Source organism: Lycium barbarum, chromosome 7 (genome assembly GCF_019175385.1).
Source record: "Lycium barbarum isolate Lr01 chromosome 7, ASM1917538v2, whole genome shotgun sequence".
Classification (NCBI taxonomy): domain Eukaryota; kingdom Viridiplantae; phylum Streptophyta; class Magnoliopsida; order Solanales; family Solanaceae; genus Lycium; species Lycium barbarum.
The window spans coordinates 97450968-97523056 of NC_083343.1; the positions used below are offsets into that span (position 1 = coordinate 97450968).

The window sequence follows — 72089 nt, forward strand, 5'->3', positions numbered from 1 at the left end:
AACTTTGGAGGGGTATATCTCTATGCATATTTGGAGTTTTAAGGCGTTTCAAAAGCCTAAAATGAAGTTCGTCAAGTCTAGTTTATGATTCAACAAACCACTCATCGATAGGACGTCGGAGTAGAGAATTATAGACGCTACAAACTGAACTGTCGCGCAGAAACAGCACTGCTACAGTACGCTACAGCACTGCTACAGTACTGTAGCTACAGTGACGCCGTTTCAGCCCTTATAAAAAGGGGAAAAACCCCATTTTTATCATCTAAAAACTTCTCAAATTTTCCAGAAAATTCAGCAACAAAAAGGGGCCTAAATCTCACATAAAAGTGAGGATTGTGAGTGAAATTTCAAGCTACGAAGTACTAATCGAAGTCCGGGCAACGCATAATCACGAATATAATTTTGTTTGGAGTTAGAGGAGCATGGGAACAATAAGATGTTGAAGGATTTGCTACTTTCATAAAAACAAGGTAAGAATCAATTCCTTTTTCTTATGTTATGAAGGTTTGTTTGTGTTGTAGTATGTAGAAATGAGTAGAATTTATGGAAATATGAAAGTTTGCAAAGTGGGTATGTATATATATTATATATGTAGCCATGGGTGTATATATGTTGTATACATATATGAGTTGAATTTTAAGTTGCATACTAGTTGTGGTTATTGTGGAATTTGTATTGGAAATGGAAGTTGAATGAAAATTGGATGAAATTGGAAAGAAGCCATGTTGGCCGTGTGGTAGATTGTTGTTGGAGATGAATTAGTAAGTAGAAAATGTGTTGGAATGGTTTTGTTGCATATATAAGAATTTTGGATTGAATATGGAAGTTGATGGAATTGTTGAATATTGAATATATAGCTTGGAATACTTTTGGTTTATGTTTGAATGGTCTTATATTAGTATGTGAATATGAAAATATTGATATCGGGTTGTAAGTGCAAAGTTGGATTTGGAATTGTCGCATTATTTGGAAAATAAGACTATTTACGCTAGAATGCGTTCCTAGTCGATTATTGATGTTGTATATATTGTTGTTGGTATGGTTGTTGTTGTTTTAGCCGAGTTTTAACCTCGGGGATGATATATATATAGGGGAGATGCTGCTCAAATTTTTATAGACAAGAATTGGTTAAGGTTGAAATTTTAAGTCTTATGAATAGTAAATTGGTAAATGTGACCATTTGTAGGTTTTGGACGAAACGAGATTTGAGTTTTGGCAAGCGTAAAGGGCAAGAAAGGTATGTAAAGCTATCCCGATTCTTCTCTTGGCATGTCCTAGATGTACTAGGCTTGGATTTACGCCTCGGGGAATATTCTGTCCATCGGAATCCGCGTTTGAAATCGTCTCTTTTTCATTCAATAGAATTGAATTCCTTAAGTATGCTTTGATGAAAAATTATGAAATTTTTTCCCAAATTGCTTAGGAAGTTATGGAATGTCCTAGAACCTTTGTAGGTGACCCCATAAGCTTAAAAATACGTAATTTGAGCCCACCGCTTCATTGGTTCCGAGGTGGGCCCACTATTTCCAATTTTACCCTTTATGTGTCTATGACTTGTCTTCGAGCGTTTTCGTTAGAGATACTCTAACTACTCCTTTATCTACTAAATAAAAACTATTTTAAATATTTCATTAAGTCTTATAAATATTTTTGAATCTTGAAAACGATCTCGGATAGATTATGCCTCCGTAACCCGTTATGACATCTAAATTTACTTACTATGTTTCCGTCCGATTTCATTGATTTGATTTGACATTCGATATGCCTCATTGAGTCTCTGGAAATATATTTATGGTATTTTTAGTGCATTTAGTTTCTCACTACTCCGTTCGTGGATGCCTCAATGTTTCCCCCACTGAGCCCGGGCCAGGATATGTTGTCAAGCGTGATCCTTTGCATTGTTCGCCGTGCCTCGATGTGAGGGGGCAGGTATACGCGTACATGGGTTTGTGGAGTATGCTGTGCCATGTACGCTTGTTCTGATATGATCTGATATGGCCATCTGATATGATATGCTATGTTACGGGGTTATTCCCCTTTTCTGATCCTTATGTGTTGTGGCACCAGTGTCGGGGGGTGACCACGTTCTGTCTGCCGAGTCCCTTGGCAGGGGCCGGATATGATATGGCATATGTTTTTGTACATACTCTTCATGTTTTGAAAATATGCATTTGATACTCTGGACATCTCACTCACATTTCTGTACGTTCTGTTCCGGTTATGATTTTGTTCCGTAATGGGACCAGGTATGACATACGTTTCCTGTAAGTACTATTTATGCTTTATGATCAGCATTTTGCTAATCTGGATATTCCGTTCATTTTTCTGTACCTCATGTTCCGATTATGACTTTGTTTACTACGTTCCATGCTTTACATACTCAGTACATATTTCGTACTGACCCCCTTTCTTCGGGGGCTGCGTTTTCATGCCGCGCAGGTACAGACTACAGATTTGCTGACCCACCTGCCTAGGACACCTATTCTGCTATTCTGGAGCGCTCTTTTGTCCAGAGCCTATACTCTGGTACAGTCTGCTGCTGTTGGATATATGTGCGCTATTCATGGGTACGACGGGGCCCTGTCCTGTCTTATGTTTCTGTTATGTTCTGTAGAGGTCTGTAGACATACATGTGGGTTCTGTATATGTTTTGGGTTGCTATGATTTGTGATAGCCTTATCGGCTTCCATGTGTTATATATGTTCCTCTATGACACTAGTAATGTCGACTGACTTTTATATTTATATAATCTGCTAGTCTGCTGGTTTGGATTATTGGGTACGTTTGGGTGTCCAGCACGGACACTAGTCACGGCCTACGGGGTTGGGTCGTGACAATCGGTCTGGGGATGAAAAGATGTACTGAGATCCAATGGGTACCCAACTCTTTATGAAAAGTAGAATCGGGAAGTGATAATTGTACCCCAATAAGATACCACTGAAATAGGAAACCCATGCAATCTCATAATATCCCGAATGTACAACTTGGCTAACTTCTCCGCGGTATAAGAAATCTGAACCGGAACAAAGTGAGTGGACTTAGTCAGCCGATCAACTATCACCCAAATAGAATTAAACTTGCCCTGGGTCTTCGGAAGACCCACCACAAAATCCATGGCAATCCTCTCCCACTTCCACTTGAGAATGGGCATCCTCTGAAGTACACCGCTGGGTCGCTGGTGCTCATACTTTACCTGCTGACAATTGTTATACTTAGCCATGAAATCAACTATATCTCTCTTCATCTGACGCTACTAATAGTGCCGTCTCAAATCACGGTACATCTTAGTTGCCCCCGGATGAATGGAATAGCGAAAGCTATAAGCCTCAGACAAGATCAACTGAATCAAATCACCAACACGAGGAATGCACAGTCGTCCCTTAATCCTCAAAATGCTCTCAGAATCAATCACGGTCTCCTTGTCCTTATCCCTCAAAACTCTATCTCGAATCTTACTCAACGGAGCATTATCAAACTGTTGAGTCCGGATCTGGTCCAATAAAGATGACCTCGCCTCTACACAAGCTAAAATCCTCCCTGGAGCTGAAATATCAAGGCGAACAAAACTGTTGGCCAGAGTCTCAACCTCCATGGCCAACGGATGCTTGAAAACAATCAAACGAGCTAAACTCCCCATACTCACTGCCTTGTGACTCAAGGCATCAACCACAACATTGGCATTCTCGGGATGGTAAAGAATAGAGATGTCATAGTCCTTCAAAAGCTCCATCCATCGGCTGCCTGGAATTAAAATCACTCTGGGTAAACACATGCTGAAGGCTACGGTGATCGGTGAAAACCTCAGAATGGACACTGTACAAATAATGACTCCAAATCTTCAAAGCAAAGACCACGACCAACAGCTCCAAATCATGGGTAGGGTAATTCTTCTCACGAATCTTCAACTGACGGGAAGCATAAGCTATCACTCTACCCTCTTGCATCAACACAACACCAAAACCCATACGGGAGGCATTGCAGTAGATCGCGAAATCCTTACCCTCCACGGGTAATGTTAGGATCGGGGCTGAAGTAAAAAGAAGCTTGAGCTTTTGAAAGCTCTCCTCACAATCATCTGACCACTGGAAGGGAATATCCTTCTGAGTTAATCTGGTCAAAGATGAAGCAATAGCAGCAAAACCCTTCACAAAGCGACGGTAATAGCTGGCCAAACCCATAAAACTATAAACTTCAGTAACAGTAGTGGGCCTCGCCCAACCCCTTACAGCCTCAATCTTCTGTGGGTCAACCATAATTCCATCCTTAGACACTACGTGGCCTAAGAAGACCACAGACTCTAACCAAAACTCACACTTAGAAAACTTAGTAAACAGGCTATGCTTTTTCAACAACCCAAGAACAGTACGAAGATGGATCTCATGCTCCTCTCTACTCTTGGAATACACCAAGATATCATCAATAAACACAATCACGAAGGAATCAAGGAATGGCCTAAAGATGCCATTCATCAAAGTCATAAATGTAGCCGGGGTATTGGTAAGCCCAAAGGACACATTAGAAACTCATAGTGGCCATACCTCATCCGAAAGGCTATCTTCGGAATATCCTCCGCCCTGATCCTCAACTGGTGGTAGCCTGAACGCAAGTTAATCTTTGAAAAAACTGAAGCACCCTGAAGTTGGTCGAATAGATCATCAATACGAGGCATAGGACACTTGTTCCGAATAGTGACCTTGTTCAGTTGGCGATAAACAATGCACATCCTCATGGTCCTATCTTTCTTCTTCACAAATAACACGAGAGCACCCCAAGGGGAGACACTCGATCTAATGAACCCCTTGCTCAATAAATCCTGTAACTGCTCCTTAAGCTCTCTCAACTCGACAGGTGCTATCCGATATGGTGGAATAGAAATAGGGCGAGTGCCCAGATCCAAGTCAATGCAGAAATCAGTATCGCGATCAGGTGGCATACCCGGCAGATCCGACGGGAATACCTCAGCGAACTCGCTCACAATAAGAATGGACTCAAGGGGTGGAGATGCGACAGTCGTGTCACGCACATGAGCCAGATAGGCTAAGCACCCCTTGTTTACTAATTTCTTCTCCTGAAGGAAGGAAATGATCTTCTTCGGAGCGAGACTAGGAGTACCCCCCCTCCCCCCCACTCAAGCCTAGGATTTCCCGGCACGGCTAAGATAACTGTCTTGGCGTGACAGTCCAAGATCGCGTGATAAGGAGAAAGCCAAGACTTACCCAAGATAATATCAAAGTCCACCATATCGAAAATCATGAAATCTACCATTAAACCCTATCACTTCTTCTCATGACTTTCTAAGCACTCTTTGGGAGAATAGAGCAACTTGTGGACTGAATCTTCTTGGAGGTAAGATCTATGACCCTAGCCTTCATCATTTACCTTACTAGATCCCTATTTCATGCTTAGAATCACTAGAATATAAATAGAGAAGATGTGTCTTGTGTTAAAATTCTTAAAATGGGTTTAGACTTCTAAAATGGAAATTGGTGGTAAATTTGACTAGTATAACCATAGAATTTGATGAATTCCTTGTTGTTAAGCTTATTTCTTTCATTATTAGTGGTTAGTTTAAGGATTGAAGAATTAGGGTTCATACCCAAATTTGAGGTTTTTACCTTAAATCTGAATGAGGCTTGATCTTGAGTTGTTCTAGCAATTGTTTAATGGGTTTGGTCACTTAGAGCTTGAATTGCATGTTCCATCTTTCGATTTCCTATTTTACCCTTGTGGGCCTGTTCCCCCAATTCCTTGGGTTAGATTTTGACCTAAGGAGAAGTATAGCATTATGGGTGTCATTATTCGTGGTTTTTAATATAGAATTCGATTATGAATAGACTTTTTGTACTTGGAGGCGCTACGAAAGGCCAAGGCTAAGGTGTAACCATCCATGGCTCCTGTTTGGCTTTCCAGGTAGGTTACGGCTTACCTTTTGGTTGGTTATTGTTAGAGAAAGCATGTAAACCTTCGGGTATGAAGTCTGGATGGAATATTTAGGATGGTATTGCTGTTGACTTGGGCTTGTTGCCTTATTGTGTTCTATGGAGTTGTGATTATTTGTGAGATGTTGGATCGTCTCCACGTGGTTTATTCTAGAGTTAATTCTTAGTGATTACTTGTGTGTTGGAAATCATATTTTTCACATTGATGTAGTTGGAAAGGAGAAAAGGGTTATGATATTGATATTGTGAGTGAGATTTGTGTCCATGTATGGCACCATTGATTTATATATTCCTGTTGGAATATTTATCATACGTTCACTCATTTATACATATTTTGGAATTGGGTTGCGCGCCGCAACACTTACTTGGATCGGGTTGCACGTACCACAAAACTGACTGGGATCGGGTTGCTCGTTCCTTAACACTAGCTATTGGATCGGGTTGTGCATTCCACAACAAGTACATGTACTTAGCAGTCCCCCATGGGTCATGACTATGGAGGCGACCAAATATTCTCGAAGCTTATGTATATCATTGCATTTGAATTGCATTCATCTCATATTTACTTACGATACTGTAATGGACATGTTATTGATCTGTGATGATACATGTACTTGATAGTGTTTCTTAAGTTAGTGTTTCGGGCTCATAGTGGACTGGAGGTGATATTCCAGACTTGGTGATTGGTGTTGGATTCAATATTTTAACTGTGTTGAGTTTTATTTGATTGTGAGCATGCCTGCTTTTTCAGTATCTTGCTTTATATATGATTTCGTAGTTGTTGTCAGCCTATGATGTCTACTCAATACTGTGGTTTTATACTGATACTACCTTGCTGTACTCTCTCTATGAGTGCAGAGTACGTTGTTGGAGAGTCATCTATCCCTCGAGGCTAATCCCGAGGCTTCCTACCAGAGTTTCTAGGGTGAGCTTGCTTGATGGATTCTGCTGCCCGGAGATTCTTCTATTTACTTGTCTTTTTTTATTTTCAAGACAGTATTTCTATTTGGAGACATGTTGACTATTCCAGACTTGTATTATTAGTAGCTCTTGTACCATTCAGACCAGATTTGGGATTGATTTATTTTCGCACTTGTAGTATTTTCCAATTTATGTTAGACCTATTATGTTATTATTATTGGTTGTTGAGTTTACTACATTGCCATTGGTTGTTGATTCAGGTACGGGTTCACCTACCGAGTGGGAAATGATAGGTGACCGCACGTTCCCCAAGTTGGGGCATGACAGGTGGTATATTGCGTTGTTTCCGCATTTTGATTATTATGTAGACTTGATGTGAATATTTCATGTTTTCACTTTACCTGCCGCTTTGGGAACTTAATTATCTGGTTGTTAATTGTATTTGGCTTACTTACCGGGGTGGGGTAGGTGCCTTCACAACTTATAGACTTTGGGTCGTGACATATCCATTTACCGAAATTATACTATCTATGACATATCCATTTACCGAAATTATACTATCTGTAAGAAGGGATCACAGCTTTATAGAATTTTGAATTAGCCTATGTTGACATACGAAGAAAGCTTTTCAAACATGTTTTTATTTTATGGTTCTTATAAGAAGTAACAAAGCACCATGAACCTTTTGATATAGGCTATTTTATGTCAACCCTATTTTGGCAGCAAAATCTAGTTCTTTGGCAATTGGTATCAATGTATTTAAACATGTTATTAACAACACAAAAAGATCTATGGGAGTTTAACCATACAGAACTCAAATAAAGTTGATCTATAACACAATAACATAATATTAAGATGACAAAATAAAGATCCAATATTCAAGATCATGAAATATAAAATTGACTAGCATTCGGAACAAAATTAACTTAATTTGCCATTACATAATACAAAATATATTAATTTTCTTCATGCTAATATAATAATCACTTTATTTTTCTGTTTTGATAGTGCTCGACCTTTTTCTTCCTCCTCATCATCACTAGTTATTGGTTCCCCATAAATTTTACCGTTTGCATCACATCGGCCATCACTATCATCATCAAAATCATGGTCATCATCATCTTCAGTATTGTTGCTTTGTTCTCCATAAATCATATTATAAATATCATCAGCAGCATCATCATCGTTGTCACTTTCACTGTTATTAAAAGCTCCTTCTTCTTCACTAGTTGTATGTTCTCCATAAATCTTAAAATTACCATCTCTGTCAGTGTCGTCATAACTATCATCATCGTCATCATCTTCATCAACATCATCGTCATCATCTACATCTTCCTTGATTTCATTAGAATTCTTCCTTTCACCTAGAGGAACCCTGCAACGTGATTGAATGTGAAGGAAATATAAAATTGGATAGACAAAATAAAAATATCATTTTTACCTCCTCTTAATTCCAACCAGTTCTCGAAACGAGCGAAGATATTCCGTCTGACACAAATATCATATCTAATTAGCACATCAATACATGAGAGAAGCAAGATACTACTAACAAAAAAATTAAAATTTGAATCGTTGCACTTGCATATAAAAAGTTGTATGAATGCTAGACATTAGGCACTATAAGAAGAAACAAATGACGTTGTTAGTGTACATGGAAGCGTTGTGATTTAAGTATTTGAAACAAACCAATGTAAACTCAATGTGGGAGGATAACGTCATCAAATTAAGAAATAACATCCAACTCATGTTGTAGAATATTGAAAATAATCCAATAGATTAAAATTATGAACTAGAATTTCAACAAAAAAATATGGAATGAGTAAGTAAGACGCTTCCAGAAAACTATCTTTAGCATAGTAATTTTCTCAGATTGAAAATGGTTTGATTATATATATGTGTATATATATATATATATATATATATATATATATATATATATATATATATATATATATATATATATATATATATATATATTTCAAAAATAATGAATTAAAGTTTAATTTGATGAGCACAAACCAGCTTTTTAATTTGATGAGCACAAACTAGCTAGCGTATAAAATTTTAGCTTTGACATCACTAACTCTTGAAACCATAAAAAAAGAAAGATGAAGAGTCATGTTTATACATAAGTAGATAGTTAGAATAAGTGTACCATGAATAAGAGAAACGATGAGCAAGATATCGTTTCGTTAGAAGCAACATCCATGGATGAATCCATTGAAAATTAATCCTAGGCTATGTATGATATCTAGAGAAAAGACAAGTTTTGTGTGTGTAGCCAACTACTTGCTGAGGAGCCACAATTTATATTAGGTTTCAGGCTTTTTAACATGGTAATTCGATCTATGCACACATAAGTATTCTAGTTTTTTTTTTTCCTAAAGTAGTTCTAAGCATATTTAGAATAAACTTGAATAAGATGAATTTTGGAAAACTTTTACTCGATCAAATCCGAATAAAGAAAATTCATGATATTCATGATCGATAAAGAAAAACTTTAAATTCATTTCGGGTTTTTAAATTTTCCCATTATTTCTCATTTAAAAGAATTACTTGTTTCAAATCCTACTTGTTGATTTTGCTTTTAATATTTCTAACCTAAAGGAAGGTTTAGTCTTGAAATATTGGAGCTAGTATGAATTTTGCTCGGTTGCTTGAGGGAGGGCAGGGGGTTATTGCTATTTAGTGGGAGCATATCTTTTAGATTAAGCCAATAAATTTGAATTTTCCTGTCCAAATTCTATAAAAAGTTTCCTAAAAAAGTTTAAATAAATTCCGTATAGTATTGATGATATGTACAGAGTGTAATGTCATGTAGAAATATGAAGATATTATTCAGTTATACACTTCACTTGTTAGTTTTACGATTACTAATACTTTCTGATATTTTAAAAATTTTAAATTTAAAAAATTATCAATATGTATTGTACTAATGTCAAACGAATTGATGACAATCATACCAAAAACTATTATCATTAATAATATAAAATGAATTGCTCTTTGGATGTGTTTTTTTTTGGGCAGGTAATAGCTTAGCGATAATGCGACTACTAATATAAAAGGATAAACAATATTATCTACTAGCCTTCTATCCTAATCTGAGTCCTCCATACCCTCCTATCTAAGGTCATGTCCTCGGTAAGCTATAACTGCGTCATGTCCTGTCTAATCACCTCTCCCCAATACTTCTTTGACCTATACACATCACAACTAGCCAGAAAATAAAGAAGAAATAAAATACATACCTGACTAGAACTATGGAAATGAGCTCAATGGTGTAACGCTGCCATACCAATTGTGAATTGAATTGCCACGGGTGTGTATATGCACTGCTATCTCTCTACACAACTTATCTAGTGAAGTAGCATCACCCTAGAACCTGAGCTTGTTCATGTCTCTCTATATCAAGTAAGCCATCATGCTAAAGACACATGTTACAATTGCCCAGTGCCCAGATTACCTTTTTGCACATAGAGTGATCCTTTGTACCTTAGACTGCCAAGTAGTGATGGGCCTGGGATGTCCAGGCCAAATTAGCATTCTGGACCATATGCACCTAATAGTAGGGCAATAAAAAATAAATGCTCAAACAATTCATCAGCTAAACTAGAAAAATCACATGTTTGAGGGAATGAATTCCAAATGTCAGCAACCTCGGGGACGGAGGTCCTACGTTAGGTAACAGTAGGCAGATCAAGTTGATCGAAGGGGACCAACGCTTCTACTCCTCCACCAAGGAGTCATTCTTGTGAGAAGCAAGGGATGTCATGAATGGTGGGAGGTCACAGAGAATCGACCTATTCATAGAGTGATCCTATGATCAATACAAGATAGACTATCTCATTCTGTACTACTATATTTCTGGAAAAAAAAAGGGTGACTCAACTTCTCAGTTAGAGTTGGTGGTGGGACCAAACAAAGCGGATTGGAGGATCGACCCGTTAAGATAATTCCGAAGAAAGACTGTTTGTAGCAAGTAGAGAGAGTTTTTTTCCTTTTCAAAACACAAGAAAATGTGGGTAGGGTGGAGTTCGGTAGAGGGTTCAAGAATAGGGTAGGGCCCTATCCTTAAAATTTAGATAAGAAAAGAGTTCCAAACATTTATGCTCCATATAAGTGTTGCATACAAGTTCTGGCCAGGATGATTGAGAAAGACACAACCAATTTAAACCACTCATATCACAATAGTAGTATCCACAATAGCTAGTCTTCTATGAGCAGCTAGCCACAAATTAAATTTGAATCTTTGGTATAAGTTAGGTTGTAAAATCATACTCTTCCAAGGGACCCTCTGATATTGAGGTGAAACCAATGATACAACATCTTCATGATAAATCCACCTCCAAGATGATGCAGTTGAGTCAGTCTACATGTATGGTCACCTTGGACATTCTGAAGCCCAATAATAAGAATTTTGATACCCAATATTTTCCTCACAACCGAAGCTGCATTCTTGGGTATAGGAACATAATCCACAACCTGATTTTTAATGTAACAAGAGTGAATCCATCTGATCCAAAGACAATCTTTCTTCATAGCAATATCCCAAAAGTGTTTTGCCACAACTACTTTGTTCCAAAGATAGAGATTCATAACATTAAGTCCCCCAACAGCTTGAGATATACAAATGTTGACCCATGAAATCAAAGCTTTCTTAAAAATAATGGAATTATCTACATGCAGCTTCTATCATCTTGAGGACCTTCTTGGGCAATAGAAAGATTTCACCCCAGTAGGACCGAACTCCAAATAACACTGATTTGATCAATTGCAATCTCCCTACATTGATAGCATTCTAGAAGTCCAACAATTTATTCTTATAGAGATTTTCTCCACTAGTGGCCAACATTGAATAATGGACAGTTTCTTAGAAGCCAAAGGTACACCAAGGTACCTGAAAGGAAAAGTACCCATAGTAGAGCCCAACTCCTCAAAAATGTCTTGCTTCAAGATATCAAAAATGCCAGCTAAGAACGTGGAGCTTTTATCTACATTTTGCTTGCGAGCCAGATGCCATTGAGAACTTATGAAAAGCTTGTTTAAGGAGCCTAATAGATGGAAGGTCAGCCTTGCAAACATTAACAAATCATCAACAAACCACACATGTATCACACCCAACTTCTTGCATCTGGGGTGGAAATTGAAGTTCTTGTTCAGAGCCAACTTTGCAAATCCCTTCTGTACATATTCCTTGACTATGTCAAACAGGTAAAGGGAAATAGGACCCCCCAGTCTGATGCCTCTCTTTCTTTGCAAAATGTTTTGTGAGGCCACCGTTAAAGTCAAGGAATAGGTAACAGTAGAAATACATGCCATGATCTACTTCACAAACCTTTGTGGGAACCTAATTTCAACCAGCATCCACTTCAAGAGATAGCAATCCAAAGTGTCATAAGCCTTCCTAAGATCCACCTTAAGCACATGACTTGCTGCGATCCCTTTCCTTATGTAACCCTTAAATAGTTAATGAGTGAATACAATATTGTTAGTAATACTCCTTCCTTCAATGAAAGCTAATTGTGGCCCACTAACTAGGTCACTAAAGACACTCTTTAGCCTACCAGTCAAGATTTTGGTGATAATCTTGTATAGAGTGGTGTAGAAATTGGCCTACAATCCTTTACCTAAGTTGGAGAAGGGGCTTTAGGAATAAGAGTAACTGTTGTACAGTTTATGGCCTTGCGTATCTCACCGGTTCTAAAGAAATTTAACACGACTTCTAGTACATCAGTCTTTGCTTCATCCCAATGCTGTGTAAAAAATTAAACTGGAAATCTATCTGCCCCTGGAGCCTTTTCTTTGGGTATACTCTTTATAGCATCCATGATTTTCTCTGATGTAACATTCCTGATCAAATGTAACTATTGGTTCCTTGTCAAACAAGTTCCCTATTTTATAACTTTAGCATTTGGACAACGAAGCAGGGTGGTTGCTTCTCCCATAAGCTTAGTGAAGAAACATACGAACTCAGTTTCCATCTGGACATGATCAGTGACCTTGATAGCAACTTCATTATAGATAGAGGTGATAGAGTTTACACTGTTCTCATCTTCCAATGAGCATAGATGTAAGAAGTATTAGAGTCCCCACATTCTATCCAGCTAGCTCTAGACTTCTATCTCATGACTTGTTCTTCCACATTGCTCCTAAACTTCTAGTACAGCTTCATTCGTCTGATCAATAAGTTGTTTCCATAATGGTTGCATGGAGATCCTAGCCTGTACTATCTCTAAACTCTGCCTGGACTGGTTTAATTTCTATTGATAGGAAGCCATATAGTTATTAAAATCCGTCAAAGACACCTTTAGTAGTTTAAGTTTATGGTAAGTTCTATTCATTTCTATCTCTCGTACATCCCGCCTCCAAACACTCTTAACTATCCTCCTAAAATCTGGATGATTTAACACATTGCTGTATAGCTTAAAGGGCTTTGGATGTAAATTTCTAAGCTGAGCTCCAGGGTTGCAATGAATAAATACTGGAGAATGGTCTGACACTCGAGGACTGAGGAAATCAGCTTCAATAAGACTAAGTTTTAGCAGCCACCCATAATTTTTCAGTGTCCAATCAATCTTACTATAAACTCTGTTGTTCCCATCTTGATTGTTACACGAAGTAAATTAATGACATCATGTACTCTTCAGAGGGGTTAACTGTGCAATATTAATGAGATCCCTGAAGCCAATTTTATACTTGAGTAACTGGGGCCCCAATTCTATTCTCTGAATTCAATACATTATTAAAATCACCACACACAAGCCACTCAGTTTGAACTTGAGAACTTATGTGTGTGAGTTTATTCCAAAGTTCTTGTCTCTTCCCTAAATCATTTCTAGCATAAATAACAGTGAGCAACAAAGTATTGTAGTATGAACTTCACAATGGATGAACTGATCACCAACCTCTAAGATCTGTACCTGGATACGTTCCTTCCAAAGTAGCCAAATCCTACCATTATAGGCATGATCATAGTTATAACACACCTTCCTGTTGTTAGCTATTTTTTGTGATTTTCTTTGAGTTATTTTCCTTCACCCTTGTTTCAATTATTCCCATGATTTCTATCTTATTATTCCTCAGAAAGAGAGGTATCTCCTTACGTTTAAAGGGCCTATTTAGCCCTTTAATATTCCATGTACATATGATCATGGAGGTTGGAACTGACTAGTACCATCATCCCCTAAATCTGAGAGATTATGGTTGTTGTTCAGAACTGCAAACCTATTGTTGGCCCTTGTACTTAATTGAGTGGAGCTTGTTAAATTCTACCATCGTCATCCATGTATGCCCCTATAACCGCATTCTTTCATTTATGTCACTGCATATTTTACAAATATTAAATGGTTGAAACAAGTTGAATTATGAGACTCTAGTCATTACAATAACAACCCAGTGAAATCCCACAATATGATGTCTGGGGAGGGTATAGTGTACACAGACCTTACTCCTACCAAGGTAGGGAGACTGTTTTCGAAAGACCATGATTTGCTTATTTGGATCTCATTATATGCCCCTTAATTATGTACGGATACCTGGGAAATGCTGGAAATACTAGCAACTTTTTTTAAAAAAAAAGAAGATATTATAGCATTTATCCACACGACTGACTGTGACTAAAAATATATTAGTAGTAATTATAAATTTTAGTAAAGAAACTTCAGCCACAGTTTAAAAGGATGTTTCAAAAATCAATAGATTTTTCTAATGTCTCATATTTAGGCACGACGCCAGTGTGGCATATTCCGAAATTCAAATATAAATTATTTTCATAAATAATAATTAGCGATGATTTCAATTGTGGCCAACAAGAAAACTTCGCATAACTACTTATGTTACTTTGGCCGAAAAAATCATTAAAGAATTACTTGCGATGTCTTAATTGAGCATGGTTTTAATTGTGCTAACTAATCGTGGTTTTTATGGAAATACTACTGCCCAATAGTTACTTATCTTAATCAAGAGAGGTTCAACAAGCAAAACAACAGAAAGAAAAAAAATAGATTGTAATGCAAAAAATAGAATGTAACGACTTACTTAGCCGTTTTGAAACTTTTTCCTTATTTTTCCCAAAATACCCTCCTCGTAGTTTTTATTTCGGTATATGACTTGCGGAGATGGTTGGCATGGCTCCGAAGGCAATCAGGCGAGTTTTGGATTGGTTTTAGTGAAATTTGAGCTTTCTAAGTTAAGGAAATGAAGATGTTTGATGAAAGTCAACATCGGGGGTAAATGCATCATTTTGGAGGTTTCATCGATTCCGTTAGGTCCGAAATGTGCTTTTTGACTAAGTTGAGTCCCCGGTTCGGGTCCTGAGGTGTTCTATTGTGATTTGGGTCTTTGGTTAGAATTATGAGATTTTGATTTTTTGGATTTAACCTTGGTCCACTCCTGTCACAATCCAAATCACGGGTCATGATGGCACCCACCCTAACTCTCTGGTGGGCGGACCATCCCCTTAATCAATATTTATCAATATAAGAAATAGGTAGGAAAGTAATAAACACCAACATTAATAAGTGTTTAACCATACATAAATCATAAAGTGCGGAATACTCAACCTTATAGATCTCCCTAAGGACTTGAAGTCACTAGTACAAGAACAACTAACCAAAAACCGTCTTGGAACATAACAATAGTGTGAACATAAGGAAATACTACTTAAGGATAGAATAATAGACAATTCTAAGATAAGATCCAGGGCTACAGGCTGGTACGTGGCTCACCCTTAGATCTTAAGCAAGAAGCCTCGGGGCAAGTCTCGGGGTCTCGATGACGATCCTATCTCACACTCTGCACTCAGAAAAAGTGCAGCAAGAGCAGTATCAGTACACATTTGTAATAGTAAGCATCATAGGCATATGAAATACCGAAATCAACAAGAGAACAGATAAGACAGTCAACAACCATTGACAGGAAGAACAAGAAGAACAGATAAGACAGTCAACAACAATCGACATGCACAATTTATCAAAATATCGAAATCAACAAGAAGAACAGATAAGACAGTCAACAACAATCGACAGGCACAATATATCCCAAAATCCTCCAGTCATAGACTAGGTTTAAGCTTCTAACCCACAAGTCTGCTAAGTGTTACACCCTGTGGTTCTGTACGTTGAGATTCATAAGTATTGGCTATTTCAAGTATGGACATTGGAGTTACCTCCAAGGATACATGACATTTGATGCATTTATCTTATGTTTATGAGGGTTTAAGTTCATATAATAAGCGACGGAAGGATTTGGAGGGCAAGTGAATCAAGGAAATTAAGTTTGTTGGATTTTGGAAGAATATGAGGGGTAATTTTGGCCCTAATTGAGGAAGGAATATATTTTGGTATATGAGTTTTGAGGCAAAGGAAAATCCTACAATAAAGTTCAGGAAGTCTAGTTTCCAACGCAATAAACCGCTCATCGATACGATATCGGAGTAGGGAGATATAGACGTTACTAGTTGTGCTGGAAATCCAGGAAAATGCTCTGCGCGAATACGCCAGGAGGTGACGCAAACGCGCAGAAGGGGTGACAGATAACGCGCCATTACCCAGCGTGAACATGCTGAGTACTTTTTAAGTCGGTGCAACCTGAGCCCAAAACGTTATAAAAAGGGGTTACTCCCCTTATTTCACATTCCAACACCTTCCAAACCTCCTCCAAGTTTTTGGAATTTTCCCACAACTTCCACCCATCAATTTCCATGCAAACCAAGTATAATTCCCGGATCCTAGTCTAGACAGCGTATAATTGCGATAATAAAATCGCATTGCGGCGAGTCTTGGTTTGAATCTAAGGTGGATATCAAAGATAACACGGTACTAGCGGGAGAATGGTATGAATTCCTCCTTATTGGTATTGATTTAAGTTTAATTACGGAGATAGAACTACTAAATGGTTGTATAATAATTCTGTTGGTGGAAATATTGGATAAATATCCTGTGGGATGTTTTATGGAGTATTTTGGTATTGATTATATTGTTGTTGATGTTGGTATTGTTGTTTGTTGCTGGATGGTGATTTCGGGATAGGCATATAAACAGGGGAAATGCTGCTCGAATTTCGGTAGATTTTAAATGGATTTAAATTGAAGGCTTAAGACAAGTGTATGATAGTGAGCCTAACAATAGTATGAATGGTTTTATATGTTGATTAAGAGACTACGAACGATCGTAAATAGATTGCAAGACGGGAGGTAGGTTGGAAAGTCGAGAAGCGAGTTTCCAGGTATGTTAAGGCTAGTCCCTTTCTTTCAAAAGGTATGATTCCTATGTTATGATTTCATACATGTCTTCCATAACCCCCTTGTTCCCGAAAAGCTAAAAGTTCATTTATTCTCAAGGTTTTTATGATCTTAAAGACAAGATGTCTTCTATGATGACCATAATGACAATGATGACTCTTTTCTTGCGAACTTATATATATTTTCCCTGATGCCCTTTTTCCCACAAGCTAGATATTCCCGATTCTTAAATTTTCCTATGACGCTAAAGATGATTATGTTTTTAAAATAACAACGATGACGATGATGATGATGATCCCATTTTTAGAAGTTTCAAAGTTTATGATTTTAAATTCTATGATGAGCCTATTCAGTTTATTCCATGATTCCGTTGAATTGCTCATCATTGTTGATCTCACCTTATGAGTTGTTCTTTCGAGGTGTGATATAGCGATGATGATTATTCCATAATATCAATCGGAGGTTACCGACCTTACGTCACTATGATAGAGTCATAGCTTTTGTTTGGGCTCCCATGCATGTTATTTTTACTCTCTCTCTCTCTCTCTCTCTCTCTCTCTATATATATATATATATATATATATATATATATATATATATATATCTGTGCGTGTGTGTGTATAAGGGATATGGGAAAAAGGCGAGGCATTATATACGCATGACCACCTGATCAGTTGGTATATTATGATATCGTCCCGGATGCGGGATATATTGGTATGGATCGGGCCATTCGTTCCTCGGCACTATTATATGATATAAGGATCGGGTTGTTCATTCCGCGACAACATAATATAATTTTGGATCGGGCCGTTCGTTCCTCGGCACTATTATATGATATATGGATCAGGCTGTTCGTTCCGCGGCAACATAATATAATTTTGGATCGGGCCGTTCGTTCTGCGGCATTACTATTTTGTGTGTGTGTGTATATATATATATATATATATATATATATATATATATATATATATATATATGAGAAATGTTTTTCTAAGAAAAAGTCAAGCATGCATGATATTCGCCTTGCGAGGCGAATAGACGTACATGTTATCTCTTTACCTCGCATTATACTCTATGTCTCTTGTATTCTACTATTCATGCCTTACATGCTCAGTATATTGTTCGACTGACGTCCCTTCTTGTGGACGCTGCGTTCGTGCCCGCAGGTGTAGACAGACGAGACGAGGACCCTCTGCAGTAGACTGCCTTCAGGTATTGGTTTTGCTTGGTGGGGTCCACTTCTTCCTGGAGCATCGCTGACTCTCGGTTGTATATGTATTTTGTACCAAGGGTATGTCGGGGGCCCTGTCCCAACTTTTGTACTTCAGTCATATTCATAGAGGCTTGCCGACAGATTCCTGTATACAGCTTAGTTGTGTTTAGTTAGCGAAGATGTTGACGTCGTAAGCCTATTGTACTTCTATGTATGTATGATACTATGTTCATAGTTGGCCTATTTTTCCTTTTTAGACATAGAGGACGCGAGTTATAAGTTGGTTCGCTCGGTTTCCATAAGATGCCGAGTACCAGTCACGCCTCACCAAGGTTGGGGTGTGACAAAGTGGTATCAGACCAGGTATGTGCTAGGGTTGTCTGCAAGCCGTGTCCAGCAGAGTCCTGTTTATGGGTGTGAAGCGTGCCACACTTGTAAACATGAGGCTGCAGGGAATTTAGGACTGATTGACCATCCCTTCTCATCTTAGATCGTGCGATAGAACTGTATTATCAGGATCCCCTTTTCTTAACCGTGCGTTATGTTTCTAGTGACGCCTATGAAGAGGAAAGAAACAACTGCCCAAAAGGGCAAGATAGTGGTTGGAGGGAGGATTGAGCAAGAACTGCCGCCAGACATGGAGAAGGGTGAGTCCCATAATGAGGCTCCATCTCGGACCTCTCATATTTCACCCATTTCAGAGAAGCACAAAGGGGCCTCAACTGCGGCTTTCACACCCCCAGTTCCTCCACCAGGTGCCACGAACCAGGAGATGAGATAGGCTATCCTTTTACTAACCTGGTTAGTAGCAGCTCAAGATCAGCGACAGGGTGCGGGCCACGGTAATAGGGGTCAAAGGAATATGGTCAGGTCTTTAAGGATTGACAGTGAGTTCAGAGGTGGCCCGAGGCAGCTGTTCTCTAGGCACCCAGCTCGTTCAATAACTAGTGTGCCTCCACAGTTTCCTGAATCTGGGTTTGATAGATCCCTTTATTTTGGGCCAGTTCAGAGCTCCAGAGTTTCTAGTTCTCAGATTAGGATTTGTTCCAGTCAGACGAGACCACCTATACCACGATGTACCCAGTGTGGTAAACTGCATTATGGATCGTGCCGATTGGGGTTAGATGTTTGCTATGCCTGTGCTTGGCCAGGCCATATTAGGCATGACTGTCCATGGATGCGTGGCAAAGATAGGGTCCCGCCCACAGGATCAACAGCCGGTTCTTCGTCATTCTTACGCCCTCCAGGGCAAAGCTCTCAGACATTAGCAGACCGAGTAGATATCAAAGAGGAGCATCCACGTCGAGTGATCCTCAGTATTATACCTACGCACTAGTTAGGCGATAGGGTCGTGAGCCTTCACCTGACATTGTTGCAGGTAAATTTTCAGTATTTCCTTACGATGTATATGTATTGACTGGTCCGAGTCCTACATTGCTATCTGTTACTCCTTATATTGCTGGTCGGATCGAGGCAAAATGTGAGTCGATTAAACCTTTGAGAGCGTTTCATTAGTGAGGCGTCAGGATGATTAGATGGGAGTTGTAACGTTTTCTCAAGGTAAAAAGTGGAAGGGATAGGTATATGTTTAAATACGACTCTTGAATATAAATATGCTAGTGATTTATGAGTACAAACTGAGGTAGGAGAACGATGTACGTTACTAAAAGAGCCAAATATCGACAAGGTCCTTTTATCACATAAAATACATTGGCAAAGGTGTTGTACGGAGGTACGAATATAAGGACATATGAATATAGGACAAAGGTAGAACTAAGGAAAAAGAGAGAGGAACCAGGAACCACTTAAAAAAAAAGGATAAGGTTGGAAAATTTCAAGGAAAGCCTTACTCAAAGTTCTAAGACAAGGATGCTACGAAAGGCCGAGTAATGGAGAAATGAAGCGGAATAAGGGATGGAAATATGAAAGCAAAAGTTTATGGATGATGCAAAAATCTTAGTTACAAAAGATCCAGGATGTAAAAGAATTAAAGTCACATGGCAAGAAGGATGGAATCAGATATATCTAAATAAGGAACTAAAGATTGGCAGTGTTAATGGAAAAGGATGACGATGAGTAATTTCGTGTGAGACAACTTGGATGTATTAAAAAGAATCTCAAGGATCTTAGTAAAAAGGTGGTTATGAATGAAGATTTCGGCTGAAAAAGCAGTGTATGGGGAGAAACTCCATAAAGAGTCTGATGGGCTTTGATGTTACCATGAATTCATTGGCCTAGAGAATTAATGATCGCGAAAGGAAGAAGTGGTCGGAAGTGTATTCAATATGTGTAAACCTTTGACTCGGTATAAAAGTTCAACTCGTAAAGAAGAGGAATGATTAAAACCAGGCAATAAAAGGCATTCCAGTAGTGTATGGGATAAAAAGTTAGAGGACCGCTAAAACTGGCCAGGTACTTACCAGAGATAGCGAGTATTTGATTATTACTGGTATATGAAAATATTCTTTGACAGACAGGGGAAAGCTAAATTCAGTTTCGAGATGAATTACAATACTCTTGAGCTCAGAAAGGGGCAAATATATTGACTTGAAGAAGCCAAAGTTGAGATGTATCGGTTTACTAACGGAAAGTGGGAATGGATTAGATGTAGGTGTATATGAAACGAAACAAAGGTAGAACAAGAATGCATGACAAGATGGTGAAGAACTAGCAAAGACCAAAAGACTAAATCCTGTCAATAAAAATACATTATGTTCCCCGGCTATGGCTCAAATGGCTCACATTCTGAGTTACTTTCAAATACGCAGCAAAGTACTTCACAAGATAATGAAAGAAATGAAAAGGAGATTTTGGTATAAGAGGAAATGAAGGTTTCAGCAAAGGGGAATACCTATAGAAAGTTGTGCTAAAGCGAGATTTTGTTAATTATGTTAAGATTTGAGGAGAGAAAATTGGAGGAAAGTTCCAAATATGGATTTAAAGACATCTTGAGTCGTAAGCCAGCTCACGTCGCGATTGTTAATATGTTATGAATGTAACTTTGCTATGAGAGATAATATTAACAAGAATGAGGAAGGGTCGCATACAAGTGTATAAGGTACTGTGTTACGACTGTCGTCATGGACGGATTGTGAAAAGAAGTCTGGTTGATTGAGTCCAATTTGAATATAAACCTCTCGGCTACTCGATATACATTGGGTAAACAATTTGAGGACAAATCATCACCGAGAATAATGAGACGTTAGTAGGGAAAAGTTAATACCAATAATACCAATCACCTGGGCGTTACCACAAATGGAACTATGGTGAGATTGCAAGAAATTAAGGGATCTGGCCAAGGAGCTAAAAGGGCATGATATGCTATATATAGAGAGAGAGTCGACCAGTACTAAGAGAGATAATCTAAGATAGCACCAGAGAAGCGAGTAAGGAAAAATGTCACAGCCGAATGAGAAAAGTTGTCCATTAGTAAAGAAATAAAGAGACACGAAACAGGTTGGGCCAAGCCAACAGAAGGAGAATTCATGGAAATAGTTGAAGATAGGATCACAAGAAAATGATTTAAAGATATTGACAGAGAAGATGGGCATTTAAGCAATTAAGTGGTCCACTCGATTGATAAGCCAAAATGACAGATAGGTGCGTCAAAACTATGGGAAAGACTTATGAAGTGAAAGTCAGGAGAAGGTCAAAGGTAAGAGGAGAACCCCGAAAGAAGTGATCATAGGATATCGCGTTTGAGTAGGATAAGTTGGTGACAATAGAACCTTGTGGAACAAGTAAGAATAATGGCTCTTCTTGGAAAGAGATGTGTCACAACCCCGCTAGGGGCCGCGACGGGTACCCGGGGCTAGCCGCCGAGCACCGCCCGTACTATCACTCATCTCGCTCATTTAATGCTCTTTTATTACAATTATGATCAAGCATGGGAATAATCATACTTCGTAGGAAAACATGAATACCTTTACATATATATATATACCCTTAGGCTATCAAAATAGATAATATGTATATACATACAAATATTTCCCAATAGACTCGTGAGACCATCTAACCCACACTGCGCACCTACAAGCCTCTACTGACATACTATACACTTAGACGGAACAAGACTCCGTCGTGCCCAAAATATACATATGTACCAAAAGAATGAACATAAGCACCTCCGAACAATGGAGTGCTCTCAATCAATTGACAGCAACTAAGAATCTGGATCGAGCTCACCTCCCTGTCTACCCGTGGGCATGAACACAGCGTCCAAAGAAAACGGACGTCAGTACGAATATTGTACTGAGTATGAGAGGCATAACAATAACAATACATCAAGGAAATAAAAGAAGTATAAAATATGGAGCAAACTGTATCTGGCTGTGAATCATATAAGAAGTAATGCATGCTAACTTACTTTATGCTCATCATCATCTCATGTATGCATAACATGTATATGTGCCAATAAACTGCCCGACCATATAGGTGCGGTGTGATAATCAATAACATTAGCCCGCGTCCGGGGTATCATCTCATGCCGCCCACTAGTGGTGTCTGCCCATGCCAACTGGCCATGGTGTATAACATAGCTGCCCACCTTAGCGGTGACTGCCCGGTCAACTAGGCGCGGTGTAATATCATCATAACATGCTCATCATAATGTATGCATAGGACTCAAGGATAACTATACTCTATCGGGGTGACGTAAGGTCGTGACCCCCGATCTCGTTATGGAGCATTCATCGATAGTCTGCCTCACCTTGAAGGGATTAGCATATAAGGTGAGTGTGAGTAATAAATAGCATTCTTATCATTGTGGCATCATCATATCATATCTCATATAGACGTTTAGGGATATAGGCTTTTAGCTTTCCGGAGTATGAACTCATGAAGAGGGGAGGAATTTATACTATAGGATTCATGCCATTAGAAAGAAAGGAATAGCCTCACATACCTTTGTCGTTTAGCTAAGCTATTGTTCACTTGTTCTCCTTCGATATCACGTCGTTACCTTCACGAGAGAATTTGGACTAACGTTAGTTAATCGACTATAAGAACACATTGTTATTCCTAGAGAAAATTGGGCAGCATTTCCTTTGTTTCTACTACTTTTCCCGTGTTCTAGTTCAACTCCCAAATATTTACAACAACACTCACAATATAGTATCAACATTCCTCACTTATCTACACTTAGCAAAATCCATCATTTTTCTCCAATTTTTCCACATTTAATGGTTTTAGCTCATCGTCATAATTTTTCTTTCTTCACACCTATTCCATGGTCTATACGTCATTTATAACGTATTCATAATCATAACATATCAACTTTCATGATTTCATTCCACTATCATTCAATTGTGACACTATTCACTCAGTAATGGCCCATTTTCTATATTCTTCTGCATTTCAAGTATCTAAGCCTTCCAATGCCTTGAACAACATGGTATAGTCTTGAAACATACCTTAGATGTTGGTTGAACAAGCCTTGGATGAGAATACTCCTCTAGCACTAAAACCCTTCTTCACCTCTTTTGGAATTTCTTGAAGGAGATGACTTCCAATTAGGTTTCATACACTTTGTTTCATAGATTTGGTGTTGGTGATCTTAGTTTTCCTTTGATTTCTCTTGTAGTGGAAGAGTGGAGAGTTTTCTAGATGGTTCTTGAAGTGTGGAGAGTGAATGAAATGAAAAATGAAATGAAAGGGTCCCTTATATTAAAAATACAAAGCTGGCCGACCAGTATTATACGGACCAGCATACGGTCCGTACTATTTATACGGACGGTATGTATGGTCGTACATTCGGTCCAGTGGCTGGTGGCCTTCTTGGCCAATTATACGGTCCAATATACGGCTGGTATAATTTATACGGTCTGTAGATTGGGCCGTATAATGCCCAGTGATTCCATTTTCGTTCTCGTCGACTCGTTTGATCTCCGATCTTTATGGAACCTTCTTACCACTTTTTTAACACTTCGATACCAACCTAAGGGACGTTATTACTTATCTGTAAGGCATCATTACACCATCACAGAATCTTTGCTCGTTATTCTTATCCGATACACCACATATGGTTTGCTTTTCTTAGCAACTATCTTTCCTTACCTCACATGCTTTTGAATTCTCGTTTAGGGTCGTCAAATACTATTTCTTACTCATCAAAACACCGTATACGCCATGACCTTCGCTGTTATATTCAAAGTATATGTACGGGGAATTTTCCGAGGTGTAACAAGATGAATGAAGGCTATAGACAAAGGAAAGAATGAAGCGATTTGAATTCACTGCATGACAAGGAACCTTGGTTAATCTTCAACCAACTTCCGAATTCACCTCAAACGTATTAACCGATCTAAGGATTAGAAAACCTTTCGAGTGATTGAAAGAAAGAAATCATTAAAGAAAAGATTCAAGGTATCCTTGACACGAATAGCAAGCCCGAACACAATAAGTCAAATCAAAGGAAGAAAGCATTGAACCCAATTTAGTATTACACTAGCTGGGCGATAAAATATCGCAGGAGTTGATTCGACTGCTGTGAGAAAGCAAAAAAGGCTATAATATGACCAGTTTTGAAATTATTTCAAAGGGAAAGCGCGTCAATCCCAGCAACACAAAGGCCGGGGATACTTGTGAAGTGTAAAAAGGATACGTAGAGATCGGAGGGAACAAAATAATTCTTGAATAAAAGGAAGATAGGTCAGAAGTTAGATAGAAGCATGTACCTGGCGCATAGGAGTGTAGACAATGGTGGTAACGAATTAATGAGAATGACTAAGCACGCAGAGTTAGTAAGAAAAAGGAGCGACCTTGAACACGAGCATAACTTTTTACCACAAAAGAAAAAGGATAAGTGACACAATTCTAATAAGTTTAGTCTTAATGAGAAAGTCAAATTGCACGTAAGTAAGATAAATACCAGCAAATGCAGGTAAGAACATTGACATCTACTTAAGAGTGAACTCTACTTCAACATTCGAGGACGAATGTTTTTAAAGGGGGGAGAATGTAACACCCTGTGGTTCGGTATTTTGAGATTTATAAGTATTGGCTGTTTCAAGTATGGAAATTGGAGTTACCGCCAAGAATACATAGGATTTGATGCATTTGTCTTATGTTTATGAGGGTCTAAGTTCATATAATAAGCGGCGGAAGGATTTGGAGGGCAGGTGAATCAAAGAAATTAAGTTTGTTGGATTTTGGAAGAATATGAGGGGTAATTTTGGCCTTATTTGAGGAAGGAATATCTTTTGGTATATGAGGAGTTTTGAGGAAAAGCAAAATCCTAAAGTGAAGTTCAGGAAGTCTAGTTTCTAACGCAATAAACCGGTCATCGATACGGTATCGAAGCAAGGAGATATGGACGTTACAAGTTGGGCTGGCAGGCTAGGAAAATGCTCTACGCGAACGTGCCAGGAGGTGGCACGAATGCGTAGAAGGGGTGACAGATAACCCAGTGCGAACGCGCCACTACCCAGCGCGACCGCGTTGAGTACTTTTTAAGTCGGTGCAACCCGAGCATAAAACGTTATAACAAGGGGTTACTCCCTTTATTTCTCATTCCAACACCTTCCAAACCTCCCTCAAGTTTCTGGAATTTTCCCATAATTCCAACCATCAATTTCCATACAAACCAAGTATAATTCCCGGATCCTGGTCCGGACAACATATAATTGGGATAATAAAATCGTATTGTGGCAAGTCTTGGCTTAAATCTAAGGTGGATATCAAAGATATTGCGGTTCTAGTGGGAGAAAGGTATGAATTCCTCCATATTGGTATTGTCTTAAGTTTAATTACGGAGACAGAACTACTAAATAGTCGTATAATAATTCTGTTGGTGGAAATATTGGATAAACATCGTGTGGGATGTTTTATGTAGTATTTTGTTATTGATTATATTGTTGTTGATGTTAGTATTGTTGTTGTTATTGTTGGTTGCTGGATGGTGATTTCGGGATAGACATATAAACAGGGGAAATGCTGCTCAAATTTCAGCAGATTTTAAATGGATTTAAATTAGGGGCTTAAGACAAGTGTATGATGGTGATCCTGACAATAGTACGAATGGTTTTATATGTAGATTAAGAGACTACGAACGATCGTAAATAGATTGCAAGACAGGAGGTAGGTTGGAAAGTCGAGAAGTGAGTTTCCAGGTATGTTAAGGCTAGTCCCTTTCTTTCAAAAGGCATGATTCCTACGTTACGATTTCATACATGTCTTATGATTCTCAAGGTTTTTATGATATTAAAGACAAGATGTCTTCTATGATGACCATAATGACAATGATGACTCTTTTCTTGCGAACTTATATATATTTTCCCTGATGCCCTTTTTCCCACAAGCTAGATATTCCCGATTCTTAAATTTTCCTATGATGCTAAAGATGATTATGTTTTTAAAATGACAACGATGACGATGATGATGATGATCCCATTTGTAGAAGTTTCAAAGTTTATGATTTTAAATTCTATGATGAGCCTATTGAGTTTATTCCATGATTCCGTTGAATTGCTCATTGTTGTTGATCTCACCTTATGAGTTGTTCTTTCGAGGTGTGATATAGCGGTGACGATTATTTCATAAAATCAATCGGAGGTTACTGACCTTACGTCACTCCGATAGAGTCGTAGCTTTTGTTTGTGCTCTCATGCATGCTATTTTATATATATATATATATATATATATATATATATATATATATATATATATATATATATATATATATATATATATATATATATATATATATGTTTGTGTGTGTGTGTGTGTATAGGGGATGTGGGAAAAGGACGAGGCGTTATATACGCATGACCACCTGATCAGTTGGTATATTATGATATCGTCCCGGACGCGGGATGCCCGGACACGGGATATATGGGTATGGATCGGGCCTTTCGTTCCTCGACACTATTATATGATATATGGATCGGGCCATTCATTCCGCGACAACATAATTTAATTTGGATCGGGCCGTTCGTTCCCCGGCAATATTATATGGTATATGGATCGGACCGTTCGTTCCGCGGCAACATAATATAATTTTGGATCGGGCCGTTCGTTCCTTGGCACTATTATATGATATATGGATTGGGCCGTTCATTCCGCGACAACATAATATAATTTTGGATCGGGCTGTTCGTTCCGCGACATTACTATTTTGTGTATATATATATATTTATGAGAAATGTTTTTTTAAGAAAAAGTCAAGCATGCATGATTTTTGCCTTGCGAGGCAATTAGACGTATAGGTTATCTGTTTACCTCACATTATGCTTTATGTATCTTGTATTCTACTATTCATGCCGTACATGCTCGAAGGTTATCTGTTTACCTCACATTGCGAGGCAATTAGACGTATAGGTTATCTGTTTACCTCACATTATGCTTCGTACTGACGTCCCTTCTTGTGGACGCTGCGTTCATGCCCGCAGGTGTAGACAGACGAGACGAGGACCCTCTATAGTAGACTCCCTTCAGGTACTAGTTTTGCTTGGTGGGGTCCACTTCTTCTTGGAGCTTCGTTGAGTCTCGGTTGTATATGTATTTTGTATCAAGGGTATGTCGGGGGCCCTGTCTCGACTTTTGTACTTCAGTCATGTTCAAAGAGGCTTTGCATACAGAATCCTGTATACAACTTAGTTGTGTTTGGTTAGTGAAGATATTGACGTCATAAGACTATTGTACTTATATGTATAAATGATACTATGTTCATAGTTAGCCTATTTTGTCGTTTGAGACATAGAGGATGCGAGTTATAAGTTGGTTCGCTTGGTTTCTGTAAGATGCCGGGTGCCAATCACGCCTCACCATGGTTGGGGTGTGACACCAAGTTACCAAGAAATCCTTAACCACAGGCAACAACATAAGTACAACACTAACAAGAATCCAATGAGGTAGTATGTGACACGATAATAAGAAGTGCAATGCAAATGAGATGCAATGCAATGACCAATATCTAGAACTTATCCACACATGATATAAGCACATTTCGCTTCAATAGCCATGACCCATGGGGGGACCCACAGCGTCTATGTACTAGCCATTCCGGAATAAACCTTCGATCGTAACTCTGCCACTATCCGTCCGGTAAAGACCCCGGACTATAGCAATAACAATGTTACTTTCCTTTTTCTATTTCTTTCCACTTCAAATCCATTTGCATAACTCTTTCATCAAGTATGGATGTATGAATGCAAGAAATGAGGAATCACGTGTAATCAATGCCAGTAGATATGAGATGGAATTCATATGCACCACAATGACAATTTATACCGGGCACTTGTTATCAAGACTATCATGGAGACTAGCATAGCCTGCATTCACAACTATTTTGTCAAGTACAACACATGTCAATAATTACATAAAGTAAGGCGGCAATCCCAAATAAATAGAAATCATTCCAAGCCAGTGGATTTAACACCTCAACTATGCCCGAAGGCCTATCATACTTTACCCATCAATCACTACATAACACATACTATTCACTAATCAAAGTGTAAGAAAGGTAAGCCATAACCTACCTCGAAGCCGAACACGAGCCCCAAACTCCTCAAACCTGGGCCATTCCCTTCCGAATTGCCTCTGAACATTGCCTTTCCCTCCTGGATTGCCTCTGAACACTCAAAGTCTAAAAAATAATTGATCTACGTTAGACTACAGATCTAAAGATACACAAATTTTGCTAGTCTTTCGGAAAAGCCGCAAAAATATCCCTAAGAAGTGACCCCGAACCCATAATGGTAAAATGGGAATTTTCTAGTTGAAAAAGGTAAACCCCAAGATCAAGAAGTCCAAGTACTAGTCATCAACACCAACTACTAGTCATCAACACCAACTACTCCTCAATTAGCATTAATTCATTATTGATTGAAAATCCCTAAATTTAGAGAAAACCCCCAATTTTCCATATTCAACACCCAAGGATTAAGGAGAGATTCAACTTAGTAACTAAATTCCCCAATGATTAGAAGCTTGGAAATAAACAGGCCTTCCCAACAAACCTCATTAGAATTGAAAAGGAAACATAAAACACATTAGGGTTTTCACCTATCTTCCCCAACCTTAAAGATGAAATCTATCATGAATTCTAATCTAAGCCATAAATAAATACCAAGGAAGTACAGCGGAACTTACCACAAGATGAAATTACCCACAAGATGTCCAAAGTCGTCTACAACACTCCAAAATTTAAGATTTTGGCGAATGAGAAGAATGGTTTCGAAGTTGGGAATTAAAAGAAGTTTTTTGTTTAGCGAAGTCCGCATCCGCGGGCACCTTGTCCGCAGATGCGGACGCGCCTCCGCGAAGAGGCTCTCTTATCCGCAGTCACTTAAAAGTTCACCATCTCGCGTCTGCTGGCCAAGTCCTGCATAGGTGGGCGCGTAGAAACAAACACACACCCACAAAAGTGGAACACCAAGTCCAACCCAAAACCCGACATCCATTCAAGACCTCACAGATACAAACCAAATATGCATATCAATGTAAAAACACGCAATGAATTTATCCGTGTTCTCAAAATTTCCAATAGAGATCATTTTGACACAGTCAACCCCCAAAACCCCCAAATTCAAGTTTCCAATCGAGAGACCAAAATGCTCCTGAGCGCCTTGGGAACCTAACCACCTACCCTACCATGTTATAATCGACTCCCTAGACCTCATGGGACCGACAAAATTCTGAAATAGGTTTGTAGACACAAAAGTCAACTTTTGGTTAAGTATTTTTCACTTATTAAACTTAAGGGCTTCTAAAATCCACAATTTTCATCACGACTCTCTCGACTCCCTCGGGAACCATACCACCTATCCCCGGGGGTCAAAATTGCTCTAACGGAGCTAGAGGAAGGGTCAATAGGGGTAAAAAGGTCAAAAATCCTAAATGACCAAACATGTTGTTACATCAAATACCAATTAAACAACCAGGTCCTCAAGCGGAGAAGAAATAAGATGAAGAAAGATACCTGACTCGATAAAGAGCTGGGGATATCTACTACGCATATTAGCCTCGGTCTTTTACGTAGCTTCCTCAAATGGCCAATGCTTCCATTATACCTTCTCTGAAGTTATCTCCTTTGACCTCAACTTTCAGACCTCCCTATCCAAGATGGCTATCGGCTCTTCCTCAAAGGACAGATTCTAATCGAATAGGACCAGCTCGCACTGGATGATATAAGACCCGTCTGAATAGTATTTCCTCAGCATAGACACATGAAACACCGGGTGAACACCCGACAAACCCAGAGGTAATGCTAACTCATAAGCTACCTCCCAACACATCGAAGGATCTCAAATGGCCCAATGAATCTTGGGCTTAGCTTGCCCGTCTTTCCGAATCTTATCACACCCTTTATGGGTAAAACCTTCAATAGAACTTGGTCACCAACCATAAACTCCAAATCACAAACCTTTCGATCCGCATACACCTTCTGCCTACTCTGAGCTGCCAGGAGCTTTTCTTGAATCAACTTCACCATATCTAATTTCTCTTTCAATAGATCGGTACCCCAAGGTCTCACCTCAAACGCATCAAACTAGCCAATCAGAGATCGACATCTCCACCCATTTAAGGCCTCGAAAGGAACAATATCAATACTTTAGTGATAGCTATTGTTGTATGCAAACTCTGCTAAAGGTAAAACTTGTCCCAATGACCACCGAAGTCAATGACATATGCTCAGAGTATATACTATAAAACCTAAGTCTTCCGCTCAGATTAAGCATCGGTCTGCGGGTGAAAAACGGTACTAAGATCTAACTGAGTCCCCATCTCTTTCTGCAAGGTCCTCCAGAATTGGGACACAAATTGAGTGGCCATGCAATGAAATAATTTCTTTTATGTAGATCTTGACCAACTTCTCCGCGTTGTAGGTGGTCCGAACCGGAATGAAGTGAGAGAACCAGGTTAACCTATCCACGATAACCCAACAACATCAAACTTTCCCAAAGTGTTTGGTAGGCCAACTACAAAGTCTATGGCTATCCTCTCTCACTTTCACTCTGGAATGGGCATCTTCTGAATCATACCCCCTGATATAAACATAAAAAGGAAAGATAAGAAATAGACAAGAAAATAAGGATAGAATAGATTGACACAATTGATTATAACTAAAAGACAACCATAACCATAAAAGGTTAAGACCATCAATTAGATTACTCAAAAACATCAAACTCTTAAGAAGACCAAAAGGGATTGATTTTCCAATTAACCACCTTCTCAACAAGTCAAACAACCAAAAGCTTCAACAAGCTCTCAAAACACTCAATACTAGAGTTTTACAAGTCTCAATATCTCATCAAAATAATCTCCCTCTTCCATAAGAAGAGAATATTTATATTATGCTAGAAATAAAAGATAGTAAAATGACATAAACACCCTTAATGAGACAAGGCCCTTGTTTGGCTATTCTTCTTTCTTCCAAATCTTGAAATCTCCTTTGCAAGAATAGCTAACTCTTCATCTTTTAGCCATTGTGATGACTTTCCGTTTCCTCTTCTTCTGCCCGAGCAATCTTCATCAGGAAACGGACAAGGGATCCAAGATGCTCATCAAAAGTATACTCAAGAGCCTCCCGCTTCATAAATAAACCTTACAAGTGTTGTAGTTCCCAGGCTTGGCTCCTTGTGAATGGCCTTGAGGCAAATGGGCTTTGCATCATTCTCCCTATCTTGAAGAGAATTTGTCCTCAAATTTAAGGGGTTACCTACACACATCCAACAAGAAGACAACATGCCTCAATTACAAAATTCATTAGTACTAGAGAGATCCGCAAGGATCATCCCACAATGACAATCATCATAAGAAAACAAGTAGTAGAGGAAAGTGTCTCTTTGCTCAAACTCAATTGTAAAATCCCCATTGGACACATATGCCTTTTGATCATCATAAGAGACTTCACATGAAAAACATTTAGTAATAAAAGTATCTACCAAAGCAATACCATCAACATAGCTATAATCGAGATCACTCACAACATCAAAGTCAAGCTTATCGATTGACATAGGGCTATTCAGGGATGATACTATACTCTTAGCATAAAGATAACTTTCCTCACTAGCGTTCTCATCGAAGAAATGGATCACTTGAATAAAGCCAAACATGAATATCATCATAATAAATGGGAGGAGAATCATACAAGGACTAACTATCAGCGCCAATATTGTAAGGGTAATCTTTAGTTGGGTTTCGTAAATAATCGAGCAAATCAAATTCTTCCTCATCCAAAGGTTCATCTTTTTTCAAGAGAGAAAGGTCCACATCAATAAGGGAATAGTTAGCACAACCTTCATCCAAACCTATGTTCTTAATGGCATTCATGAAATAGAACAACGAATGAATTTTTAGCATGCTATCTTTCCTTTTAAGCAAATTACTCATTCTACTGTTGCCAACACATGACATTGCACTTGCATTCTTCAAACTCAACTCAAAATTACTTGTACAACTAGAGTTTATTCCTTTACAAGAAAATGGATCAAGACAACTACATTCACTTTGGTTAATAATGCAAGAAGATGAATTATCAAGATTACACAAAAACAATCCACAATTCACATTCAAGGTGTCAACAATATTAACATTCTCTTCATAAGTGTCAACTAGATTGTCACAAATTAATCTTTCAAGAAGATTCAATTCGGTCATCAAAAGGATTAACTAGTGTATGATCACTTTCATTAATAAACATAATGAACACTTGAAGTATTAGGGATAACTAACTTACCTTGATGCTCAAGACAAAGATCTTCTTCCATGGACTCACTTTCTTCACATGAGGACTCCTTCAGCAAGTCTTTTCTTTGGTGTTACATCCCGTATTTTTGAACGTCGGATTATTTGTAAGCTGAGGTGGGGCCCACACGTCAAGATTTTTTTTTTTTTTTGGGACATGTGATAAATTATATGAATCACATATGTGAAGTTAAACACAACTCAAGAAGGACCCTTGGGCCAAATCAAAGTGGAAGTCCTCCAAACGAATACTTTTAAGAAAATGTTTTCGGGTGACCTGACTTTGGGTGGCAAAAACGGTATTATATGTTTGGAATTTGGAAAAATACCAAGAATTAGAAGTTGTAGATAATTGAATTATCTTTCCAACCATAGGTCGTGGGTTCCCAGGTGACGTCGGTACAAGGAGATATGAACGTTTTAAGGTCGAAAGGTCAGTGGGCTAGGCCCAACTCGTAACCAACCGGGTTGGCCCAAAAAAAAAGATAAAAGGGGAGAAAATTTAGGCCCAAAAGAGGGGTGGCCGGCCATATGGCCCAAGCCCATGGTAATTCATTAATCCATGTATTAAATGAGACATTAGACCACAATTCTTTCATTTTCAAGAATCTTCAAGAACAAAATTGAGAGAAAAAGAAGAGCAAAAACTTGAAGGACCACACGGCCAAGACCTTGGAAAATTAGGTCCTCAAAATCTTCCTCCAAAAATTATTAGCTTGTGGTTTTCCTACTCAATTAAGGGTCCTTTACAACTTGGTGTAGTTGTTTTGGAAGAAGGAGCACTTATTTCTTCAAGTTGACAACTTGTTCAAGTGAAGAAATTTGTAGAAAAAGGTAAGAATCAATTCCTTTTTCTTATGTTATGAAGGTTTGTTTATGTTGTAGTATGTAGAAATGAGTGGAAATTATGGAAATATGGAAGTTTGCAAAGTGGGTATGTATGTGTGTAGAAGGATGAACCAATTTTATTTGTTATGTTAATTGTGTTGTTGAAGCCTTGTAATGGAAATGGAAGGAAATGGTTCAAGTTGGTATGGAAAATTGTTGAAAATGGTTATAGGAAATTATGTGATTTTAATGTAGTTTTTATGAAATTATGGAAGTTGAATGAAAATTGGATGAAATTGGAAAGAAGCCATGTTGGCCGTGTGGTATATGTTGTTGAGATAATGTTGAATTTATTTTGTTTAACATGTTAGTTGTGTTATTGTGATCTTCACAATGCAAAGGAAGATTATATGAGTGAAGTTGACATGAAAATGGAATGTAGAGAATTATGACACATTAATGTGATTTTATGATATTAAGATAATGAAGTTGTTAAAGTGTAGATTGTTGTTGGAGATGAATTAGTAAGTAGAAAATGTGTTGGAATGGTTTTGTTGCATATATAAGAATTTTGGATTGAATATGGAAGTTGATGGAATTGTTGAATATTGAATATATAGCTTGGAATACTTTTGGTTTATGTTTGAATGGTCTTATATTAGTATGTGAATATGAAAATATTGATATCGGGTTGTAAGTGCAAAGTTGGATTTGGAATTGTCGCATTATTTGGAAAATAAGACTATTTACGCTAGAATGCGTTCCTAGTCGATTATTGATGTTGTATATATTGTTGTTGGTATGGTTGTTGTTGTTTTAGCCGAGTTTTAACCTCGGGGATGATATATATATAGGGGAGATGCTGCTCAAATTTTTATAGACAAGAATTGGTTAAGGTTGAAATTTTAAGTCTTATGAATAGTAAATTGGTAAATGTGACCATTTGTAGGTTTTGGACGAAACGGGATTTGAGTTTTGGCAAGCGTAAAGGGCAAGAAAGGTATGTAAAGCTATCCCGATTCTTCTCTTGGCATGTCCTAGATGTACTAGGCTTGGATTTACGCCTCGGGGAATATTCTGTCCATCGGAATCCGCGTTTGAAATCGTCGCTTTTTCATTCAATAGAATTGAATTCCTTAAGTATGCTTTGATGAAAAATTATGAAAATTTTTCCCAAATTGCTTACGAAGTTATGGAATGTCCTAGAACCTTTGTAGGTGACCCCATAAGCTTAAAAATACGTAATTTGAGCCCACCGCTTCATTGGTTCCGAGGTGTGCCCACTATTTCCAATTTTACCCTTTATGTGTCTATGACTTGTCTTCGAGCGTTTTCGTTAGAGATACTCTAACTACTCCTTTAGCTACTAAATAAAAACTATTTTAAATATTTCATTAAGTCTTATAAATTGTTTTGAATCTTGAAAACGATCTCGGATAGATTATGCCTCCGTAACCCGTTATGACATCTAAATTTACTTACTATGTTTCCGTCCGATTTCATTGATTTGATTTGACATTCGATATGCCTCATTGAGTCTCTGGAAATATATATATGGAATTTTTAGTGCATTTAGTTTCTCACTACTCCGTTCGTGGATGCCTCAATGTTTCCCCCACTGAGCCCGGGCCAGGATATGTTGTCAAGCGTGATCCTTTGCATTGTTCGCCGTGCCTCGATGTGAGGGGGCAGGTATACGCGTACATGGGTTTGTGGAGTATGCTGTGCCATGTACGCTTGTTCTGATATGATTTGCTATGGCCATCTGATATGACATATTATGTTACGGGGTTATGCCCCTGTTCTGATTCTTCTGTGTTGTGGCACCAGCGTCGGGAGGGTGGCCACGTTCTGTCTGCCGAGTCCCTTGGCAGGGGCCGGATTTGATGTGACATATGTTTCTGTACACACTCTGCATGTTTTGAAAATATGTATCTGATACTTTGGGTTTTCTATTTACTTTCTGTACGTTCTGCACCAGTTATGATTTTGTTTCTGTAATTCAGGCTTTGCATATTCAGTACATATTTCGTACTGACCCCCTTTCTTCGGGGGCTGCGTTTTCATGCCGCGCAGGTACCGACGACAGGTTTGCTGATCCGTCCGCTTAGGATCTTATTCTCCTATTTTGGAGCGCTCTCTTATCCAGAGCCCATCTTTTGGTATAGTCTGTCACTACTGTATATATATATTCTCGTTCATGGGTACGGCGGGGCCCTGTCCCGTCATATGATTTTGTCGGTCTGTTTAGAGGTCTGTGGATATGTTTGTGGGTTGGGGTCTTTCTGTACAGATGCGTGTATATGTTGTGTTTGGGCGATCTCATTCGCCGCGGCGGCCGGTCCGCATGTGTTTAAATGTTGCTTCGTTGGCCCTGTGTGGTCTTTTGTTGGTATTTTCTGTGCGCAGGGTTATTTTGGGTAGCCTGTAAAACAAAGGAAACTCTGCCGAAATTTTTCTGGAAATTATCTAACTTTGAAATATAGCCTTGTCGGCTTCCGCTATATACTTGAATGCGTTTGATAAAATTTGAGATAACATTTGATAGATGTGTTCGGGTGCTCAGATCGGGCACTAGTCACGGCCTATGGGGTTGGGTCGTGACATTTGGGAACCTACAAAAATGTCTACCCAATGTGGTATGGGAAGCTCCCCTTCTTGAGGCACGGTCACACATGTTAACACCTTACTTGCCAAGAAAAGCGGGACGGTGATATCACCATTATCTTGTTCTTCATTACTCCCAAGTTTATCATTCTCATGATTACCCTCATCATATCTTTTCTCATATCCTCCATTATCATCACCACAAGTGTCTCTGAAAATAAAGGCTCTTCGATTAGGGCACTCACTAGCTCTATGAGCAAAGCCATGACATTTAAAACATTGGATAAGAGTCTTCGTACCTCCTTCCTTTGGGTCGAACCTTGGAGGCAGTTTATCAAATTGCTTCTCAATTTGAGCGTCCTTTTCAAAGGGGTTCTTGGTTTCTTTCATGGTGTCCTTACTCCTTTGCCAATTTGAGGAATAAGTTCCTCTTCTTTGTTGTTGTTCCATGAACTCACATAGCACCTCGACTTATTGATTTTGTCTTCCTTGAGACCATTTTCGACTTCAATAGCCGCTTCAAGAGTTTCTTGAATGTTCCTATAGTTATGAAGCCTCATTTGAGAGGTGATTTCACTATTCAACCTGGCCCGAAACCAAGTCATTTCATGCAGCTCTTGTTCTTGGAAATCAATCCCCATCTTGACAAGTTGGAATTCATGGAAGTATTTTTCCACACTTCTCTTGTCTTGTCTCAAGGTGTACACCTTCTTGAGTTATTCTTGTTTGTAGCGCTCGGTGACATACTTGCTCCGCATGATTTCTTTTAGATCACCCCAAGTCGGTGGCATTGGCAATTGGACAATTCTACGAGCCCTCAATTGAATTTCCCACCATGTTGAAGCATAACGTAGGTAGCCTTTTTCACTTCGGACATCTCATTTGTTTCGAATATCCTATCATATTGCTTAACCCATTCAAGAAATGCATCAGGAGCACAAGCTCCCTTGAAAGTTGGAAGGGTCATCTTAATAGAATGGAGACTCGTGTCTCGTCCTCTCTCATGACCATAATGTTCCTCATATTCTCCATCAAAATCATAACTTTGGCGCTCTCGCCCTTGGTATCCTTCACGATCTTGGTACCCTCCTCGCCTACCCATGTGAGGTTGATGGCCATTTCTTCTACCTCTGTGCTTGGCCCCGTTGGCCCATCCCTTGATTCCCATACCGTTTTTGCATCGCCTCTTCTATCTCATCCTTATGATTTGAACGATCATCCCGGTTGTGTTGTTGGATGAGTGGAAGGTTGTGGATTGGTAAAGGGACATTTGGACGTGGATCAGTTGGTTGATGGTGTGGTTCATTTAGGGGTGACTCTTGTGGTAATGTGTCATTTCAGGGACCTATCAGAGTGTTATTTGGGTTGGTAAGAATGGGATTGTGGATGATTATATTTTGAGGTGTGGTTTGGGGAGTGATTTGGAGAGTGGGGTTATACATTTGGTGAAAGGTTCCGGGTGTTATCGTATGTGAAGGGCTTTGATTAACCCTACTCGTACCTCCTTGGTATAGCACCCGAGGTGAATGGGACACCTCTCGACTACCACTTTCCATGGCCTCCACCCTACTTCCCAAGTTTGCCATTTTGCCTTTTATACTTTGTAACTCTCTCATAAGATCCATGAGAGTAGGTTCCCCGGTGGGAACTTGTGTTCCATCCTCCGATGACATAGTACCTATGAATGAAACTCAACAAAACAAGCAAACGCGTTAGGTTAGTATAAAGCAACTCACAATCACTCAAGTATACCTTGTGGATTGCCTCATAAAGTTGCTTCGGCTCAAGGTTGTAAGCTTGTTCAAGTTGATTAGTCTCAAAGGATTTAAGTGCTACTTTTGGTCGGAATAGATTCTTGTAGACTCAAGAAGAACGGACGACTCAAAAATCAAGCGGACTTGAATAAAGAATTAACGACGAAGTTGTGAAAAGAGAAAAGAACGAAAAGAATTGGTACGAAATGAATTCGGACTCAAGAACTAAATAGTAACTAATAAGATCGATTACTAGTTGTTAATTAGTTGTAAGAATCAAATAAATGAAGTTAAGAAGGAATTAAACCGTTTTTGGACCCTTAGAAAAAATGTCTGATGGTCGTGTGGTGACTGTGCGTCGCACACCCAGCGCACAAAACACCCCTCTCTAAATCTAACACTTGGAATTGTTTTTGGAGTTTTTAGAGTCGTGTAATGGTCATGCGCCGCACAAGGATCGCACAAACTACCCCTCTCTGACTGTGTGCAACACACACCCGTGCAACGCACACCCGTGCTGTGCTTTGGCCGTGCGACACATGGTCAGAACACACACTCCTGGGCTTCATTTTCTCAAACTTTGGGCCGAATTTCTTGGATCTGGTGACGTCTTGGGTCCCACACAACCTAGGATTTGCCCTTTTTGGCCCAATAAACAACTTTTCTTCTTGACTTGGAAATTTTTGGATTAAACCTTCTTTTTTGGTCTTCTTCTCAAGATGAAGATATATTCATCTTCAAGAATATGAAGAACATTCAAATTTCCAAGTGCCTCAATTTCAACTCGTTTTTGCTCCAATTTTCAGACCCAAGCTCCTTTTGATATGGAGAACACAACCCACTAATTACTTAGCTTCAATTTCAACTCAATCACCAAACCCAGTTTTTGATTTTTCAAAGCTTCAAAGCTCAACAATTGTGATTCACAAACCCTAACTCCAAATTGACTCGAAATGGAAGGTTTAGACTCTAGAAACACTAAGAAACTCTAATCTAACACTAGATTCAACAAAAACATCAAAACAAACAAAAAAAAATTGGGGTTTGTGGTAGAATTTCGAATTTTTTTTTTTGTGTAGTAATAATAACCAAGACTAGATTTGTAAGAACAAATCTATACCAAACTCTTGATACCAACTGAAAAAGGAAAGACAAGAAACATACAAGAAATTAAGGATAGAATAGATTGACACAATTGAATAAGACTAAAAGACAACCATAACCATAAAAGGTTAAGACCTTTAATTAGATTACTCAAAAACACCAAACTTTTAAGGAGACCAAAAGGGATTGATTTCCCAATTAACCACCTTCTCAACAAGTCAAACAACCAAAAGCTTCGACAAGCTCTCAAAACACTCAATACTAGAGTTTTACAAGTCTCAATATCTCATCAAAATAATCTCCCTTTTCCATGAAGAAGAAGAGAACTATTTATACTATGCTAGAAATAAAACATAGTAAAATGACATAAACACCCTTAATGAGACAAGGCCCTTGTTTGGCTATTCTTCTTTCTTCAAAATTTTAAAATCTCATTTGCAAGAATAGCCAACTCTTCATCTTTTAGCCATTATGATGACTTTCCATTTCTTCTTCTTCTCCCCAAGCAATCTTCATCAACAAATGGACTTGGGATCCAATATGCTCATCAATAGTATACTCAAGAGCCTCCCGCTTCATAAATAGACCTTGCAAGTATTGTAGTTCCCGGGCTTAGCTCCTTATGAATGGCCTTGAGGCAAATGGGCGTGCATCACCCCCGGTCTCTGGTGCTCATACTTAACTTGCTGGCAATTCAAACACTGAGAAACGAACTCAACAATATCACGCTTCATCCTTCGCCACAAATATTACTATCTCAAGTCATGGTACATCTTTGTGGCACCATGGTGAATGGAATATCTATAACTGTGAGCCTCCCCTAAAATTATCTTGATCAAGTCACCAACCTGAGAAATACAAACATGCCCCTTAATCCTCAAAACTCCTTCACTATCCAGAATTGCCTCCTTGTCCTCTCCACTTGACACTTTATAGCTAATCTTGCACAATTTCACTTCCTCGAATATTTGTGCCTTAATTTGTTCCAAAAGAGACGACCTCGCCTCAACACAAGCCAAAACCTTACTTGAATCCGAAATATCAAGCCTCACCATCCCGTTTTCCAAAGTCTGAATGTCCTTGGCCAATGGTCTCTCCCCTACTACCAATTAGGCCAAACTACAGATACTCACCGCCTTCCAGCTCAACGCATTCTCCGTGACATTGGCCTTGCTCGGATGATACAGAATAGTCAGGTCATAGTCCTTGAGTAACTCTATCTATATGCGTTGTCCCTCTGATTGAACACATGCTGATGATTACGATGATCGGTGAAAACCTCACAATGAACCCCATACAAGTAGTGCCTCTAAGTTTTCAAAGCAAATACCACTGCGCCAATTTTAAGTCATGAGTGGGGTAGTTCTTTTCATGCACCTTCAATTTCCTCGAAGCGTAAGCAATCACCTTACATTCTTATATCAAAACACAGCCCAAACTTATACACCAAGCATCACGATACGCCGTGAATTCCTTCCCCCTGATCAGTAGAGATAAAATATGAGCCGTAGTAAATAAACTCTTGAGTTTTTAGAAATTCTCTTCACATTTGTCGGACCACTAAAAAGGCACATTCTTTTGAGTTAAACGGGTCAAGTGGGAAGCACTAGAAAAACCCTTCATAAACTGACGATAATAACTGTCGAGACCTACAAAACTCCGGATCTCGATCACTGAAGTGGTCTCGAACTGCCTCGATTTTCTTGGGATCCACCATAATCCTATCCTTAGACACAACATGCCCCAAGAATGCCACAGAGTCGAGCCAAAACTCACACTTAGAAAATTTAGCACAAAGTACAATCCTCAAATGTCTCTCATGCCCTTCTTTGCTCCGCGAATAAACCAAAATGTCATCAATGAAAACTATCATTAAAGAGTTCAAGTATGGATTGAAGATGCCATTCATCAGATCCATAAAATCTGTCGGGGCATTTATAAGCACGAAAGACATAACTAGGAACTCGTAATGGCCATAGTGAGTCCTGAAGGCCGTCTTTGGAATATCCTTGGCCCTAATCTTCAATTGGTGATAGCTTGATCTTAAATAAATCTTGGAAAATACTGAGGCTCCCTGAAGTTGATCAAACAAATCATTGATGCAGGGAATAGGATACCTGTTTCGAATAGTAACTTTATTCAACTGACGATAATTAATACATATCCGCATCGACCCATCCTTCTTCTTTACAAAAAGCACGGGAGCGTCCCAAGGGGAGACACTCTATCTAATGAAGCCCTTGCTCAGAAGATCTTGCAACTATTCCTTTAACTCTCTCAACTCGGTCGGTGTCATCCAATATGGCGAAATAGAAATAGGGCAAGTGCTCGACTTTATATCAATGCAGAATTTGATATCACGATCAGGTGGCATACCCGGAAAGTCTGTAGGAAACACCTCTACAAACTCGTTCATGATAGGCACAGACTCAAGTGATGGCGTGTCAATATTGGTATCACGAATGTTGGCCAAGTAGGCCAGACATCCTATATTACTAAACTTTCTGGCTCGAAAGAATGAGATAATCTTATTCGGGGAGGGACTAGAAGTACCCTTTCACTTGATCTTGGAATACCAGTATGGCAAGTGTGACTGTCTTGGCGTGATAGTCCAAAATAGCATGATAAGGAGAAAACCAACGCATGCCCATGATAACATCAAAATCTACCATATTAAGGATCACCAAGTCTACCCACGTACCATAACACATAAACGTAACTGTACAAGACTGATAGACTCGATCTACCACATCAAAAACTCCAACCGGAGTAGATACATGAATAGGTACGTTAAGTAGATCACAAACATATCCAAACCCATAGGGAAATATGTATACACATAAGAGAAAGTGTAACCCGAGTCAAATAATATGGAAGCAGCCTGGTGACAGACTGAAATAGTACTTGTGAAAACAGCATTAGAAGCCTCGACCTCTGGCCTGCTAGGGAAGGCATAACAATGAAACCATCCGCCATCAGCCTGCGAACTACTTCGACCAGCCTGACCTGACTGGCCCTCGCCCCTATCGGGCTGATGTCCACCTCTGTCGGATTTAGATCTGCCTCTACTAGGCTGGGAATTACCTCTACCGGATGAGTGACTACCTCTCCCAAGTTGTGCACTGCCTCGACCAGAAGACCCACCCTCTAAATGATGGCGCTGAAGGCCTGGTCTGATACGGAGTACTTTGACTACTCTATCTGAGTCGGGGACAATCGATCCTGATATGGCCCAGCTCACCACACTCATAGCAAGCTCTGTCAGATATAGCCCGATGAATTGAAACTGATGAAGCAGAATGCCTTATACGATCTGAGAACCTGGAAAAGGAACCCTGGACTGATTGTCCTGAAGAGTAACGACTAGGCCTTGAAGAACCCCCTACCAATGTCTAAATAGCTGATTGAATCAGGCGAGCGGAGAAAAACTAGGAACTCTGCCCATAATGGCCCTGCCCTCTGGATGATATACCACTAAAATTGCCCCTTTTGCAGGCCCTCTTATCCTCAAACTTACCATAACTCTCCTGCCCCACTGACTCAACTTAGGTGACATGATCTACCACATCCTGAAGTGAAGCTCCTGTTGTCTCTAACTGTAGAGCCGCTAACTTCAACGGAGTATTCAACCTTTTCACAAATCTCATCACTCTCTCTGCCTCTGTGGGAAGCAACTGAAGCGCATATCTAGACAAAAAATGGAAGCGAGCCTCATACTTAATAATAGATGACCCGTACTGCTCTAAGTTACTGAACTTGTCTTGTTTGCTATCCCTCAAAGTATGCGGGAAGTGCTTCTCCAAGAAGATCTGATAAAACCTGGTCAATGACAACGGAGGCGACCCAGCTAGCCTTCACTCGACATAATACCTCCACTAAAGCTTAGCATCAAGCATCAACTGGAAGGCTCCATAATCTATTCCATGTGTCTCCACCACCCCCAGCTTGTGGAGCCTCTCATGACAATCAATAATAAACTCATAGGCGTCCTCCTGCTGTGTGCCATAGAAACAGGGAGGCTTCATTTTGGTAAATCTCCCAAATAAGTCCTGCTCTTTGTGAGTCATCACTGGGCCTGCTACAGGCCTAGAAAAAAAATATAGTCTAGGGACCACATACATACAGGGAACTACAGCAGCAGATGGTTATGCCCTTGGAGTTTGGAACCTTTCTGGAATCTAATAAGTCAATCTAACTCCCTGACCATCTAGTATAGCTGGTAGAACACATGCCTGAGTCAACCCCTCAAGCAGGTTCAATACTCGAGCTAAAGCATTAGACAATACTAGAGTGGCAATAATATCGGGCTTAACTGGTGTTAGTCCCAGCCCTTCTCTTTAAAGACCTCATCCTGATGATCCGCCGATGGCTCGAGAGACATGGATCTAGCTTGGGCCTGACTAGCCACGGGTTCCCTGCCCCTAGCTGGTGCTGCCCCTCTGCCTCTGCCATGGCCACAACCTCTAGCTCGGTTCCTACCATATGCCGCAGCCCCGACTGTCGGTACTGGCACCTCATCTATCGCAACTCTAGCACGAGTCCTCACCATCTGTGAAAGAATAGAAGGAAAAAATAGATACCAATTTGAACGAACTAGAACAATGTAGCACGAAAGGAATGAAAAAATGGGGTTTTCCTAGTGTCTCGTAGCCTTTCAAAGATAAGTACAGATGCCTCTATACCGATCCACAAGACTTTACTAGACATGTTCTTGCACTTGTTAGTTTGGTGAACCTAGGGCTCTGATACCAACTTATCACAACCGAAAAATGGGTCATGATGGCACCCACACTATCCCCTGGTGGGCAGACCATCCCCTTAATCAATATTTTTCAATTTACATGAAAATAATAAACACTAACATTAATAAGTCTTTAACCATACATTAATCATAAAGTGTGGAATACTCAATCTTATACATCTCCCTAAGGACTTGAAGTCACCATTGAACATAACAATAGTCTGAACATAAGGAAATATTGTCTAAGGATAGAATAATAGACAATTCTAAGATAAGATCCAGGGCTACAGGCTGGCAGGTGGCTCACCCTCAGATCTCAAGCAAGAAGCCTTGGGGCTAGACTCAGGGTCTCGATGACGATCTTGTCTCAAACTCTGCACTCAGAAAAAGTGTAGCAAGAGTAGTATCAATATACACTTGTACTGGTAAGAGTCATAGGCTGACTCAGATTTGTTAACGCATATAAAATACAGAAATCAACAAGTAGAATAGATAAGATATTCAATAATAATCAACAGGAACAGTATGTCCCAAAATCCTTCAGTCATAGGCTAGGTTTAAGCTTCTAACCCATAAGTCTGCAAAGTTACCAAGATATCCTCAACCACAGGCAACAACATGAGTACAACATCAACTAGGACCCGATGAGGTAGTATGTGACACGATAATAAGAAGTGCAATGCATATGAGATGCAATGTCATGCAATACAATGACCAATATCTCGAACCTGTACGCACATGCTATAAGCACCTTTCGCTTCAATAGCCATGACCCATGGGGTCTCGGGGCATGCATGTACAAGCCACTCCCAAATAGACCTCGGATCGTGACTCTGCCACAATACATCTGGTATTGACCTCGGACGATAGCAATAACAATGTTACTTTCCTCTTTCTCTTTCTTTCCATTTCAAATCCATTTTCCATAATTCTTTCATCAAGTATGAATGTATGAATGCAAGAAATGAGGAATCACGTGTAATCAATGTCGGTAAATATGAGATGGAATTCATAAACACCACAATGACAATTTAATCCGGGTACTTGTTATCAAGACTATCATGGAAACATATCATATACTCAATCCTAATCACAACAAATAAGACAAGCATAGCCTGCATTCATAACTACGTTATCAACTACAACACATGTTAATAATTACATAAAGTACATCTATAAGCCCAAATAATCAGAAATCATACCAAGCCAGTAGATTTAACACCTCAACCATGCTCGAAGGCCTATCATGATTTCCCCGTCAACAACTACATAACACATGCTATTCGCTAATGAAACTCTAAGAAAGGTAAGCCATAACCTACCTCGAAGCCGAAACGAGCCTCAAATCCCTAAAACCTGGGCCTTTCCCTTCCAAATTGCCTTCAAATGCTCAAAGTCTAACAAATAATTGATCTACGTTAGATTACAGATCTAAAGATACACATATTGATATGCTTTCAGAAAAACCCCCAAAATAACCCTAAGAAGTGACCCCGGGCCCTCAAGAGTAAAATGGGAAGCTTCAAGTTGAAAAAGGTCAACTTTAAGCTCACGAAGTCCAAATACCTATCATCAACACCAACTAGTCCCCAATTAGCATTAATTTCATCATTGATTGAATATCCCTAAATTTAGAGAAAACCCCCAATTTTCCATATTCAACACCCTAGAATTAAGGAGAGATTCAACTTAGTAACTAAATTCCCCAATGATTAGAATCTTGGAATTCGATCGACCTTCCCAACAAAACTCACTAGAATTGAAAAGGAAACATAAAACACGTTAGGGTTTTAACCTATCTTCCCCAACCTCAAAGATGAAATCTATCATGTATTCTAATCTATGCCATTAATAAATCACAAGGAAGTACGTAGGAACTTACCTCAAGATGAAATCACCCAAAAGCTATCCAAATTCATCCACAACCCTCCATAAGTTACGATTTTGGTGAATGGGAAGAATGTTTTTGAAGTTGGGAATTAAAAGAAGGTTCTTGTTCAGCGATGTCCGCATCCGCGGACACCTTGTCCGTAGATTCAGGCTCACCTCTGTGGACACCTTGTCTGCAGATGCAGACATACCTCTGAGGAGTCACTTAACACCTCACCATCTCACGTCTACGGGCCAAGTCCCGTGTAGACGGGCCCATAAAAGCTGGATAACAGAAACCAACAAAAATCTAGTTTTTCAGCGAGTCCAATCCAAAACCCGAAATGCATCTGAGACCTCCTTGATACAAACCAAATATGCATATCAACATAAAAATACACTATGAATTCACGGTGCCCTTGAAATTCCAAACAGAGCTCATTTTGACCCAGTCAACCCCCAAAACCCGTAAAGTCAAGTTTCCAACCAAGTGACCAAAATGCTCCCGAGAGCCTTGGCAACTGAACCAACCATCCTACCAAGTTATAATTGAGCCTCCAAGCCTCATGGGGTTGACGAAATTCCCAAAAAGGTTCATATACATAAAAGTTAACTTTTTGTCAACCATTTTTTCACTTATTAAACTTAAAGGCTTCTAATATCCACTATTTTCATTATGACTCCCTCGAGAACCGTTCCACCCAGCCCCGTGTGTCAAAATTACTGTAATGGAGCTAGGGGAAAGGTCAAAATCCTAAATAACTATACGGGTCGTTACAACCTCGAGTCGAGATTACCTCTTTTGGAAATTTCGAGTGCGCGAGCGAGTTCATAGAGTGTTTTATAACTGAAATGAATGTATGGTTTGTGTTCATGGGTTCCAGTGAGTTTCAGGGGTTCGATGGGATGATTTTAGGTTCCTTGCCATTTTCTGGTTCTCGGACCTGCACAAGGTGGGTCGCAAGTATGAGGGAATGTTGGGTAGGTTCACGTACCTGCGAGGGGAGGTTTACAGGGGCGGATGCACCCCTATGCATGTTTGTCCGCACCTGCTTGCACTCGGGATTTTACGTGGGGCTTGCACCTGTGATTTTAGCTGCGCAGTAGCGACCTCGTAGGGGGGGAAAATGTGTTGCACTTGTGAGGATCGCTGAATAGAATCCATAAAATTCCCAATTCGAACCTCATTCTCCCTAAACCTAATTTAGAAGCTATAGAGCTTGGATTAGAGTGATTCCAAGTGCTAAATTCAACATTTTTCATGGGGTAAGTTCCTATCCTTGATCTAAGTGTTTATAAATGATTTCTTCCATTAATTTATGATACTATTCATGATTGTAAAGTAGTAAAAAGAGGGTTTCCATGGAAACGGGTTTGTTGAGATTTATGAAATTGAGGATTAATTTACAGTTAGAACTTCGTGTTTTTTAGGATATGGACTATCTAGACTATGGGTAAGATGGATTTGTGCTTAACTTCCACTTTTTCGCTTTGGGGCTTAGGTTTACCTTTTTGGGTTCATTTTTTTTTATTTCAGACTAAAGTATACCAATATGGGTGTTGTTTGATCTGTTTAACCTCGTTGGGTGCCGATTGATCATGTTAACCACGATTTCACATTAAAATTACCGTTTTGACCTTCAAGATTTGGGATGGGGTTTTGGGTTGACTTTTTGGACCCAAATCCTTTATATAGTATTATAGGTATCGTTCGACTCGTATTCTTATGTAGATATCGTATTTAAACAGATTGGGCTGGTTCAGAAGCTTAGAAGAAGGGGAAGGCCGTGGAGTGACTCTTCGGCTTCAGATTCAGGCAAGTTGAGCCTTACTAGACCCTTTATGTAGTGTTATGTGTTGGTTAATGTGATAAAGGGCGTAATGGGGAATTGGGAGTCCCGTACTTATGAGGTGACAAGCACTTATGTGAGTAAATAAATATGCGAAGTAAATGAAGATTACGTGTTTAGCCTTCGGGCCATGAAGATTGTGGTTAAATCCATTAGGTTGGTATGATTGTTACTTATTTGGGCTATGATGGCCATTATTGATTGAATAATTGTGAATATTGATTTGATTTGCATTTATCACTCCATATGTCATCTAAACAATGAAAAGCACATATATACCTAATGTTAACTTGATTTTTTGCATTTGCATGGTGTACGCATATCCATTTACACCTTCATGATATTATTGGCATTTGATTGATGTAATCCGAGATCGTGGCCTGAGAGGGAGGATATTAGATATGGTACATAGACAAAGTGATGATGATATTATAGCCAAAGGACTGAGATCTGATGTGATCTGGGAGATTTGGTATTCCGGGTGGATAGATGGACCTTATGAGTCCACTATGGGTCACATGAAATCTACCACAGGAGCATTTGTATACCGTTGCATGCATTATTTTACATCCCATACTATCTATGCTTGTTTGACTTGATTTCATGTCATATGTGTGTTAAAGGATATACAGTCAAGATCATTATTCTTATACTTGACATAATTGATATAAATATGGGATCTGTACACTTATTAGTGACGTAAAATGATGAAAAGGTTGAACCTTTACAATTATACTTGAAAAGGAATGGACCTCATGTTCCAATTGTAATATGAGGCTCTTATTTACATATTGAATGCATATAAACTATGAATTTGAGACTAACTAAGCAAGAAGAGGAGTATCAGAAGTACCAACCGAGTATCAGAAGTACCAATCCTTGTCATTGCTATAGTTTAGGGTCGGTCAATGATGTTGCTAGGTACACGTGCATCCCGCACTCACTATACACTTGCAACACCTTTTTGTGAACAATACAAATCTGAGTTTGAGTGGAGGCGTGTAGATCTTTGGAGCATTTTTCAGAGTTTCAGGATGAGCCAATGATGGCCCCACGATGCTAGACTCCTTATTTACATTCTGCCTTTCCTTATTCCAGAAAGTGTTATGTATTATTCAGACTTGTATTTGGATTTTGTGGCTCTGTACTTGTGACATCCAGGTTTTTGGGGTTGTATTGACTTAGATTATTTCATGTCCTCATTATCAGACTTATTATGAGGCTTATATGATTTTCTTTATATTTTCGCAATTTACTTGTGTTTCATGACTTAGATGCAATTTGGGGATTTAGGGTCGTGACATAGAAGAAAATAAAAAATCATTAACTAAATATGTGTTGGTGATCCCAAAATGAGGCTAAACATTACACAAACTAGGACACATTGATCTTGATCAAGCGCATCCTTGGGTATTTAGTTGACACCATCTAGTTGTCCCTCCAAACTCTCAACAGAAGATATGGTTTGTAACAAACAAGAGTATCTCTCCAAGCTGTAGAATGGTCAACATAGATCAGTACCTATTTGTCACTTCTTCGATATAATGCTCAGCGATAGAACTTTAATGCACTATTCAGTACTTTAATGAAGCTGAAGAGATGATTCTTCTCAATCCATTAAAGGTCTAAAGTACGTTCCGGGTGTAGTTCTTTCATTTTTGAAAAGTACAATGACTATTGTTTTTCATGTATTGATAATCCTTCAATAAGATGAACCTAAGTTAATACCACAAAATATTGAAGTTTCCTCAAGAAAATCAATACTATAGATACAAAATAATTATTTTACTCATATATGGTCTCTATTCTTGGCTGTCCTAATACTTTATTTGGAGCTTGGTTCTTGTCCAGATTGAATAATTTTCTTGCTGCACTAGGGAGTTCAGAAAGGTTATGAAACTTCAAGGTATCCGCAAAATCAGAAGCTATGCTAGATAAAAAATCTTCCATGGAGTTGATTCTCTACAGACATGTTGTATGATCACATTGAATTTCTCTATCAATGTTATGATCATGTCTACTTTTGTAGATATACACCATGGTGTTTCCCATATGCGATCAATAACCTTCTTCATCAGTAGAGAGTCTGTCTCCATAATCAAAGGATGGATCTCCTTTTCCACCCAATAAGATAACCCTTTCAAAATTGCTCTACCTTCAACTACTATATTAGTAGTTTCCTCCATCTCTATACATTGTGCATAAACCATATCTCCATGCCAATTCCTCACACAGAAACCATATGAACTAGGTCTAGTATGACCACTAGATTCTCGATCTGTGTTACAGTTATACTGTCTATCAAAAGGACATTGCTAATACATAGTATTAGTTACTTTGATGAGCTTGTATCCTTCTAAATACGATATTATATTTGGCCATTAGAAAGGGATGTTTAACCATGGATATTTCATCATTGCTAGATAATACATATTTATGTTGACTTCATGAATCACCCTATTGAAGCTTATTTTATGTTACACCTCAAAAAAAAAAAAAATCTTCACCTCGTTTGCGTTGTAGGTAAACTAAAGTAAGCTCGGAGAGGTCATGGAACCCTTATAGGGCTAATGAATAGTCTTAACAAGTGTTAAGCAAGTGCCTAAGGGTTTCGGGACCAAGCAAATTGAACAAAATAAATTTGTCAAAAATTTGGAAAAAGTTGGCAGAATTTTGGGCAGATTTTTAGTCAACTTTGGAGGGGTATATCTCCTAGTATATTACGAGTTTTAAGGTTTTTCAAAAGCCTAAAATGAATTTCTTCGAATCTAGTTTCCAACGCAACAAACCGCTCATCGATACGAAATCGGAGTAGAGAATTATGGACGTTACAAGTTAGGTTGACGGAGCAGAAATGTAATGCTACAGTCCCCGACCCGAACCACACCTATAAATACCCCTCTAACCCATTAATTTTCATCATTTTTCACCATTTTCTCATCCCTCACACTTCTTGAGAGTTCTATAATTTTCCATAACTTTCCATAATTTTCTATAACTTTCCATAATCCTCCATAATCCTTCCTAACCTTCCATAATCTTCCAAAACCTTTTTATGTCATCAAGAGACATCAAAACCTCAAGGAAAATTTATGGAAGATAATTGTTCTTGTTTCTCTTCAAGGTGGTGATGAAATTGATCTTGGAAAGGGGTGAATAGAGTGAAATTATTCTGCTATAAGGTATGTTTTTCCTATTATTATTTACATGATTGAGATGATGTAAAGGTTTAGAAATTCTTAGAAAGGAAAGAATCGTAGAAGAAAAATAATAAAGAGTTGAATTGAAGTTGATGGCCATGAGGTGAGTTTGAAAGAGAATTTTGGATTAATTTGAGACTAAATTGAATATAATTCTTTGATTTTGGTATTATGGATGTTGTTATGGTTGGTTGAGAAATTGGGAAAACATCGTGTGGGATATTTTATGGAATATATTGGTATGGATAATGATCTTGTTGATGTTGGTATTGTTGTTGTGTTATTGGTTGCTGGATTATAATTTCGGGCTAGGCATATAAACAGGGGAGATGCTGCCCGATTTTCGGTAGGATATAGAATAGTTTAATTGGAACATTTAACACAAGTATACAACAATAGTGTGAATCCTCTTGAATGTAGACTTACAAGCTCGGGCGGATAAGCGTAGGTAGTAGAAGACCGAACAAGTATGTTAAGGCTTGACCCTTTCTTTCCAAAGACATGATTCCTTCCTTGTGAATCCTTACATATTTCTTAAAATGTCCTTATTCTCAAAAGCTAGAGATTCATGATTCTTAGAGTTCTTATGATGCTAAAGATAAGTATTCTTTATGATGACAATGATCCTCTTTCTAGAAATTCCTATGTTACAATTCCCTACATATTTTTCATAACCTCCTTACTTCCAAAAGTTAGAAGTTCATGATTCTTAAAAGTTTCTTATGATGCTAAAGATGAGATGCTTTCTATGATGAGCATGATGATGATGATTTTAATCCTAGAAATTCCAAAGCTTGTGATTTTAATGCTATTATGAGATTATTGAGCTTATTTCATGATTTCGTTGATTCTATTCATTGTTGTTGATCTCGCCTTATAGTAATTATTTATTCAAGGTGAGAAATAGCGATGATGATTATTCCATAATATAATCGGAGGTTACCGACCTTACGTCACTCCGATAGAGTCATAGCTTTTGATTGGACTCTCATGTATGCTTATGTTATGTATGATTACACCGTGTCTAAATAGCACGGGCAGACACCCCTACGCTGGGCGTAGTGGGCGGTTTATGAATAATGATAATAATATCGTGTCTATATGGCACGAGCAGACACCACTAGTGGGCGACGTGAGATGGTTACCTCAGACGCGGGAGGCCTGGACGCGGGAGGCCCGGCCGCGGGCTAATGATTATGCTACATATATGTATATGTGAAATGTTTTCTTTAAAGTTAAGCATGCATGGTATCTGCCTTAAGAGGCAATCATATGTACAGGTTATTATCTCATTTTATGCTCCATATTTCTTATCATGTTATTATTTATGCCATACATACTCAGTACGTTATTCTTACTGATGTCCTTTTCTGTGGACTCTGCGTTCATGCCCGTAGGTAAACAGGTTTACGCATCTGATCATTAGGAGTTCCGTCAGCGATATCTTGGGAGAGCTCCCGTTGTTCCGGAGCTGCAGTTATTGGTACTACTCTTTTGTATACATACATTTGGGTATGGTAGAGTCCTGCCCTATCTTATGGGTTTGTGTAATCTATTTAGAGGCTTGTAGACCGACGAATGTAATCAGACGTTCTTTAACTTGCCTAGCTCTCAGTGTTATGTAATATTTTGATAAGTCTTGTTGGCATATGTCATATGTTTATGGGTAATGTTGTTGACGACCGTTCTACGCATGATATCCGCCAGTTGTCCATGTGGCCCACTTAGTAATGAAAATGAAATGTTAGATCAGAGGTGCTCGGTAGGCTAGTACTGAGTACCCGTCATGGCCCTCTAGTTGGGTTGTGACACAAGTGGTATCAGAGCGGTTCGTCGTAGTGTATGTCTACGAGCCGTGTCCGGTATAGTCCTATTTATGGGTGTGAACCGCGCCACACTTATAAACAGGAAGCTGCCGGGCATTTAGCAATAATCGTCCTTCTTTCTCATCTTAGATCATGTGATAGAGCCATGTTATCAAGTTTTCCCTTCTCCTAATCGTGTGTTATGATTTCAGTATTGCCTGTGAAGAGGAAAGCTACAGCAGCCCAGAAGGGTAAGACAGTGGCCGAAAGAAGAGTTGAACGGGAGCCACCGGCAGAGGTAGAAGAGGGTGAGTCTCATACCGAGGTTCCCTCTTGGACCTCTCATACTCCACCCTTATCAAGGGAGTAGGAAAGAGCTTCAGCTCCAGCTCCAGTACCTCTAGTTCCACCGTCAGAAGCTCCAGGCCAGCAAATGACAGAAGCTATTCAGTTGCTGACCCAATTGGTTGCCGCATAGGCTCAGTGGCAAGGTGCGGGCCAAGGTGATACGGCGGTGAGTGTAAGAGCCCACAATTTTATCAGTTTGAATCCTTCAGAATTCTACAGGTCGAAATCAGATGAATACCTGCAGGGCTTCATAGATAAGATGCTGAGGACGCTACGGATAATACATGCTTCTGATACTAGGTCCTTATAATTGGCTTCGTATAAATTGCGGGATGTGGTTGTCCATTGGTATAATGCTTGGATATCTTCGTGAGAAGCAAATGCACCTCCCCCAGTTTGGCAAGAGTTCACAGATGCTTTTCTGCGACATTACCTACCACCGGAGGTTGGCCCGAGCCGATAAGTTTTTGAATCTCAAGCAAAGAAATATGAGTGCCCGGGAATACAGTCTTCTCTTTAATTCTTTGGCTAGGTATGCACCAGCCATGGTAGCCGACATGGGAGACCGTGTGCATCAGTTCGTGAGGGGGTTAGTGCCACATTTGATCAAGGAATGTCTGACGGCCTCACATCAAGACGGGTTGGATATTGCTCGCATTCAGGCCTATGCCCGGAACATGGAGGAGCAGCAATAGCCACAGAGAGGTGAACGTGATTTTGATAGAGGGCGTAGTAAAAAGGCCAGATCTTTTGGTGTTAGTAGTGAGTATATAGGAGGGCAGAGACAACAATATCCCAGGTATTCAGGCCAATCAGTGGCCAGCGCACCCCCTCAATTTGCGAGTAAGAGATTTGACCGTCCTATTTATTCAGGACTAGGTCAGAGTTCTAGAGTTTCAGGGTCCCAGTATAGAGGCGATTCTGGCCGGATGAGACCACCTGTACCATGGTGCGCTCAGTATGGTAAATTGCATTCAGGATAGTGCCACCTGGGTTAAGATGTTTGTTACGCTTGTGCTCAGCCAGGGCACATGATGCGTGATTGTCCATCAATGGTTGGCAGAGGTAGGAGTCATCCCGCTGGATCGGTGGCGGGTTCTTCCTCATCCGTGCGCCCTTTGGGACAAAGTTCACAAGAACCAGTGGGTCGCTGTAGAGGTAGAGGAGGAGCATCTAGTTCGAGCGGCCCTCAGAATCGTATGTATGCACTGGCGGGAGTCTTCTCCCGACGTCGTTACAGGTATATTATCGGTATTCTCCTACGATGTGTATGCCTTGATTGATCCAGGTTCTACTCTGTCATATATTACTCCTTATGTCGTAAATCGTATTGGGATGAAACCAAAACCAATCACACCTTTTGAGGTGTCTACACCTGTAGGTGACCCAGTGGTAGCCATGCAAGTATATAGGAATTGTATGATTGTAGTTTACGATCGTCATACTACTGCTGACCTACATGAATTCGAGATGCTAGATTTTGATGTGATTATGGGTATGGATTGGCTAGCCTTCTATTACGCTAACGTTGATTGTAGAACAAAGGTGGTTCGATTTCAGTTCCCAGGGGGACCAATGTTAGAATGGGAAGGCAATACAACGTCTCTGAGAGATAGGTTTATTTCCTACCTCAAAGCGAGAAAGATGATTACCAAAGGCTATATTTATCATTTGATTCGGGTTTAAGGTACAGAAGCCAAACCCGCCAACTCTTCAATCTATTCCAGTAGTGAATGAGTTCCCGGACGTGTTTCCTGACGAGCTTCCAGGACTTCCACCAGTACGAGAGATTGAGTTTACCGTCGAAGTGTTGCCGGATACTACGCTCATATCTATTCCCCCTTATTGAATGGCCCTTGTAGAATCTAAGGAGTTGAAGGCACAACTGAAAGATCTGCTTGAAAAAGGCTGTATTAGACCCAGTTCATCGCCATGGGGAGTACCTGTGTTGTTTGTAAGGAAGAAGGATGGTTCCTTACGTATGTGTATTGACTATAGACAACTGAACAAGGTGACGATAAAGAATAAATACCCATTCCCAAGGATTGATGATTTGTTCGATCAGTTGCAGGGGGCCAAGTGGTTCTCGAAAATAGGTCTGAGATCAGGATACCACCAAGTGAGGGTTAAGGAACAGGACATCCCAAAAATAGCCTTCCGAACCAGATATGGCCATTATGAGTTTCGAGTGACGTCATTTAGGTTGACTAATGCTCCAACGGTCTTTATGAATTTGATGAATAATTTATTCAGGCCTTTCTTGGATCTATTTGTAATTGTGTTCATTGATGATATTATGGTGTACTCTCGATCAGAGGCAGAGCATGCAGATCATCTACGTACCGTTCTTAGAATTCTTCAAGCTCGGGGTTATATGCCAAATTTTCAAAATGTGAATTTTGGGTTAATTCTGTAACTTTTCTAGGTCATATTATTTCAGCTGATGGTATTCGAGTAGACACCCAGAAGATTGAAGCTGTGAAGAATTGGCCGAGGCCTACAACGCCTACGGAGGTCCGTAGTTTCCCGGGGTTGGCCGGTTACCATAGAAGATTTGTAGAAGGATTTTCTTCTATCGTTGCACCACTGACGAAGTTGACCCAGAAATCGGCTAAATTCCAATGGACAGACGCATGTGAGCGTAGCTTCCAGGAGCTAAAGAACAGGTTGACTTTGGCCCCAGTCCTGACACTTCCTAAAGGATCGGAGGGCTACGTTATTAATTGTGATTCTTCAGGTGTTGGGATAGGTTGCATGTTGATGCAACATGGCAAAGCTATTGCCTATGCCTAAAGGCAATTGTGGAAACACGAGAAGAATTATCCGACCCACGACTTAGAGTTGGCTGCAGTTATTCATGCGTTAAAGATATAGAGGAATTATTTATATGGTGTTCATGTGGATATTTATACAGATCATAAGAGCCTCCAATATATTTTCAAACAGAAGGAATTATATTTTTGGCAACGGCGATGGTTGGAGCTATTGAAAGATTATGATGTGAGCATTTTATACCACCCGGGAAAAGCGAATGTGGTAGCTGATGCTCTTAGCCGTAAATCCATGGGTAGTTTGAGTAATGTTCAATCAGAGAAGAGGGAGCTATCTCGGGAACTTCAACGGCTAGCCTGCCTAGGAGTTCGCTTGACAGACTCGGGCAGTGCGGGAGTCACTATTTAGGACTTGGCTGTTTCATCCTTAATGGAGGAAGTAAAGAAGCACCAATACAAATACCCTGTGCTAGTTCATTATAGAGATGTGCTTTCCCAGAAGGAGAAGTCACAATTTGACATTCCTGCGGATGGAGTCCTCAGGTATCGAGGAAGGTTATGTGTTCCTGATGTTATAGGGCTACGTCGACAGATCTTGGAGGAAGCCCATTATTCTCGATATTCCATGCATCCAGGAGCGACAAAGATGTACCATGACCTTAAATCTATGTATTGGTGGGACGGTATGAAGAAGGATATAGCGGAGTTCGTGGCCCAGTGTCCTAATTGTCAACAAGTTAAGATGGAGCATCAGAAGCCCGGAGGATTATTACAAGATATAGAGATTCCAACTTGGAAATGAGAGACGATTAATACGGATTTCATTACAGGCTTACCTCGTTCCCGGCGTAAGTATGACTCTATATGGGTGATTGTGGATAGACTAACCAAGTTAGCTCATTTCCTTCGAGTCAGAACTACATACTTAGCGGAAGATTATGCAAAGTTGTACATCAGAGAGATAGTGCGCCTTCACGGTGTCCCAGTATCCATTATTACTGATCCAGGGACACAATTTACAGCTAATTTCTGGAGATCTTTCCAAGAAGACTTGGGAACACAGGTGAGACTTAGTACAGCATTCCATCCACAGACTGACGGGCAAGCGGAGCGCACTATCCAAACCCTTGAAGATATGCTGAGGGCATGTGTACTAGATTTTAAAGAAAATTGGGATGACCATTTACCACTTATTGTATTTGCGTACGACAATATCTATCATTCTAGTATTCAGATGACCCCATATAAAGCTCTCTATGGAAGGAAGTGTAGAACACCTATTGGATGGTTTGAAGTGGGAGAGACAAAAGCTGGTAGGCCCAGATTTAATCTAATAAGCGGTAGAAAAGGTTAAGCTTATTTAGGATCGACTACTAACAGCTCAAAGTCGTCAGAAATCCTATGCCAACAATCGTCGGCGAAATTTGGAATTCAATGTTAACGACTGGGTATTCTTGAAGGTATCGCCGATGAAAGGCGTGATGAGATTTGGCAAGAAGGGGAGCTTAGTCCCCGGTATATTGGACCTTATAAGATTGTGCGCAAGGTAGGTCAAGTAGCTTATGAACTAGATATTCCTTCAGAGTTGGAATCTGTCCACCAGTGTTTCACGTGTCCATGCTTCGCAAGTGTGTTGGAGATCATTCTAGGATTATGTCTATAGACGATGTACAAGTCACTGAGAAGTTGTCTTATGAGGAAGTACCCAGTGCCATTCTGGATAGGCAAGTCCGAAGACTTAGAACCAAGGGCGTAGCTTCAATCAAAGTCTTGTGGAGAAATAATAACAGGGAAGAGATGACTTGGGAAGCTGAGGAGGATATGAAGTCTAGGTATCCGCATTTATTTCTACCTCCAGAAGACGTGCAAACAGAGCCAGCCGCACCCTCTGGTATGTAGCGTTTCTTTAAAACGATTTCTTGACCGTAGCTGGCCAGTGCAGATATAGATGTTTGTGCTCTGTGAGGCATTGCGTATTTTGGGTTGTAGTAAAAGGATGATAGCAGAACAATTACAGAGGAAACTCTGGCAAAATTTTCGCAGAAATCCCTAAGAGCTTAACATTTGAGGACGAATGTTCCTAAGGGGGGAGGAATGTTACACCTCAAAAAAAATATCTTCACGTCGTTTGCGTTGTAGGTAAGCTAATGTAAGCTCGAAGAGGTCATGGAAGCCTTATAGGGCTAATGAATACTCTTAACAAGTTTAAGCAAGTGCCTAAGGGTTCCGGGACCAAGCAAATCGAACAAAATAAATTTGTCGAAAATTTGGAAACAATTGGCAGAACTTTGGGCAGATTTTTAGTCAACTTTGGAGGGGTATATCTCTTAGTATATTAGGGGTTTTAAGGGTCTTCAAAATCCTAAAATGCAGTTCGTCTAATATAGTTTGCAACGCAACAAACTGCTCGTCGATACAACATCAGAGTAGAGAATTATGGACGTTACAAGTTAGCCTGACGGAGCAGAAACTCACAGCTACAGTACCCGACCCGAACCACACCTATAAATACCCCTCTAACCCATTAATTTTCATCATTTTTCACCATTTTCTCATCCCTCACACTTATTGAGAGTTCTATAATTTTTCATAACTTTCAATAATTTTCTATAACTTTCCATAATCCTCCATAATCCTTCCTAACCTTCCATAATCTTTCAAATGATTTCCAGGTCATCAAGAGACATCAAAATTTCAAGGAACATTTGTGGAAAATAATTGTTCTTGTTTCTCTTCAAGGTGGTGTTGAACTTGATCTTGGAAAGGGTTGAATAGAGTGAAGTTCTTCTACTATAAGGTATGTTTTTCCTATTATTATTTACATGATTGAGATGATGTAAAGGTTTAGCAATTCTTAGAAAGGAAATAATCAAAGGAGAAAAATCATAAAGAGTTGAATTGAAGTTAATGGCCACGAGGTGAGTTTGAAAGAGAATTTTGAATTAATTTGAGATTAAATTGAATATAATTCTTTGATTTTGGTATTATGGATGTTGTTATGGTTGGTTGAGAAATTGGGAAAACATCGTGTGGGATATTTTGTAGAATATATTGGTATGGATAATGATCTTGTTAATGGTGGTATTGTTGTTGTGTTGTTGGTTATTTGTGCCTTACATACTCAGTACATTATTCGTACTGACGTCCTTTTCTATGGACGCTGCGTTCATGCCCGCAGGTAAACAGGTTGGCGCGTCTGATCCTTAGGAGTTCTGTCAACGACATCTTGGGAGAGCTCCAGTTGTTCCAGAGCTGCAAGTATTGGTACTACTCTTTTGTATACATACATTTGGTTATGGCAGAGTCCTGCCCTATCTTATGGGTTTGTGTAATCTATTTAGAGGCTCGTAGACCGACGGGTGTAATTAGATGTTCTTTAACTTGCCCAGATCTCAGCGTTGTGTAATATTTTGATAAGTCTTGTTGGCATATGTCATATGTTTATGGGTAATGTTGTTGACGAACATTCTATGCATGATATCTGCCAGTTGTGCATGTGGTCCACTTAGTAATGAAAATGAAATGTCAGATCAGATGTGCTCGGTAGGCTAGTACTGAGTACCCGTAAAGGCCCTCTAGTTGGGTCGTGACATTTTACCTTCATATTTTTGTGTTTCTCCTCTTCCCCAATTTCCAAGTTGTCATAGCTGGAATTGCTCGGATAGTTGGCCTGAGCTTTGCACTACAATTTTCCACCTACCATGCTCTAATCACTTGATACATTTGAACTGGAGTAATTAGAATTGTTGCTGCAAACATAAACACCTTTAATACCTCTATTGCAAAAGTACTAGTCAAGAATACATGTCGCATTCCTGTTGTGGATTTCTACAGCACCAACAGCTAGAAACTACAACTGTCCTTATACTCCTCAGTTTATCATCTGTAGGAAGTTTAAACTTTAATAATAGCCATAGAAAAACTGATATCTTAAATGATACCCTGTTAATCCACATCAACTTGAAGTCATTATTAGACTGCTCTTTATGTCTCAACATATCCTAAGCACTATCAACTTTGAATTTCCCTGTATTTGTAGTCATCGACGTCTGTCTCAGTTGGTCAGAACTTTCCCTTCTTCTTCCTTACTCCATTCTTTCATCTTCTCCATTTTCACCTTTATTCCTCTCCATTTTCACCTTTATTCCATACGTTTTCCTTCGATTAGTCATGTCTCAAGATTCTGGAACCTCAATGTTTGCTATAGACCGCAACATTTGTTCGTGCAATCTAAATTGCAAGCTCAAAAATCAAGGACCTCAAAAAATCCGGGCCGTCGTTTTTGGCATTGTAAACCGCCCGAAGTAAGTTTTCTTTGTTTTTTCTATAAAAATTTGAAATGTTGCACTTTGGACGTAATTTTATGTATATAATATTTGTCAACTATAACACGCTTAAATAAGTAAACTATTCTATAAGAATAAATGCAAAACTAACCATATTGTTTTCTTAAAATTAATACATCAGCGTAAATTAAATATATAAATAAAATCATAGTACCCTTAATCATCATCCTCAATATCGTCCTCAGATAAATATCTTGGGTTTCTTAAGACATATTTTCTTTCTCTAGATATTAGTTTCCTACCGGTTGATGATGCTTGTTCCTCGGCCAACTTGATCATGTAAAATCTACAACGTTTTGCTAGAATTTGGTTGTTCTCTTTCCTAATCCTTTGTACCGCACCTTACAAGAATCTCGATCAGTTCAAGGAAAGGTCATTGAAAACTTTATTGGGAATGAAGAGCTGAGATTTTTCAAGTCACGAATAAGATGTTGTGATTCGGCGTACCGATATGCCCATTCGCGATGTAAATCCCAATAATATTCACGTGAATCTGAATATTTCACCTTGCAAAAATCATCATTACGCTCTATTAGTACGTAGCGCTTCAAATTGTCTAACTCGAATTCCCTGTTATCATATGAGGAATCACCGGAATAACTGCTATGATTTGAGTTGTCATCACCACGGGCGTTGGGATCCTTTGGAAAGAATACCGACCAATTTACATTTCCACTACTAGGCATTGAATTTTTAGTAGTCCTATTTGATATGACTATTTGATTAAGAAATGAAAGGCTGCTTATATAGTTACAAAACTCAATACCCATGGGGTCGTCACTATGGTGTTAGGATTTTGAATCCCAAATCCGACCTTTGTAAGCAGGTTCCCAGGAAATATTGGAGAGTCACAGCTGGACCACTTAAATACCAACCTCCTTAGATAGAACCTACTTACGCCGTGATGTAAGCGATGAATAAATAGCACACACAGATTTATAGTGGTTCACCCTCAATGTGAGAGCTACGTCCACGTTGCTGCTGCAGATCTTATTAAAGAAGAAATATTAAAAGTGTTTACAACACTCAACCTCACAACCCCAATCCCAATTAAATTCAAGAATTTTTTCTAAAAATTCTCTCAAAGACCTTCTCTTACTTAGGCCTTTCACTAAGAGTATTTCTCTTAGATTTTTCTCTCTTTGGGATGTGTTGTCTTCAATTTTTGGTGTGTCTAGCAAATGAGAAAGCTTCCCTATTTATAGGTATGAGATGAACCTATTGATGTCATTAGTGACTCAAGCAAGCACTTGATAATTTTCCAAAGACAAGGAAGATGTTTTCTTCTTCAAAACAAGGGAAGTGTTTTCTTCCTCAAAACAAGGGAAGTGTTTTCTTACCTAAAATAAGGGATTTGTTTTCTTCCTCAAAATAAGGGGATGGACCCAACAAATCTACCACTTGAAGACTAATTTTAATTTGTCTTCACACTTTGATCGATACAGCAGCTCTTTCCTAGTTTCATACTTCGTGCAGGCCAACTGAAGCTGAGCATAGCTTCAGTTTTTCTATCGTCACTGCCTTTGTCAGCATGTTTGCTGGATTCTGACTCCCTGCGATCTTCTCAAGCACTAGCGCTCCATCTTCCAAAGCTGATCTAATGAAATGGTACCGGAGTTGTATGTGCTTCGTTCGAGCATGGTAGACCGGGTTCTTTGCCAAATGAATGGCACTTTGGCTATCACAATATAGCACACTTCCCTCGTGGTCCTGATCCAATTCCCGCAGAAAAGATTGTAGCCACATCATTTCCTTTGTGGCCTCCCTCACAGCAACGTACTCAGCCTCACAACTAGAGAGAGCTACTATCTTTTGCAACTTGGAAACCCAAGAGATTGCAGTACCTCTGAAGGTGTAAACATACCCGGATGTGCTCTTTCTCCTATCAACATCACCACCGGTTTCAGCATCAACATACCCTTGTAATCTTGTTTTTGATTTTCGGAAATACAAAACTGAACTCGAGCTTCCTTTCAGATATCTGAATATCCACTTCACAACCTCCCAGTGTTGCTTTCCCGGATTGCTCATAAATCGACTGACAACTCCCAATGCATGTGCAATGTTTGGCCTTGTACATATCATTGCATACATAAGACTACCGATTGCAGATGCATAAGGTATCTTGTCCATCTGCTTCTTCTCATCCTCTGTTGACGACGACTGATCCTTTGACAACCGAAAGTTTCCAGCCAAGGGAGTGCTGACTGGCTTGGCATCATGCATGTTGAACCTTTTGATAACTTTCCTCACATATTCTTCTTGTGAGAGTTTGATGCCCTCCTTGCTTCGGTTGATTCTCATCCCAAGGATTTGCTTTGCAGCTCCCAAATCCTTCATTGCAAACCCTTCCGATAACCCTTTTTTCAACCGATCAATCTCCTGTAGGTTTGCTCCTACGATTAGCATGTCGTCGACATACAGTAGCAGTATCATGTACGAGTCTTCAAATTTTTTGAAGTAACAGCAGTGATCTGCCTTGGACCTTGAAAAATGAGCTTTCTTCATAAAGCTGTCAAACTTTAAATACAACTGTCTTTGAGCCTGCTTTAGTCCATACAGACTCTATTGAAGTTTGCACACCAGATTCTCCTTTCCTTTGACTTTGAATCCCTCTGGCTGTCGCATGTAGATTTCCTCGTCTAGATCACCGTGAAGAAATGCAGTTTTCACGTCCATCTGTTGCAGATGTAGATTTTCCTTTGCTACCAGTCCAAGAACAGTTCTGATAGTCACCATCTTGACTATGGGAGAGAAGATCTCCGTATAGTCGATGCCTTCTTTCTGTTGAAATCCCTTTGCAACCAGCCTTGCTTTATAACGCTTGCTTCAATTGGGTTCTTCCTTTATCCGATAAACCCATTTGTTTTGCAATGCCTTCTTATCCTTTGGCAACTCGGCTAACTCCCATGTATGATTTGCCGATAGTGAATCCATCTCATCTTTCATTGCCAACTCCCACTTGGTCGATTCATCGACTTGCATTGCTTCTTTATAACATTCCGGCTCCCCTCTATCAGTGAGTAGAATGTAGTTGAGGGATGGATAGTACCTGTGAATCGGCTTCCTGATCCTGGATGATCTACGCAGTTCTGTGATTGGTGTCTGCTTATTTGTTTCAGAATCGGCACTTTCATCAGAACCTTCTCGGATTGTTTGTTCCTCTGCCTCGGCTGTACCTGGTTGCGGCTCAGGTGTCGGGAAGTCCCTCAAATCGACTATATCCGATTCCTTGTCTTGACATTCTGAATTTTTTTGCAACTTGTCTTTGTACAGTACCTCTTCGTTGAAGACAACATTCCTGCTTCGGATGATCTTCCGATTTTGTTCATCCCAAAATCGGTAACCAAGCTCGCTGTCACCATAGCTAATAAAGTAACACTTCTTTGATATTGGATCAAGCTTGCTTCTAGCCGTATCATCATTATGAACATATGATAAGCAGCCGAACACTTTCAGAAATGAAAGATTTACCTTCTTGCCACTCCAGACTTCTTCTGGAATTCTGAAATCCAAGGGAACTGACGGACCTCGGTTAATTAAGAAGGCTGCAGTATTGACTGCATCTGCCCAGAATGTCTTGGGCAGTGCAGAGTGTATTCTCATGCTCCGAGCACGCTCGTTCAACGTTCGGTTCATTCTTTCGGCTGTTCCATTTTGTTGCGGCGTTCCAGGAATATTCTTCATCATCTTGATCCCATTATCGGCACAGTACCGTTTGAAATCACCATCAGTGTATTCTCCGCCATTGTCGGACCTCAAACACTTCAACTTGAGGTTTGTTTCATTCTCAACCATGGTTTTCCATCTTTTGAATACACTAAACACATCGGATTTATTTTTCATAAAGTAAACCCACACCTTCCTAGTTGAATCATCAATGAAGGTCACGTAGTAGTGTGATCCTCCAAGAGACGGGACAGTGGTAGGTCCCCACACGTCTGTGTGCACCAATTCCAACTTCTCGACCTTCAACTCCCTGCCTGCATTTGAGAAGCTTACTCGCTTTTGTTTTCCGAAAATGCAGCTCTCACACGTATGAAGGTCCACCGTCTTCAGCTCCGGAATTAAGTCATTTGTCACCAATAGCTTCATCCCCTTCTGGCTGATACACCCCAGCCGACAATGCCACAAATCTGTCTTCTTTGTGTTGTCAACCACAACAACAGTATCACGACAGCTAGTCGTCATGTAGAGAGTGCCAGTCTTCTTTCCTCGGCCAACTACCATAGCACCTTTCGCCACCTTCCAAGACCCATTACCAAAGTTGAGATCATATCCCTCATCATCAAGCTGACCTACTGAGATCAGGTTTCGCATCAGCTTTGGAACATGTCTAACTTTTGTAATCTTCCACGAGGATCCATTTGACATCTTCAAATTAAGGTCTCCCATGCCAACAACGTCTAGTGGCTCTCCATCGGCTAAATAAACTTTGCCGAGATTCCCAGTCACGTAGTTTGTCATTATATCATGATGTGGGGGTGGTATGAAAGGACGCTCCTGAGTCAAGCACCCAAGAGTCTATCGGGCTGTCAATCGATAGCAACAACGCATCGCCAATGTCTTCCGTAGCAGCGTTGATTCGAGCCCCCTTGTTGTCCTCCTTCTTTGTTCTTCTTGAAGTGGCCTGGTTTTCCACAGTTCCAACACTCAAGTGTTCGTCCTGGTCTGGGTTGACCCCTGCCATTCCTTGACTTCGATCTGCCCCTATTTCGGTTGTAATTTCTGTCATAATTTCTGCTTCTGTTTTCAAGATTAAAAGCAGAACTCGTCGATGCCTCTCCAGAATCTGTCCTGCGCACCTCCTCAGCAAGGATACGATCCCTAACATCGTTGAACTTTAGTTTGTCATTGCCGACAGAATTACTAACCGCTGCTCTCATTGGCTCCCAGCTATTTGGTAGGGTTGCCAACAAAATTAGAGCTTGTACTTCATCATCGAAATCAATTTTTACCGATGCCAATTGATTTACAATGGTATTGAATTCATTTATGTGTGCAGCAATATGAGCATTTTCCATCATCTTTAGATGAAATAGTTTCTTCATGAGAAATACCTTATTATTTGCCGAAGGTTTCTCATACATATCAGACAATACTTTCATCATATCTGCGGTGTTCTTCTCCTTTGCCACGTTGTGAGCAACGTTCTTCGACAGCGTTAGCCGAATGACTCCCAGAACTTATCTGTCGAGGAGATCCCAATCTGCTTGCTTCATCTCCTCTGGTTTCGGACTCAGAGGTTCATGAAGCTTTCTGCCATATAAATAATCTTCAATTTGCATTCTCCAGAACGCAAAATCAGTACCATCAAATTTACCGATGCCGTGCGTCGTACCATCTTCACCTCCCATCGTTTCTAAATCACAACACAACCTGTTGCTCTGATACCAGTTGTTAGGATTTTGAATCCCAAATCCGATCTTTGTAAGCAGGTTCCCAGGAAAGATTGGAGGGTCACAGCTGGACTACTTAAATACCAACCTCTTTAGACAGAACCTACTTACGCTGTGATGTAAGCGAAGAATAAATAGCACACACAGATTTATAGTGGTTCACCCTCAATGTGAGAGCTACGTCCACGTTGCTGCTGCAGATCTTATTAAAGAAGAAATATTACAAGTGTTTACAACACTCAAACTCACAACCCCAATCCCAATTACATTCAAGAATTTTTTTCTAAAAATTCTCTCAAAGACCTTCTCTTACTTAGGCCTTTCACTAAGAGTATTTCTCTTAGATTTTTCTGTCTTTGGGATGTGTTGTCTTCTTCAATTTTTGGTGTGTCTAGAAAATAAGAAATCTTCCCTATTTATAGGTATGAGATGAACCTATTGATGTCATTAGTGACTCAAGCAAGCATTTGACAATTTTCCAAAGACAAGGAAGTTGTTTCCTTCCTCAAAACAAGGGAAGTATTTTCTTCCTCAAAACAAGGGAAGTGTTTTCTTACCTAAAATAAGGGAGGTGTTTTATTCCTCAAAATAAGGGGATGGGCCCAACATATGGCCCATCCTACTTTATTTAAATCAGATATTAATCAAACATGGGAAATTATCATCATCGGACATCGCACAGGCTGAAAACCACTTGGATGTGACGTAACCATTTTGATTATAGTCAGCCCTAATGAAATGTATTTTTATCTGGTTGTTCTCTTCATGAAAACGATTAAGAAAAAAAAAATTTAACTCTTCTGATGTACCACGAGGCATTGATGTAACATAGATTTTTGGGCATTTAAGTCCAAATGCCATCAAATTTTGTTCTAGCCATGCAACCTTCGTAACACGTCAATTCCACTCAGTTGTCATTGTATTGTTGTAATGTCGATGGTATCTATCATCCGGGTTATTCGAGTATTCAAATTTTGCACCCAATGCCCATATCCTACCCATTCCTTCGAATATGTCTACTGAGTAGAACAATGTAATATGAGTGATATCAGAAAATTGGTTCCAAAATGACATAATAACTATATTTTATGTGATTGCTAGTTATTCGTCAATTACGTTATATGCTACTCGCTAGTACTTTATTTGTACATAGTTGTCACGACCCGATTCGTTAATCGTGATGGCACCTACACTGTCCCGCCAGGTAGGCGAACCATTCCCAATTCATTTAATCATTTATAAAAGTTATGCGGAAATAAGCAATGATTTAGTTAACAGATTTAAATCATATTGATAACAAGTGCCGAAATAAAAACAACCCCAAAATCTGGTCTGGACTAGTACAAGAGCTACTACTAAGAAGATACAAGTCTGGTAAGAAACAGAAATCATAAATGTCAATATTGTCTTAAGAATACAAAGTAGACAGTTAAATACACGAAGAGTCTCCGGGTGTGGACCTAGCCAAAGCTCACCCTGGAATCTCGATCAAGTAGACTCGGATCACTCTCGATGAAAGGAACTGGAACTGTCACGACCCAACCCGATAAGCCATGACTAGTGCCCGAGCTGGACACTCGTATACGAACCTGTTAGATATAGTCAGACTGAAACTAAGGACAATATGGAAATTTGTAAAAGCAAGCTATAGACTCATAATGTCATATATCATAATGAACCTGTCTCCTGAGGAGTCACAGCTAACCAAAACATAACATAATATCCAAGCCGACAAGGCTGCCACTATATATGGGAATATCCAAAACGAACCATATCGATATAGCTGACCAAAACCTATATAGAACTGATGTGGCGTGATTTTACATCAAAATTGATGCTTTTTGGCTATAAGTTTTACTTGTTTTTAAGCAAGTCTATGTGATTTTACATGGTTTCTAGTGTTTTTCAGGAAACGGAACAGATTCGGAATGAAAACAGTTGAAAGTGCAAAAGTGGTCGTAAACTCAGTTTACGGTCCGTATTCTTAAACACGGGCCGTATTCCATGGGCGTATTAAAGAATAAGAAGAACCAGAAAGGCAGGCTAAGGAAATGGTGATTTACGAACAACTTTTATGGACCGTATTCCACTTTACGGTCCGTATTTCAAAGCGTATTTAACCATTCGAGCATCTGGCAGAAAGTCGAAGTTTTGGAAGTTGAAAGATGACTGGGCAGTTTACGGATCGTAAACCGATTTACGGTCCGTATCTCAAAAGATTGAAGTGGTTCAGAATTGGAAGGAAGACCTGGTCGGAAACTAGTTTACGGTCCGTGTTTCACTTTACGGACCGTATTTCGTATCGACGGGGACCAAAGTGCAAATCTGCAACTTTCACGTTTCAGAACCTGCAAATAGTCATTATAGGGTTTTAATAGTTATCAGTTATTATATTTTTGTCTCTTGACTTAGAACATTAAATACTCTCTAGTTTTTTAAGGTTCAAACATAAATTCAAGTATTATCAATTCCTCTTTTCTTCCAAAGTAAGCAATTACGAATTCTTGAATTTCTTATTTCTTGCTCTTTGTCATGAGTAGCTAAATTCCCTTACTAGGGTTGTGAACCCAATAATGGGTGTTTTGTGATTGGGTTTGTGATTGATATACACATAATGGATTATTAGGGTTTATTTATTCTTCATTCTTCATTCATAATTAATGGTTGCAAACATTGATTAAAGCAATAAACCTTGATTTATTTGGGAAAGTAATTAGGGTTGGTAAGAATAAATAACAAGGACTCAAAGCTTTAAACTTTGTTTAATAAATTCACTTAGGAATAAGAAGAATTTACTTGGCATGATTAATCGTTCTTCATAGTTACTTTCTTATATTTTGGGAAAATCATAGAAAGACATAATCTTTATTTATTGGGAAATAGTAGAGATTCATATAGAGATTAAGTGCATTCATATAATGATCCATTAGAAGTATATCAAGAACAATACCCATGATCATACAGTCTATCTAACGGGGACACAACCTTAGTTTCTTTTACCATAAATTTCCACCAAAGCAAGTAGATAGCAATTAGTTATAAAAAACCAACTTTTACCAAAATCATCGGATTAAGACATTAGACCTAGAACTTAGCATCCTACGACTTTAGTAACCTTTTCACACCATATTCCCTGTGGGATTCGACTCCAACCTTGTTTGGTTACTATATTTGACAACGTCCGCGTAATACCATTAATAGGTGTAATTTGAGCGTATCAACAACCCACACATGTCTACAGACCTCTAAGAGTATAATAGTGAAATATGACGGGACAGGGCCCCGCCGTACCCCTGGATATGCATAAGTCTATATCAAAGGATCTGTACCAAAATGAGTTAGGCTACGGAACAATGGAGCTCTCCGAACAGCTGAGCAGAAGTCCTAGGCTGGAGGATCACCAAACTCAGTGTCTGTACCTGCGGGCATGAAACGCAGCCCCCGAAGAAAGGGGGTCAGTACGAAAAATGTACTGAGTATATAAAGCATGAAATACAATAAAGAAGATCATGACTGAATAAAAGATGACACGAGACAAGTATGATAATCAAAGATACCAATGCACCTGTGCCTTATGAGATGAGAGTCATGCATATCTATATAATATACCGTACCCGACCCATTATGGGACTCGGTGAATGAAATCATATACATATATACCATACCCGGCCCTCTAGTGAATGTCTCGGTGAAATAATCATATATATATACCGTACCCGGCCCTCTAGTGAATGTCTCGGTGAAATAATCATATATATATATATACCGTACCCGGCCCTCTAGTGAGGGACTCGGTGAACAATGCAATGAAACTGTGCACGAATACATACCCGGCCCGGGACTCGGTGAAATGATGTAATAACATTATGCAATAGAATATCAGGAGCAACCATATACAAATTAAATCATCATCTGAGACTCAACAGAATAATTAGAATGAACCAACACTTGAGAATCTAAGACAACTATTATGTCAAGTACCACTGAGAACTAGAATTCATTGGAATTATGTACGTTCATCGTCCGCTCGTTTTATGTAATTCATGCCAAAAAGAAAGAAGGGATAGCTTTACATACCTGACAATCTACCTAATCACCCAACGTCTACTCCTCAAGTGCGTATGTCTACAATCACAACGATAATATCACGATTAGACAATTTACACCACTTACTATCTGATTTGTATACGAACGAAACTTAATGAAATTCGAGCAGCATTTCCACTATAAACTGGACAATCCCGAAAATCCAATTCAATTGAATGATCAACAACATCAACAACAATACCAACCATTAATATAAATCATAACTCTGCTAATCCCATCCATTTAATTCAACTAAAACAGCCCCCGATCCATAAATCTCAACAAAACAACAAACGAGTTTATAACGCTATTTTCTCCGTTCTAATCCGTTAAAACTCTAAATAAACTTATTAACATTGAAAAAGGGACAATAATATTACCTTAAGTATGCAGCAATCACGTCAATACTCTTTGTTTTGGCTGATTTTTAGCTTAAACTTAAGGCAACGCGACGTACAACGCTTTTCTCTTCATGAGCTTCGGGATTCGGGGCTCGGATTTTGATCAAAATGACTTTCTTAGCCTAGAAGTTCTCTCCCTCTCTCTCTAATGTTTTGGAAGCTCCTAGATGCAAATTACCAGCCCTCGAATGAATTTTCCATATATATTAACCTTAATGGGCCTCATGGGCCGAAATATACTCATAGGCCGAAATGCAAATGTTTGGGTCGGGTCTCAACTTGCTGCCCCGCCAGCCCAACTTGCATCGTCTATAACTCCTTATCCCGATATCATTTTGACGAGTGGTTTGTTGCGTTGGAAACTAGACTCGATGAACTTCATTTTAGGATTTTGAAACACCTTAAAAATCCTCATATACTAGGATATATGCCTCGAACAATATGGGCTAAAAATCTGGTTTGAGATTTTACTGAAGTTGTTCCGATTCATTTCGTTTAACTTCTAATCCTCTTCCAACCCTCTTGAAACCTCTTATATATATATATATATACATACTCATATATATCCATAAAAATCGATACACGTGTCTCGAAGGGTCCGGAGAATCACAATAACCTTAAACATAGCTAGAGAACTCACAAAGCTTCGACGAAACTCCTATCGCAAAAGTATATTCATATCTTTTGTCCATCTTCTATATCATTACTAATAATATCAAATACTTTAAAAGGGCATCACATTACCTCATATATGTACTCATGACACGATTTCAAATCCTTTAGGTTGCCATGTCACCTCGGGATACTTAAGGTAACCATATATATATAACGATATTCTTACTAACTCGATTAACTTCCCTTGAACTTTCTTAACTCGTTCATTTTGTCTTAAGTCTTGTAGCACGGACTCTTACGGGGTGTACCAACATAAATACTTATAACCTCAAAATAATCTTGTCCTCAGAGCTTATGTCGGTTAACTTACGAATAATCCAACGTACAGAAGTACGGGATGTAACATCCTTCCCACCTTAAGAACATTCGTCCTCGTATGTTAAACTAGTCTATAGAGTCTTAAAAAAATTTGGCAGTCTCCTCTATAGCTATACCTACCAACCTACATTTAGTAACCCATAGATGCCTCCCAGGGCCACAGTATTTTGTAGTATTATTTACCAATAAATACAGTCAAGTAAGGAATTAAATTACCTGCAGGCATAGGGAACAAGTAAGGATACTTATTCTTCATTTCGTCTTCAGCTTCCCAAGTCACCTCTTCCCTATTGTTATTTCGCCACAATACTTTGATGAAAGCCACATCCTTAGTACGTAACCTTCTAACCTGGCGATCAAGTATAGCTATGGGGTTCTCCTCATAAGACAACTTCTCTGTTACCTGGACATCATCTACAGGAAATATTCTAGAAGGGTCACTAATACATTTTCGCAACATTGATACATGAAAGACTGGATGTACCGCTTCCAAATCAGATGGTAGGTCCAACTCATAGGCAACCTTGCCTATCCTACGAATAATCTGATAAGGCCCAATGTATCTCGGGCTAAGATTCCCCTTCTTTCCGAATCGCATCACACCCTTCATGGGTGATACCTTCAGGAACACCCAATCACCAATCTGAAACTCTAAGTCTCGACCTCGATTATCTGCATATGACTTCTGTCAACTCTGGGCCGCCAATAATCTCTCCTGAATAAGCTTCACCTTATCATCAGCTTGCTGACTCATGTCTGGGCCTATTAACTTAGTCTCGCCAACATCGAACCAACCGATAGGTGACCTGCACTTCCTCCCATATAAGGCCTTGTACGGTGCCATCTGAATACTAGAATGGTAGCTATTATTATACGCAAACTCAATAAGTGAAAAATGATCGTCCCAGCTACCTCTGAAGTCAATAATACAGGCTCGCAACATATCTTCTAGCGTCTGAATAGTACGCTCAGCCTGTCCGTCTGTCTGA

At 39.4% G+C, this 72089-nt stretch overlaps 2 long non-coding RNA genes across 2 annotated transcripts; one reads left to right on the forward strand and one right to left on the reverse strand.

Moving 5' to 3' along the window:
- Positions 1-7743: 7743 nt before the first annotated feature.
- Positions 7744-14732, reverse strand: LOC132602342 (uncharacterized). Its single transcript, XR_009567740.1, has 3 exons — positions 10109-14732; positions 8302-8348; positions 7744-8235 (listed from the first exon to the last, which is right to left on the reverse strand). It is a non-coding gene; the product is annotated as an uncharacterized LOC132602342 (long non-coding RNA).
- Positions 14733-33494: 18762 nt separating this feature from the next.
- Positions 33495-36049, forward strand: LOC132602343 (uncharacterized). The gene is made up of 3 exons (XR_009567741.1): positions 33495-33832; positions 34776-34826; positions 35903-36049. It is a non-coding gene; the product is annotated as an uncharacterized LOC132602343 (long non-coding RNA).
- Positions 36050-72089: the final 36040 nt, after the last annotated feature.